At 45.5% G+C, this 58,069-nt stretch overlaps 1 protein-coding gene across 1 annotated transcript; it reads left to right on the top strand.

Moving 5' to 3' along the window:
• Nucleotides 1–22,199: 22,199 nt before the first annotated feature.
• On the top strand, nucleotides 22,200–45,102 carry LOC120375622 (fibroblast growth factor receptor 3-like). The gene is made up of 15 exons (XM_039496366.1): nucleotides 22,200–22,370; nucleotides 27,371–27,494; nucleotides 27,935–28,122; nucleotides 28,723–28,867; nucleotides 30,755–30,760; nucleotides 31,622–31,773; nucleotides 32,751–32,935; nucleotides 33,023–33,144; nucleotides 34,702–34,812; nucleotides 39,553–39,740; nucleotides 41,043–41,165; nucleotides 41,859–41,929; nucleotides 42,631–42,768; nucleotides 44,552–44,657; nucleotides 44,964–45,102. The coding sequence occupies exons 1-15, from the start codon at nucleotides 22,230–22,232 to the stop codon at nucleotides 45,069–45,071; spliced, it is 1,908 nt and encodes a 635-aa protein (XP_039352300.1). The 5' UTR covers nucleotides 22,200–22,229; the 3' UTR covers nucleotides 45,072–45,102.
• Nucleotides 45,103–58,069: the final 12,967 nt, after the last annotated feature.

Below are 58,069 nucleotides of genomic sequence, written 5' to 3'. Positions count from 1 at the left end.
TGTGAGCCGAGGAGCGGCCCGTCCTCTGCAGCCAGGGCAGGGCCGCGCTACCGGCTCCCGCTTAGGAGGGTGGGGGAGTGGCTGCTGACCGCGGGAGAGCACCGCGCACAAGCCGAGGAGGAGCAGCCGGTCCTCTACAGCTGGGGCAGGGCCGCGCTACCGGCTCTGCTTGGGGGAGAGGGATGGCCCCTGACTGTGGAAGAGCGGCGGGACCCAGTAGCACAGCCCTGCCCGGCTGCAGAGGACGGGCCGCTCCTCCTCGGCTTGTTCACGCCAGGGCCGCCAGCGGGAGGCAAGTGGGGCAATTTGCCCTGGGCCCGCAGGGGACCCCATGAGAATGGCAGAGGCTTGCCCCCGCCATTCCCCCGGCGCCTCAGCGCATGCTGAACAGCACTGCAGCTGCGTGGCTCCGGGGGGGAGCTGAGCTCTGCCCCGCTCAGAGCTGCGTGGTAAGGGGGCGGGGCTGCGAGCTCCGGGCCGAGCGGTTCCTCCCCTTACCACACAGTTCTGAGCGGGGAAGAGCTTAGGCCTGCCCGGAGCCATGTGGCTGCAGTGCTGTTCAGGGCGGCTTCTCGACGCCCGCAGTGAGCCGGGGGTAAGTGGCCAGGACCAGGGGGTTGGCTAAGGAGCAGGGGGTCCTGGGGACAGTCAGGGGGCAGAGGTTCTGGGGGGGGGGCGGTCAGGGGACAGGCAAGGGGGGCTTGGATTTGGGGGGTGTCTTGGGGAGGTGGGTGTCAGGGAACAAGGAGCAGGATGGGTCAAGGATTCTAAAAAATCTTATTTAATTTGAAATGTTTAGCAGGGTTTTTATTTGTTTGTTTTTGTTTTTCTGCTTGGTGAAACAAGAACCAAAAAAGCCTCCAAGGTTTTCAATGTGTTGTTACCCCTCTACCCCACTTCCTTTTTCTCCCTCTTTACCTTTTTCTCTCCCCGCCCTGAGAGGGAAAAGGGGGCGAGGAAAAGGAAAGCCCAAGAGAGGAAAAGCTCAATGAAAACCATTTTTAAAAACGTTAATTTAAGTGGAAAACAAAAGTTGAATGAAACAACATTTTTCTGCACATTTTTTCTTAAATGTTGTTTTCATTGAACAAAAAAATCACCCAGCTTTAGTTGTAACCGCACAGGCTTCTGTATGCTCCTTATGCCTTGCCTGAATGGCCACTGGCCTGAGTTCAGTCTCATAGGGGGCACCTGCTAAATATGGCTTCCTTACCTTAACCCTCAGCTTCTCACCCAGCCTCTGTCCCAGTGCCTAGATATCTGGCTGAAACTGTGACTTTTGCTGGATGGCATGAGCACATTCCTCCTTCTGACCTACCAAGTCACTCCTTGGGCAAAGAAGAAAAATAGTGTATTTCTGCTCTTCAGATTAACCACAAGATATTTCTACATTATTTTAGCCAAGTATGTGCTTGGCCTGCCTTCTACGGCTCAGTCATGTGCAGGTAGGTGAAATAGTGGGTGAAAAACTGGTTGGAGGACAGTAATCAAGGAATGGTTATCAATGATACACTTTCAAAGTGGGGAAATGTGTCCAGTGGGTCCCACAGGGGTCCAGCACTAGTCAATATTTTCATAAATCAATTGGATAATGGAGTCGAAAGTTCACTTAGGCAATTTGCAGATGACACTAGGCTGGGAGGGGTTGCAAGCACTTTGGAGGACAGGATTAGAATTTTAAATGCCCTTGATAAATTGGAGGATTGGTCTGAAATCAGCAGATGAAATTCAATAAAAACAAGTGCAAAGTACCACACTTAGGAATGAAAAATCAAATGCATAACTACAAAATAGGGAATAACTAGCTAGGCAATAGTGCCACTGGAAAGGATCTGGGGATTATAGTGAATCACAAAGTGAATGTGTCAATATGATGCAGCTACAAAAGAGACTAATATTGTACTATGACATATGTTGCAACCTTGTGCAGTATCTCTGGGGATACATACCGTATTAAGCTTATGAATGGTTTATGTATCACTGTGGGCCAGGGACTGTATGCAACTTGGGGCAGTGGAGGAGAGTGAGGGGGAATGATACCACAGCTCCTTCAGGAACTAAAAGCAATGGGTGGTGATTTAAGGTGAATCACTCAGGTTGTAAAGACCTCCAGAGAGGTACCATGCCTGGGGACACTTGCATAAACCAGTTCAAACTAGGTTTTCCAGAGACCAACGGACTAAGAAAGGATGTTTGGCATAAAAAGTCTGCATCTAAACTGACTCAGGGCCTTCTTTTGATTCAGCAGGCAGACAAGTCCTTCTGACCAAAGACGAAACCCTTCCAGAAGGACTGGAAGAACTTTGGCTTACTAGGCCCCCCGTCAGATTGAGCAGTGACATCTGATAAGCTTTTAGAGTGTGTCATAAACATACAGGTAAGCGTTAATTCCTCTTTTGCCTGTAAAGGGTTAAGAAGATCACATAACCTAGCTGACACCTGACCAACAGGACCAATAAGGAGACAAGATACTTTCAAATCTGGGAGGGAGGAAAATCTTTGTCTGTTGTGTGTGCTTTCGCCATAGAAGATCAAGGAGGCAAGCCATATCATAGAGTCATAGACTTTAAAATCAGAAGGGACCATTATGATCATCTAGTCTGACCTCCTGCACAATGCAGACCACAGAATCTCACCCACCCACTCCTGTAACAAAACTCTAACCTATGTCTGAGTTATTGAAGTCCTCAAATTGTGATTTGACCTCAAGCTGCAGAGAATCCTCCAGCAAGTGACCCGTGCCCCATGCTGCAGAGGAAGGCGAAAAACCTCCAGGGCCTCTGCCAATCTGTCCTCGAGGAAAATTCCTTCCCGACCCCAAATATGGCGATCAGCTAAACCCTGAGCATGTGGGCAAGACTCACCAGCCAGCACCCAGGAAAGAATTCTCTGTAGTAACTCAGATCCCATCCCATCTAACATCCCATCCCAGACCACTAGGCATACTTACCTGCAGATAATCAAAGATCAGTTGCCAAATTAATTGCCAAAATTAGGCTACCCCATCATACTATCCCCTCCATAAACTTATCAAGCTTAGTCTTAAAGCCAGATATGTCTTTTGCCTCGACTACTCCCCTTGGAAGGCTGTTCCAGAATTTCACTCCTCTAATGGTTAGAAACCTTCATCTAATTTCAAGTCTAACTCCATTAAAATTAAAAAGTTTTGGATTTTTTTAAGCAGATTTTTTTATTGTTTCTTTAAACAATCAAACACAGCAAGCAGCAAATATTTGGCCACACCCTTCTGAAACCCCAAATCACGTTCAGGTTTTGGCAGACTTATTTGAGCTTTTTCAGTTACAAAAACCACAACAAATTTTGAAAGAAAGCAGACGTTGTCTGTGATTTTTTTCTGCATTTTTAAAACCTCTAGTTTTCGATCCAAAAAAAGATTTGACGGAAAATATTTGTCCAACCCCTTTAATGAGCTTTAGTACCTTTTAGCACTAGCTGATGCTGAGAACCAGTGATACCTTGTAAAGGTGACTTGAAAAGAAATGTTCTCAAAACTGGGTTTGTGCTGAGATGCAGAAGGTTTTTAAATGTTTATTTTTCCCAGGACTACTGGGGAGGGGGGAAGTGGGGCAATTTCCCCCGGGCCCCACAGGGGCCCCCACGAGAATACAGTATTCTATAGTATTGCAACTTTTTTTTATGGAAGGGGCCCCCATAATTGCTTTGCCCCAGGCCCCCTGAATCCTCTGGGCAGCCCTGGTTCGCGCTGCTGCAAGCTGAGGAGCAGCTTATCCTCTGCAGCTGGACAGGGCCACGCTACCGGCTCCGCCTTGGGGTGGTGGCTGCTGACCGCGGAAGAGCGGTAGCGCGGCCCTTCCCCGGCTGCAGAGAATGGGCCGCTCCTCCTCGGCTTGTCCCCACAGCTCTCCCGCAGGCAGCGGCCACCCCCCAGGCGGGAGCCAGTAGCGCGTCCCTGCTTCGGCTGCAGAGGACGGGGGGACATGACACCCGGGCGGGCCGCACCTCCTTGGCTTGTCCCCGCCTCCTCCTCCTCCTCCTCCTCCTCCCCTTTGCACCGCCTCCTGCCAGGGGAGAGGAGAGGGGAGCAGAGCAGCAGCCCGGGCTGAGCCCAGCTCATGCCAGGGCCAAGGCAAAGACCAAGGATGAGCGGGGCTGGGATCCAGCAGCAGCCCCAACCCCTGGCCCTGGGAGTGGTGGTGACTGGAGCTGAATCCGCCTCAGGCCAGATCCGCAGCAAGGTAAGAGTTGGACCAGGCGGGAGGGTTTTGTTAAAATTACACTAGTAGGAAATGGTTTTGTTTCACTAATTACAAATTCTCTGTTTTCATTTTTTTTTAAATTTAAACAGTCAAAACAAAACTTCAAAGTGCAAAAGCAAAAAAAATGGAGGGGGGCAGCCAAAATTTTCTTTGCTTGGGGCAGCAAAAAACCTAGAGCTGGCCGTGGCTGGGAGAGCTCTTCCCAGCGCTCTGCTGCGACTACACAAGCCATGTTAAAGCGCTGCCAGTGTAGACTAGCCCGAGGTTCTTTCTACTTATGGTATATTCTCTCTATTTCAGTGAGATGTTCATTCCCTTCATGAATCTGTTGTAAACATACGAATGGCCATACTGAGTCAGACCACTGGTCCACCTAGCCCAGAATCTTGTCTTCCGACAATGGCTGGTGCCAGATGCTTCAGGGGGAATGAATGATACAGGACAATTTATTGAGTGATCCATCCATCCCGTTGTCCAGTCCCAGCTTCTCGCAGTCAAAGTTTAGGGACCCCTACAGCATGGGGTTGCGTCCCTGACCGTCTTGGCTAATAGCCATTAATGAACTTTTTTGAACCCACTTATACATTGGGCCTTCTTAACATCCTCTGGCACCAAGTTCCACAGGTTGAGCGTGCATTGGGTGAAGAAGTACATCCTTGTGTTTGTTTTAAACCTTCTGCCTACTAATTTTATTGGGTGATCCAGAGTTTTATGTTATTATTTACGCCTTCACATACTTCCTTATTGATTTTCTCCACACCATTCATGATTTCATAATTCTCTGTCATATTCCCTTGAGGTCATTTGAGCAGGGGGTTGGACTAGATAACCTCCTGTGGTCCCTTCCAACCCTGATATTCTGTGATTCTATGATTCATCCCTTTTCTAAGATGAACAGTCTCAGTTTATTTAATCTCTCCTCATATGCAAGCTGGTTTATACCCCCTAATCGTTTTGCCCTCTCCACATTTATTTTAATTCTAATATATCTTTTTTGAGAGGGGACAACCAGACCTGCATGCAGTATTCAAGGTGTGGGCTTACCATGGATTTATCTAGAGGCATTATGATATTTAGTGCCTGATTATTTACCCCTTTCCTGATGGTTCCTAACACACTGTTTGTTTGTTTTTTGACTGCTGCTGCACATTGAGTGGCTATTTTCGGAGAACTATCTGTAATGGCTCCAAGATCTTTCTTGAGTGATAACAACTAATTTAGACTCCATTTTGTATGTATGGCTGGAATTACTTTTCCCAGTGTGCATTACTTTGCACTTACCAACATTACATTTATCACAAGCTACATATGAGTCAATAGTGTAACACTGTGGCAAAAAAAGAGCAAACATTCTGGGCTGTATTAGCCAGGACTGTTGTAAGCAAGACACGAGAAGTAATTCTTCTGCTCTGTTTCGCGCTGATTAGCCTCAGCTGGAGTATTGTGTCCAGTTCTGGGGGCCACGTTTCAGAAAAGATGTAGACAAATTGGAGAAAGGCCAGAGAAGAGCCGCAAAAATGATTTAAAGTCTAAAAAACATGACCCATGAGGGAAGATTGAAAAACATGGGTTTGTTTAATCTGGAGAAGACTGAGAAGGGGACATAACAATTTTCAAGTACATAAAAAGTCGTTACAAGAAGGAGGGAGGAAAATTATTCTCCTAACCTCTGAGAATAGAACAAGAAGCAATGGGCTTAAATTGCAGCAAAGGAGGTTTAGGTTGGACATTAGGAAAATCTTCCTGTCAGGGTGGTTAAGCACTGGAATAAATTGCCTAGGGAGGTTGTGCAATCTCCATTATTGGGGATTTTTAAGAGCAGGTTGGACAAACACCTGTCAGGGATGGTCTAGATAATACTTAGTCCTGCCTTGAGTGCAGGGGACTGGACTAGATGACCTTTCCAGTCCTACGATTCTATGATTGGATTTAATCAGCCATTTTGTTGCCCAGTCACTGAGTTTTGTGAGATCCATTTGTAACTCTTCAGTCAGCTTTGGACTTAACAATCTTGAGTATTTTTATATTGTCTACAAACTTTGCCACTCGCTGTTTACCCCATTCTCTAGATCATTTATGAATATGTTGAACAGCACTGGTCCCAGTACAGATCCTTGAGGGACCACACTATTAGCCTTTTTCCATTTTGAAAACTGGCCACTTATTTCTACCCTTTGTTTACTGTATTTTAATACTGATCTAGAAGAGGACCTTCCCTCTTATCCCAGGACTGCTTAGTTTGCTTAAGAACCTTTTGGTGAGAGACCTTGTTAAAGACCTTCCGAAAGTCCAGGTATATCTACTGGATCACCCTTGTCCGCATATTTGTTGACACCTTAAAATAATTTTACTAGATTGGATTCTACATTATTTCCCTTTACAAAAGCCATTGACTATTCCTCAACATATCGTGTTCCTATATAGCAGGGGTAGTCAATAGGCGGACCACGGGCCAAATCCAGACTGCCAGATGCTTTTAAATGGACCCCAAATTCTTATTTACTCGTAATTATTGTTACTGCACTGTATTTTATTATTTTCTCTGGAGTCTGGACTTTGCCTACATCATGACCAAGATATTTGGACCTTGATAAAAAATAATTGACTACCCTTGAGCTATAGTAAAGAATACAATTGTCAGACACACAGTTTCAGCCAGTTTGCCTGATTGTGATGTTAGACTTAGCAGCCTGTAATTTCCAGCATTGCCTTGAGGCCTTTTTTTTTTAAATCGGTATTATGTTAGCTACTTGCCAGACATCTAGTGCAGAGGCTAATTTAAACAAGAGGTTATCTACCACAGTTGTTACCCTGCAGTTTTGTGTTTGAATTCCTTTAGAACTCTTGGGTGAATACCAGTCTAGTCCTGGTGACTTACTACGCTTAAATTTATCAGTTTGTTCCAAAACCACCTTTACTGACACCTCAATCTGGTTCCTCAGATTTGTTACCTACAAAGAATGGCTGATGTATGGGAATCTCCCCCGTATCCTCTGCAGGGAAGACTGATGCAGTGGCCTTGTTTTCACTGAGTGCTCCTTTAGCACCTCGATCTCTAGTGCCCCACTGATTCTTTGGCAGACTTCCTGCTTCTGATGTGCTTTAAAAAATTGCTGTTAGTTTTTGTGTTTTACTAGTTGCTCTTCAAATTCTTTTTTGGACTCTCTATACTCTGACACTTGATTTGATGGAGTTTGTTCCTCTCTATTGTATATCCATCTGTTGCATTTCAGTGATATGTTTGTATTACTGGGCTGAGCCAGTAATTAGGTTGCCTAACACTTTCCATATAAAAAATTATTGTGGTCCTTTGTTTTTAGAAGCTCTAGCTGCTTCATGGGTTGCATGAAACCTTTGAAATACGGCAGAAGGAAAGTCTTTGGGCTGAAGAGCTGCCCGGTTTGTCCCATAACATTCAGTTCAGGTTTTGCTGAGAGATGCATTTTTGAAAAAAGCCTTTTCCCTTCTCTCACCTGTTCTTTACTTATTTCAGCCTTGAGACAAAATCTTTCTGAATAAGAACAAGTTAGGACCAGGTTCATGCTGCTGCTGAACCAGCAACAGCAGCATTGCACTCTACATAGAGAATGCTTAAGAACTGTTAGAGCTGCTGTTGCTCAAGATGTGGGGAGAGAGAGATGGGCTTATGCCCAAACCCTGCAAATAGTTCTAATGAGCCAGCTGATTCACTTTGAGGGCACCATGTGGGGTAGGAGCTGCCACACCACCTGGTGGTTCAAGAGAGATAGGCTGGGTCCCCCCCTTGGGATAACAGCCTTCTACTTACCAGGTAAGGTAGTAAGTCTTGTAGTTCAAAGGGGAGCAGTCTGAAAGTTCAGGGTTCACACCCAAGTGATGATGTATGATTTGGGCGAGGGAGGATTGTTATACTTGCGTGTAATAGGATTTGTTTATCTTTTTTCTTAAAAAGAAAAACCTAGGAAATTACCTAAGCATGTAAACAAATCTTATTTAGGTTGCAAAGACTGTCATTGCCTGTGCAACCTTACTTTACCCTCCATGTGCATATGTATTTTGCAACACAGTCTTAAATTATGTGATGACACACAGATTTTCACAGGACCCCTGTTTCATTTGATGTGAATGGTAAATGCATTGGGTGAGTGACAAAATTATGGTTGCACGGGGAACAAAAAATCTGCCATATCCTAACTTTGAGGTGCTTGACTTTTCAATGTAAATAACATAATTTTTGTGGGTGTAATACTCAAGTAATCTATGGTGCTTTGGACTCTTTGGGAAGGACATGCACTATAAAAATGAAATATGTTATTTGCTTTTTTTTTTCTTTCAGTTTAAACCGAAGCCACTATTCTTGAAGTTGTTAAAATTTGCTGGTGCCCCAAAAGACACTTTAACAGAAGGAGGTAAATTATCAGAATTTCTCATTTGGAATGATTGAAAGCAATAAATATAAGTTTCACTCTTGCAAGTTTATCCTACTTATTAGTTACCCCATAATGAAAGAAAAATAATGTGGTGTACTGGATAGGGCATCGGTGCGGAAGCTGGGAGGTGGTTCTGTTCCTGGCTCTGTCACAGTCATGCTCTGTGACCTCGATCAAGTTACTTAACGTCCATACCACCATTTCTCTGTCTGTAAAATGGAGTACCGTATATAGCTTTGAGAACTACAAATGAAAACTGCTATGTAAAATAGTATTTATTTATAATGCTGTTAATATTAATATGGAGTTGCAGGGGATGATTGAAAGGAGAATAGACTTTTTAGGGGGGTTGAAATAGGTTGTTTTATATTGGTTTTATACTTTAAAGTTCTAAATATATGTAATATACCAAACTTGACTTGCATTGTAGGTAATATTCTATCTTGGCCAATATATTATGTCTAAACAATTATATGATGAAAAACAGCAGTATATTGTCCACTGTGCAGATGATCTTCTTGGAGATCTATTTGGGGAACCAAGCTTTTCGGTAAAAGAACCCAGGTAACATTTCATATTTTTTGTGCGAGAGATCCATATGAAGCGTATGTAACACACTGAACATATGTTTTGGTTTGCAATTTGTTGCATATTTTATTTGATGAAGTCTTGATAGATGGAGTGGGGGAGTGGGGGCCTCTCAAGCCCACCACGGGGAGCAAGGGCCGGGGCACTAGAGGGGGGCAAGGGCTGTGATGGGGGGAGGTGGGGTTGGAGAGATGTCAGGGGTGAAGCTGGGACTCAGGGAGGGAATGGGGCAAGCTGCAGGAGAAAGTGCAGAGAGGGGATGTCACGGGGCGGGAGCTGGGGGCTGGGAAGCTGCAGGGGAGGGGACACAGCCGAGGGGAAGTACTGGGGAGACCGCAGGGAGGGCTGCTCAAGAGCCAGTAGGCATGGGGGGGGATGTCACGGGGCGGGAGCTGGGGGGCTGGGAAGCTGCAGGGGAGGGGACACAGCCGAGGGGAGGTACTGGGGAGACCGCAGGGGGGGTGCTCAAGAGGCAGTAGGCATGGGGGGGAGGCACTGGCGGGAGCTCGTACTGGGGTTGGGGTGTCAGGCCGTCGCGGTTCTCCTAGTGAATGGCACCAGGCTGCAGGGAACCCCACGGCCGGCAGCCCCCCTGCCTCCCAGCCTGGATTCCCAGCATGTAGCCGGCAGGGGGGGGATGTGACTGCCTCGGGGGCATTCACCCCACTCCCATCCCCGCTGGTGGGGAGTGGGAGGGGCCTGGGGCCCCGCAGCAGAGAGCCCATTCGGGGAGGCTCCCCCAGGGAAGCCTGGAAATCAGGGTCCCCGTCCCCAGGAAGGATGGACTGAGGCTGGTGCGAGGGGCCCCCTACAGACCCACGGCCAGCGGCTCCGCGGCCCCAGGCCTCCGGGGCACAACGTGGTTCTAAGGGAGGCGGGGGGGGGGGGTAAAGGGAGCCGCCCCCTAGACAAGCTGGGGGGCTGGGAGGGGGTGACAGCAGGAGCACCTGGCCCTCAAGGCTGGGACTCGCCAGCTCATCACAGCAGTGGCTGCGCAAAGTGCCACCGGATCCGGTGTGGCTGTCCCCCCACCCCCGCTGCATCCTGGGAGGGGTCTGGTCCCTGCTTCACCCGGGGGGTGGGGGGCTGGACACTGCAGGCAGCCCCCACCCTCGCACTCAAACCCGGGGGGTGGGGGGGGATTTTTCTTGTTCTCCGATTGGTCAGGGCTCATCTTCCTATTGGCTGTGTCGGGAGGGGCGGAGCTTCCCGGGGGGCGTCACGTGGCCCCCAGCCAACAGCGTGGCGCCTTTTGAGCTGCACGTGGCGCGGCCCGGAGCACGAGCGGGTAAAGGCGGCGGGGGGGCCCCGAGCTCCCCAAATCTCCCCAAGCCCCCTCCCCCAATACCTCCCACCCTCCGTGCCCCCTCCCCACATGCCTCCCGCCCTGCGACCACCGCCCCCAAACACCCCGCGCGCTCCACCACATACCCCTGCTCCCCCTCGTCTACCCCCCCACAAATACTTCCCACCCCTCGTCTACCCCTGTCCCCAAATACCCCCAGCCCCAATGCCTCCCACCCCCTTGTACACCCGTGCCCAAATACCTTCCACCACCTCTTCTGTCCTCACCCCAAATACTTCCCACCCCTTCTACTCCTGCCCCAAATACCCCCCTCTTCTACCCCCACCCCCAATACCTCCTACTCCCCACATCTAGTCCCCATCCCCAAATACCTCCCATCCTCCCCCTTCTTCTACCCCCTGCCCCAAATACCTCCCAGACCAGAACATAATATGGAAAAAAGCAGGATTTTGTACTTAAAAAAAACCCACCACAACAAAAAAAGTCCAGGCATTCACAGTGCAAAGTCAATGGGGATCACCACCAATTAACTTTTAAAATGTACTCTGTAGCCTTGCCTATTTTTTTCACAAAAGAGAAGCAGGACAGAATTTCACTGAATTGAGCCCTTGCAGACTGAATTGCATTTGAATACCTCTTCACATTGCATATTTAAACCACCCTCTTGGCTTGTGTTGGTTTTTTGCTTTGTTTTGTTTTTTATTTAATAGAATCATGTTTTACTTTTAATTGTGTTAGCAGATAAAATGAAATACACAAATCAGTGTGTAAGTTTAGGGTTATAAAGAATTATGGAATGTTTGTATAAACTGCAGTTTTAACATTGTGGTTATAATATTTTATTTTCTGTGTTTAAATACATTTTCTTCATATTGTTTTTGCTATATATTATTAAATTACAAAACCCCTCTGTGTTAAAAGAACATTCATGTTATGGAGTCAAATACTTAGAAGTTAGCAAATGCCAGAATTTTAAGCTTGCCCAAGCATCAAATAAAAACATTTCAGCTCCCTTTACTTCCCAGTACATGAGAAACTAATATTGTCCCAGGGACAGGGGCGGCTCTACAAATTTGGCCGCCCCAAGCAATCATGCCCGGGAGGCACCCCCGAGCCGCGGGAGCAGCGGACCTGCCGCGGGCATGACTGCGGAGGGTCCGCTGGTCGTGCGGCTCAGCTGGACCTCCCGCAGCTGCGGACGGTTCGCTGGTCCGGCGTCTCCGGTTGAGCTGCCGCAGTCATGCCTGCGGGAGGTCCAGCCGAGCCGCGGGACCAGCGAACCAGCGAACCGTCCGCAGTCATTCCTGCGGCAGGTCCGGTCGTCCCGGGGCTCCGGTGGACCTCCCGCAGGCATGACTGCGGCCGGTCCACCGGCCCAGCCTGCCGCCCCCCTGGGAAAGGGCCGCCCCAGGCGGGCGCTTGCCCCGCTGGGCTCTAGTGCCGCCCCTGCCCAGGGATAAAACAAAATACTACAGAATTAAAAAAAAGCCCTGAACCTATAGATTGTGGCAAATTTCTTTGGACCTGAGTCCTTGGTACATATATCGTACGTGCAGTTTTTTTTCCATTAGGCCTGCTTTCCATCCACAAACTCTACCACTGAAGCTGATGGGTTTTGCAGGCATTCAGCGCCTTTGAACATCAGGTCACTTTTTGTAAGTACTGAGTATCTGTGAGTCTCACTGACCTCAAAGGGGTTTGTGGGTGAAAATCAGACCATTGTTGTTTACATGCCTAAATGTGGTGTGAAGTGCCTGACTTTTAGGCAAACAGGTTAAATATATACAGATATGTTGGCCTGGATGACTACAACATTAGAGAAGGGAGCTCGGACATAAATCCTGTCCACTGCAGAGATTCTATGGAAAGTTTCCCAAGGGAGTTTTCATCCTTCAGATAATCTTAGTGTAAAATTGCTTGACTTCATGAACAAGGTATTGCAATTGATCCATCACGCAAAGGAAAGTAGTACCTTAGAGGCCTTTCTGAACTTGCAGCAAAGAATCCTGTGGCACCTTATAAACTAACAGATGTTTTGCAGCATGAGCTTTCGTGGGTGAATACCCACTTCTTCGGATGCAAGAAGTGGGTATTCACCCACGAAAGCTCATGCTGCAAAACGTCTGTTAGTCTATAAGGTGCCACAGAATTCTTTGCTGCTTCTACAGAACCAGACAAACACGGCTACCCCTCTGATACTTTCTGAACTTGTTATAGCTGTTTCAGTTTCACTACATGGTCAGTGGATATCTGGTCTCTGAAGCAAAGCTGTCGTTATGTTCAGTACAGTGCCTGTGCTTTTAAGTAAATCAAAGGCCTTCATGGAGGTTTCTCATTGATATTACAAGAAATGATGAGAGAAATCATGCTCTTCTTGGCTGACATTGACATGTCAGGGTGTGTACATTAATTAGGGGTTTGTGGTTATATAAAAATGGAGCTAAGATAATCAAAGGAAATAATTCTTTTAACTATAATTAATGATCAAATGAATTAATTCAAATAGTTTTGAGAATAAGCCAATGTATTACATTTGAAAGGCACATTATACAATTGACTACACCACTGAAGCTGCTAAAAGTTTTATTGTGCTAAAAATACAGTGAGATTTGATATTAAATTAGAAATGTGACCAAACACTGCTTGTGAGGTGCCAAGTAAACTGTTGGTGCTATCTGAATAATAATTAGGGCTCCGTGTCTGTCACAGAGGTTGCAGAAGTCACAGATTCCGTGACTTTCCACGACCTCCATTACTTCTGCAGGGGCCAGTGTGGCTGATCCCATGGCTGCCAAGACAGCCACACGGGCCGCTGCTGGAGTGGCCCTGGGGACAGCCAAATCCTGGGACTTCTCACCTCACAAGAGAGCAGGATTTAGCTGTGACCCTTTTTTCCTGTGCATGACCAGGATCCATTCCTCAGCTGGACTGCAGCATTTGGCCCTCAGTTGTACACTCGTGGATAGTGGCTCTGGGACCAAATGCATCTCTGGTGTAATTCCACTGCAGTCGGTGAAGTTACACTAGATTAAATTGATCCATGAAGCCTAATTTTTACCTCAGAAGCATCAGTTCAATGCTGTCTCAAGTCAGTGGGGGTTATTTATGGATTTCTAAGGATATGGTAAAAAAAATGGTGTCACTGAGAGATGCAAATAACGGCTGTGAAACATATAAATCCCTGGAATGCATTTTGGTTATAGAGGGTAGGAAAGAAGGTCCTCTCTCCCCACACCTCCCATCCGCACATACAGACACTGTTGCTTAAGTGTAGAGTCCACAGCTGAGCATTTGCAATATAAAACAGAGAGACTATCACTGGTATTCCTAGAAACCTGATGAGTCACACAGGTACACCAGGAACTATTCTGTAGTGTACATCTAGCTCCCTTTAACCTTTGTAGTGAGTATCTGATTATGTAAATGGTGTTGACCCATACGTGGGGTTGTGAAGGAGTTTCCCCCCTGGTTAGATTGGCAGACCCCCTTGGAGCTTTTCACCTCCCTCTGCAGCATGGGGCATGGGTCCCTTGCTGGTTTGAACTAGTAAATGGTAGTTCTTCTTCGGGTACTTGTTCATGTCCATCGCCCATTGTATGTGTGCTCTCCACATGCACCGGTGCGGGACGTTTTTCCACTAGCAGAATCCATAGGGGAGCTGCTCCGGCCCCCTCTGGAGTAGCGCCCGCATGGCACGGTATAGGGAGTGCTGCCGGCTCCCCCCACCCTCAGTTCCTCCTTGCAGCCAGTGGCAGTGCATGGGATGTTTGCTGCTCTTACTAGTCTTGCTTAGGCTTTGTTCATATGAACTAGAGTTCTTGTAAAGGAGTGTTTTATAAGGACAAAGTCCAGCTGCGGCCCCACCCAGCCTTCCTACCAAAGATGGTGTCTTCCTTCCACATGAGCCAGGACGTATTCCTGCCTGTGCTCTGTCCCAGGCCACACAAGACTGGACGTCCAGGGGGGCTTGGCTTGGCAGAGCTGTATTACAGTCTGTGTATCTGTGCACTCCTACCCGCCTCCACAGGAACTGCTGGGTCACCTAATGTGGAATGGACATGAGCAAGCACTGGAAGAAGAAAAGACGGTTACCTGTTCCGTAACTGGTGTTCTTGGAGATGTGTTGCTCATATCCATTCCACGACCCACCCTCCTTCCCCTCTGTCAGCGTTTCCGTCAAGAAGGAACTGAGGGTGGGGGCAGCTTCCAAGTTTACACAAATCCCTGTGTGGGCAGTCAGTCCATGCTCCTGTCTCAGGGATCCACTCCAGCTTGGGATCCTTGCTGCCCTGCTGCTGTCCTCCCCATGAGATGATCAACTGAGGTCTGTGTGGTGACAGAACTGGTTTGTAACAGGCTTGTCTTTCACATTCTCCTCTCAGGCTTGCTGGCAGACTTGTCTGAGGATCTGACAGAGGCGAAGCACAGGGACTACCCAGAAGAACACAGGCAAATCAGAATCACGCCTCTCCTGCAGCAATGGGCTGGCTGGAAGCATCAAACTGGCAGCTTCACATTTCCTTGATAGTGCTACTCTCCATACACATGAAGGGTAAGGAGAAAAAAGTGTTCCATAGAATCATAGAATCATAGAATCTCAGGGTTGGAAGGGACCTCAGGAGGTCATCTAGTCCAACCCCCTGCTCAAAGCAGGACCAAACCCAACTAAATCATCCCAGCCAGGGCTTTGTCAAGCCTGACCTTAAAAACCTCTACGGAAGGAGATTCCGCAATGTAATTCTGACAGGGTGGTGAGCTGAAAGATAAAAGGTAACTGTTCAATTTTATTATGAAAGAAAAAGTTTAGCATGGAGAATCACAGCTTAAGAATCTCCAAACCACAGTGCAGTCTGGGAAAGTACAGCATTTTAGCTGTCAGTATGGCGCTCCTCCTGCCGCGCACCGTGAAGGATCCTCTTGCGCACCCCACTTTGGAGACTACTGTGTTAAACAGTTAAACTTTCTTTGACTCACCTACAATCCTTCAGTATTGGACATATGGTTTGTTTTGGGGGATTTTTTTTGGTGCTTTAGGGAATCTTACACTGGCTCCCTAATAGGACATGATACAGTTAAACCAAATGGCCAGAAGAAACAGCAGTAGTACCTTTGTATAGTCAGTTTGCTCGCAATGATTTAATGTGTGGTATGAAGGTAGTAATCAGTAGGAGAAAATTAACTTCATGAGTCTGCTCTGTGCACTGAGCCCTAATAAAACTTTGGATCCCAACACCTGAACAGCTCAAGGTCCCACCTTCCTATTGACAACTATCTTGGAATATGGTTCTTAACTTAGTGATTCGGACCCATCTCTCTACTAACATAATATTTGTTTGGTTTTAGGTATCTTGGCTGGACCAGTTGTTGATCCACATGTAACAGCAGTTTGGGGGAAGAATGTCACCCTGAAATGCATAATTGAAATAAATGGAACAATAACACAAATCTCATGGGAGAAGATGCATGGTAAAAGTAAACACACCATTGCTGTTCATCAGCCTGAATGTGGGTTTGCTGTTCAAGGAGAATACCAAGGAAGAGTGTCACTTAAAAACTACTCACTTACTGATGCAACTATCACCCTACACAATATAAGCTTCTCTGATTCAGGAGAATATGTATGCAAAGTAGTTACATCCCCACTAGGAAATGCTCAGTCATCAACAACTGTAACTGTATTGGGTATGTTTGCTTTTTAATTTTATATTTGATTATTTTACCTCCCCAAACCTCCACAAAAAGCTAAATAAACGTCATAGGACTTGGCTATATGGAGACATTGTGTGTGGCAAGCTAGGGTCTGCATCTACAGCACAGTATCTTGCCACATAATGATTGGCTGTGTTTACCTTCCTGCTGTGTACTGAAAGTTCAGTAGTGGGGTTTGACAGATGTTTCAAATATTGTTAGTGGGCTCCAGCTTCATAAGGAAGTGATCGAGTTTCTTAATGCTGTGACTTACAGAAGTATACAACTTATTCTTCTGTCTCAAGTTTACTTTAACAATCCTCTTGGCTGACTTAGAAGGCAACACAGAGTAGGTGTTGTAATGCAGTATTAGTTGGTTTGTGAATTTTTTTTTGGTCGAAGTAGCCACATCCACATGAGGACTACAAGTCTTTTGATTCAAATTCTGTCAAATAATCCAAAAGCTGAGAATAGTGTGTGCATTTTTTTTTAAAAGTAGATAATATGGTTGGGCCTTAAGTACAAGAAGGAGAAAATAAACATTGAGTGTTGGAGTTAATATACTGGGCAGTGCTTGCTGAGTGAAGAGATTTTTTGTTGGGTGACAATAGGCTGAGATGAAATTGCTGCTACTTCAAATGTTTGACAAATATGTGCTAAAATAGTGCAGTTAAATAAAAATAAACATTCACATTCTAGTATGTTTAAAATAAATTGCATATGAATGGGAAAAATTTCAAACATTTTTATTTAGAAGCTTTCTTCTCGAATTTTAGAAACAATTCAACTAAAGGCAAAAAAGAACTTATCAAAGCTTGTTCTGAAATTTGGAATAAATAATGTAGCTGTTGATTTAAATGGAAAAATTAATATGTAATTTAAAGGAGCTCTGTTCAGGATGTTTCAGGTGTATTGATCTGATGAGATACTAAATGACTATAGAAAGGCTTTTGATGGTGAAATAAGTAAATTGCTATGTACTGTTTTAAAAAGAAATGTAATGGCTGATTAAAAGATTAGGGAGGGTAGTCATACAAATACAAAGTAATTCATTTTTTCCAAAAAAATGGGTATTTAAGATCATAGAATCATAGAATGTCAGGGTTGGAAGGGACCTCAGGAGGTCATCTAGTCCAATCCCCTGCTCAAAGCAGGATCAACCCCAACTAAATCATCCCAGCCAGGGCTTTGTCAAGCCTGACCTTAAAAACCTCTAAGGAAGGAGATTCCACCACCTCCCTAGGGAACCCATTCCAGTGCTTCACCACTCTCTGAGTGAAAAAGTTTTTCCTAATATCCAACCTAAACCTCCCCCAATGCATAGTCTGTTTCTTTAAAGTATCAGAGGGGTAGCCGTGTTAGTCTGGTTCTGTAGAAGCAGCAAAGAATCCTGTGGTACCTTATAGACTAACAGACGTTTTGCAGCATGAGCTTTCGTGGGTGAATACCCACTTCTTGGGTATTCACCCACGAAAGCGCATGCTGCAAGTGGGTATTCACCCACGAAAGCTCATGCTGCAAAACGTCTGTTAGTCTATAAGGTGCCACAGGATTCTTTGCTGTTTCTTTAAAGATATCATTCATACTATTTCCACTCAAGAAGGTGTTGTTTTAATTGATTACAACATAGACATACAGCATTATTATTGTTATTCAGAATGTATATGGGGAACTGTGCGGCCTGGTGGATAGGACACAGTCATGCCTCAGGAGACCTGAGCTCTTGTCCTATCTGTGCTGTGGACTCACTTGGTGACATTGGACAAGGGACAGAACATCTTTCTGCCTCAGTTTCCCTTTCTGTAAAACAGGACTGCATTACCTTTATGAAATGTGCTAAGGAGGCATCTTACCTCATTCAAAAGTGAAGGTGATAGCCTGTAGCATTGGAAATAAGAATTCCCCTAGTTTGGTACCTAGCCACCATAATGATGTGTGCTCTAGAAGTTCATAAATGATGGTAAGGCAGATATTTATTCAGGGCTGGCTCCAGCTTTTTTGCCACCCCAAGTGGCGAAGCGGGGGAAAAAAAACAAAAAAAGATAAAGCCACAATCGGTGGCACTTCAGCAGCAGCTCTACCGCTCCATTTAGTTCTTCGGCAGCAATTTGGTGGTGGGTCCTTCGCTCCTAGAGGGACTGAGGGACCCGCCGCCGAATTGCCGCCGAAGACCCGGACGTGCCGCTCCTTTCCATTGGCCGCCCCAAGCACCTGCTTCCTGCGCTGCTGCCTAGAGCTGGCCCTGTATTTATTATAAGGTCTTTATATTTATGCTAAAATACCAGGGTGGTGATGACCTTCTAAAAATCTAGATAGATTTGACCTATCGCTTCAGCTTCTTAAACTATAGTATTAAACCTGTCCTTGTATTTAAATTCAGGCAAACTCATTCTACCTGTGTTTTATTTCAGTGTAGTTATACTGGTTTTACACCAATGGAGAATCTGAGCCTCTATTCTTTTTAGCCAGTTTAATCCTTTTTCTTTACTAGCTAGCTTGGTGAGGGAAGGAGCAGCCATAGGCAAGGTTCATTGATGCCCTAAGCAAGAACAACCCATTTGATCTGCACCCTCTGATACTCATGGTGAAATCAGCCCCAAGTCTGAGCCTCACATTGTTTTCCTTTTCTAATGGGCTCTTTCAACTCTCATGCTTGCTGTTATGAGTGTAATACCTTTAATCTGGATCATTACATGCTTCAGAGGCATTAGTGTTGTGTTCTATTATGCACTTGCTATTTGTGCAAGGCAGATTGCCTGTGTGTGTGTATGTATGTCTAGTATTTGAACGCCAGATCAGCTGTGTACCTTGGCAGAAATTCAACATGACTGGAACACTTCTCCTACCCACAGCATTAGATCTCTAGGACTCTGTAAAACAGGTCTGCCAATGTAATACATTTGTGCCAGAGTGTCTTGCAAGAGGTGAACAGTAATTGGGAGTTATGGTGCCAGCTGAGCCATCAGCAGCAGTTAGTGGTTTTCTGATACCTGCTCGTTAAGGGCCTGCTCCTACAAAGTGACCACCAGAGGCTGCTCTTGGCACCAGCAAAGCAAGCAGATGCGTGGGGTGGCCCATTTGCAGGGGCAGCAGGGATCCAACATGGGAGCTGAGAATGAACAGGGGGCCCTGGGAGCTGTAGTTCCTTCGTTAGCTCCCTACCTATAGAGCCAGCCCTGGAGCAGGGAAAGAACTACATTTCCCAGCATTCCCTTGGCTGCTATCAACAGGAACGGGAGGGGGGAGTGAGGTACTGAGACCTCAAGCTGCAGCTTGGTGTGAATGGAGAGCTACACTGGGAAGGGCAGGGAGACCCCGCCCCCATCCACTCCCTCTCAATTTCCACCTCCTGACTGCCTCCCCCCGAAACCCCAAACCATCCAACCCCCCTGCTCTTTGTCCCCTGATCATCCCCCCTGGACCTCTGCCCCTGACTGCCCCCTGGGCCCTCTATCTAAGCCCCCCTGCTCCTTGTCCCCTGATCACCCCCCGCAACCCTGCCCCTGACTGCCCCCTGGGACCCCATCCTCTATCTAAGCCCCCCTGCTCCTTGTCCCCTGATCATCCCCCCCGGACCCCTGCCCCTAAATGCCCCCCGGGACCCCACCCCTATCTAAGCCCCTCTGCTCCTTGTCCCCTGATCACCCCCTCTTGGGACCCCTGCCCCTAGCCGCCCCTGGGACCCCATCCCCTTGGACCCCACCCCTATCTAAGCCTCCCTTCTCCTTTTCCCTGACTGCCCCCTCCTGAGACTCCCACCCACCCTAACTGCCCCTAGGACTCCACCCCTACCTGTCCCCTGACTGCCCTGGCCCCCATCCACACCCCTGCCCCTAACAGACCCCGGGACTCCCACACCTATCCCACCGCTGCCTGTCCCCTGACTGTTCTCCCCCAACCCCGGACCCATCTAACCCCCTTCCCCTGACTGTCCCCCGAACCTCCGCCCCATTCAGCGCCCCGCTCCCTGTCCCCTGACTGCCCCGACCCTCTCCACTCTCCCACCCCTGACAGCCCCAGAATCCCTGACCCATCCAACTCCCCCGATCCCTGTCCCTTGACTGCCCTGACCCCTCTCCACACTCCCACCCCAACAGCCCCCAAACCCACCTAACCCCCACTCCCTGTCCCTTGACTGCATCAACCCCGCTCCACACCCCTGCCACCTGACAGGCCCCCAGAACCCCTGACCCATCCAACCCCCCAGCTACCTGTCCCTTGACTGCCCCCCGGGACCCCCTACCCCTTCTCCAACCCCTCAGTCCCCTTACTGTGCCGCTCAGACCAGTGTGTCTGGCTCTGTGCGGAGCCCGACACTCTGCCGCAGACACGCTGCTGCACTCCCCCATGGAGCGCACAGCCCCGCCCTCCCCAGAGCGCTGCTGGCGTGGCGTGCTGAGGTTTCAGGAGAGCGGGGAGCAGAGGAGGGGCACTGGATACTGCAGACCCCAATGCGAGTGGCTCAATCCGGCCGAGCCACCATGTCAGCCGTGCTGCGCTCTGCACTGGGAGGAAAATCCCGGACCTTTTGAGAGTTTCATCGCTATTTGAAACCCCCAAAGCCAGACATGTCCATGAAAATACGGACGTATGATAACCCTAGTCGTATGCTCAAGGATTAGACTTTGACCCGGATATCCCCTTCAGAAGACATCACCAGACTGGATTAGGGATACTGGTGTGATCTTGCCTTGCAGCCCCCAAAGAAGGAATTGAGGGGACTAAATGGACAGTGCCCCTCTCTATCTGAAGCCTGGTATGTGGATCCCACTAGAATTTAAAATGAAAAGTAAGGGACGGGAGGCTCTGGACCTGGGCAGCTTTAGCTACAGTACCAAGCACTTAGGAGGATTTCCACTTCTGAGCCATGGAAGCAGAAATTGACTTTTCCTTTCCAGATTTAGCTAATATTCAGAAAGGGAATCTAGCACCTGCCTTCCACAAAATTCAGGAGTGCTCAAGCTCAATTTGGGCAGCTGTTACTTCATTTCTCCCAAATCAAATATACTGATCCACTGTAACTTGCTGTAGAAAAAGTAGGATAAAATTGAGCAAGAAATGCTTCCCAGTGGTTATTAGGACTGGAATTGCTATTTTCAACAGCCATTGACTTTAGTTTTATTTGTTTAAAAGGAAGACAGTGATGTTGCATTGGCAAATTCCCCATAGAAACAAAGAGTGGAACAAAAGAATAATAAAAGCACCTCAGCTTTTCCTCATTTATGTAGGACAGTCTTATAATATGGATCCAGATATCCTCTAGTCACACAAGATGAAAATTCTTCCACTTGACTGCAGTTCTGTAACTATATGGGAACCAGTCCTGTCTGTGTTCTGTGCACATCCAAAATTCCTGCTGAATGACCCGCCCTGGGAGCGAGTTACCACTGACCCAGGGCTAGTGCAGAAGGAGGGTGGAGGTGTGGGGGGGGGAGCCCAGGGCTGGGACGGCAGGAGGTGCAGGTGGAGGGGGGGAGAGCCCAGGGCTGGGGCAGCACGGGGGTGCGGTGGGGAGCCAAGGGCTGGGGTGGGGGACAGCCAAGTTTTTTTTGCTTGGGGCGGCAAAAAACTTAGAGCCGGCCCTGGTGACCAGCAGCTCCTGACAAACACTCAGCACCTTTAATGCCTTGAAGCCAGTGGAAGTAAAGCAAGTAATCAGCACTACTCAGGATTTGGCCCTGACTTGAGAAACTCCTGATTTAACTCAATTTATCGTTCTTTGCTGGTTTATATATAGCTATTTGTTTAAAATGTGGTTTATAGTAAACTGCTTCATCTCTTAGCACCGGGTGTCACAAAACACGGGCTGTGTGGTGTTACAAAAGGACACATTTTTCTTAAAAAGAAAAACCACATGTGTTTTGCCACATGTATGTATAGCTTCTATTCTGGGTCTTAGAAAGCAGCTGCTCTACCCCATGTTATGCTCTGCAGAAATAAGCCCATTTGTTTTGTGTCTTTCACTTCTCAGGTGCTCCTTATTGGACCCATTTAGAAAGGATGAAGAAGAAGCTGCTAGCTGTGCCGGCAGCAAGTACTGTTCGCTTCCGTTGCCCTGCAGCAGGCAACCCCACCCCATCCATATACTGGCTGAAAAATGGCAAAGTATTCAAGGGAGAACATCGAATTGGGGGCATCAAAGTAAGGCATTGTGGGTCTAATCTTGCCTATGCTGTGTTCATTCATCTCTGGATCTATTATTGATGGCTCGATCGGAGCCAGTGTTCACTGAGCCATCCTGATAGGGGCAAGCAAGCATGAGATCCTTGGCTTTACATAGTAAATATTTCCATGACCATTAGGGCTTGTGACATTTTTCTGCTCAAGATGTTTTTTCTATGATATGTACAAATTGCATTTCCCTTAGTACTGCCCATAATCCTGGCAACTTTATCATAAGCGAGAGAGAAGGATATCATTGTATATCATCATAAACCACAGTGACTGTGCCAGAATGGGGGTATTTTTGATAACCATACTAATTGTTCAAATAACTGTTAAAATTAGCTGCTGCCCGTTCTGGTGGAATGCCAACTCTGAGCATTTGCTCATGTTGCTAGTCTTTTTTAAAAGTAACCTTAAAAGAAAAAGATCAGGTGTATTGCTTCTGCTCGCTGCAATAACTAGATGCAACAAGGTACAAAGAGACAGGTTTTTATCCAAGTTACAAAAATGTAAACCCAGAGTGATACCACTGAAATCAGGGAAGTGACTCCTGACTTACACCCATGTAACAGAGATCAGCATCTGATCTAAGCTCTTAAACAGACCTCTCTCTGTTATCATTCAGACATGTAACACGAGCCTGGCAGAAATACTGAGACTCGGTTCAGGAACATTCTTGTGGTGAAATGCTGGAAGCCCCTTTGCCCTGGGTAATACCAAAGAGGGACAGGTTGGCAGCGTGATTTTGATGTCTACAAACAGAGCCCACAGACACCAAAAACCAGTAAATGAATGCCTAACCAGGCGACTTATCTGACCACAATTTCTGTGCCACCTTTAATTGTACATCAAAATAAGGCAGTAACTTAGCAGGAAAATCAGTTGCTCTTGATTTTTTTCCCTTCTTGTACTATGCAGATGCCTTCCTGTTGACCATTTTGGGGAGCAGAATAGTTGGTGGGATGGTTATAAACACAGCAGAGTCACAAGGAAGAAAAATCTCTCTCTTTCCAGACTGTTTCCTCCTCCTTCACTCAGGCTCCTCCTGGAAGAATTGAATATGTTTGTTTCACTGAAACCTTTGAAGCTTCCTAATCAGCACATTGTGGTTTGTTGACAAGGTTGAGGGCACACAGGCAGTTCTAGATCTTTGGAGAAGTTAAGGCGAGAGGAGAATCAGGGAGGTAACTCCTCTCTGCAACTGACCTGATAATAGATAACATTTCCAAGTCACCCAGTGCAGCACAAACATTTTGTACTAATTACATGCTGTGCGGATTATCATAAACTGCTTTCAGGCTTGCATGTGCATTTATACAAAAATGTGTGATGACAGCTGCGCTAAATTATGCTTGCAGAATTAAACCTAAGGTAAAAGTAATTCCACTTCCCACTTCCCTGTGGTGTGAATCTACCCTTGAGTTCAGATAGAAAAGATTCATCCTCTGCATCACAGTCACATCTCTTGCACCATAGCACTTTATTTTCTCTAGAGGCACCTTCCAGTAATAAGTAAATGTTTAAAAAGCTATCGGAGGCAGTGTGGGGCCTGTTAAACCAATAGGAGTGTAATTCCTCTGTCTGTCTAGAAAAAGATCTCTCTCTCTCTCTCTCTCTAGATACAGAAACATCGCTTTGTTTCTCTCTTGCTTGCCCCCCTAACCCCGTAGAGCTTAGATAGATAGATATGCCAATTTATATCAGGTGAGGGTCTGCGCCAGAAAGAAAGTAAAAAATAAATCAGTTCAGTGTATCATTTACTGAAGATTAAACTCTTCAGGTACGATTGAGTTTCTATCCCAGGATTTAGGCTCGGTAAAAGTGAATGGCCAGATCAACAGCTGGTGGAGCTTGGACAGTTTACACCAGCTGAGGATCAAGCCCAGTGGATTAACCTGCAAAGTCCAGAATCACAAATTAACATTTCCTCTTTCTCTTTTTCTCCAGAGTTCAGAATAGTTTAGACTTTGCTCTTTGGAAATCTGTGGCCAGCAGAAGAAAGCTGGAACTTGCAACATGCAAGTTTGCTTGTTTTTTTTTTAATATCCCATCCTAACCTTTAATTTTTACCTCTGGTAAATGGCATTTAGATACCATCAAAACTCAAAACGGGGGAAGAGAAGACTTCCAAACATGGATGAAATAAATTATATACAGTTCATTCTTAAATGGCAGAGGAGTGAAATTCATATGACTTATCACATGAAATTTCCCAAAGAGAATTAATATTATAGAATCCTTGCTGGAATCTATAATATTGTAAGCCTGTGTGTGTTAAATGACCCTAGAAGGGAATGGGGGGCTGGAAGGGGGAGATTGAGGATTATCCCTTCCCCAGACCATTGCACCGGCTTGCGTACCAGTCTAGCAAACATGGTCTTAGTTTCTAAGTGTGTCTGCAAATGTTTGTCTCTCAAGGAGCCAAGAGTGACAACCAGGGCGACCGAGAGCGGGTTTGGGCCCCAGTGAAAAAAATTTTTCAGGCCCCCCAGCAAGTGTGGACTGGCTAAACAGAGCCGATGAAGCTGGGGAAACCAGGGTCCCATTCTAGACTGCCGGCTAGAATTTGTAATTTGTACTGGCTTCCCCACTGCCTCTCATCAGCCCTGGTGACAACACCAAATAAACCAGAGGGATTTCCAGTATCTCACTGATTTGATTAAAGTCTGCAATGAGTTACTTCATGTTTCTAATGGTTTATCAAGTACACTGACTGCCCAAAATTGGGAAACATCCTTCTTGTGATCCCCTTGGTCTGGACTCAGCTTTCGACTAAAACTTTTCCTTAGTTGTTTTTAAAAAACCTTTCCAGACACCTTCTGTGTCACAGGAACAGAGCTCTGACCCACAGTTTGAATCTGTATTCAGATCCCACTTCCCCAGAGCTCAAGTCCCATACAATGAGGTGATGGACACTTTATATCTAGAATAGGCAAGACACGTGGTTGGATGTTTGGAGTGTTTGGATCTAGGTTTATGACACCGCTTTGCCACATGCTTCGTATCTGGAGCCAAGCTTTACCAGAGTTCAGATCCTAGATACTACCATGATGGGTACTTTACAAATGCCTAGGAGAGAAGGATAAAGAGGGGTGTGAAGATGCAAGGCTATGATATAAGCCACTATAGAGACAGATCAGTAACAGGATTAGATCGAGACACCCCTCTCCCCACCCCAAGTTCTGGCATCAAATCTGGTCCAGTTTCACCTGTAAATTACATGACAGAATGCCCAGTGAAATCTCCAGAAAGAGCATCAGAATTGAACCCATAATCGTCAGCAGCCAAAACCTTTCTTCAGTCAAAACCTTTCTGTCTTTCTATTACGTATACATTTAAATGCAGTGACATGCTTTGTTGTCAACACTTAGAAACAAGGTTAGGAATGCAGGCCAGTCAACACTGTTACTTGAGCAGATGCCGAGATACAAAAGGTGGGGGGAAAGTATAGTTTTATGGCAAGAGCGTGACACCCTCCATTAAAACCAAGCCATATTTGCTTCATAGCCCTTATACCCAATGTCCAGTGCAGTAACGCTGCCTTTGACAGGTTAATTGTGCTCTGATCCCTTTAAAACAAGGCATGGGGATCCAGATAACCACTAGTGAAAGATGGTTACAGTGGCTCCGTTTGAATTCACCTGCTGTAGCTAAAAGTGCTAACAATTGATTAACCACTCATTTTCTGCATCAGCCCTTGGTTTTCTGTAGTGTGCAGAACTGGCATCACTGATGCCAGTTGATTCTGTGTACCAAGAATCCTCTCCAAAACACGTTGTTAAAATACTGTTGACAGCTGTTTGGGGGCAGTTGGCTTCTAACTGATGTCCAGAGGCTTGTGAAGGTTAACTAACTCTGCTCACGGGGATTATGCATACCGAGCTCACGTGTGTGTGTGTGTGTGTGCGCCCACGCACACGCGCGCATGAATCACTTTGAAGCAAGGACGCCAACATTCATTTTCAGCCCTGCAACTGATGGGCCCCTGTAACCTTGGCCAAGTCACTTAAAGTGGACACCATTGGTCTGAAATCCAATCAGTTAAAGAAAAGACAGGGTGTTCATGTACTATACTCGAGCCAGTGTCAGACACCCTGACAGTTCTGTGCTTTACACTCATGGTTTTCCTATGGTTTGTAATGTTTGTCTCTCACATGTTACCCACTGGAAGACATACCCATTGAGAAAGGGAAACAGATAACTATATAAAGGAAATAGTGAGGCTGACTGTACATAAAGTGCTGCCTAATACCCAGAGTAAACAAACTGTAAAAAATAGAATTTTTTTTTCTCACTGATCTCTTTCAGTTCTAGTGATCGGCAGATAGGTGTTACTGGTAACACAAGTAGGTTAAAGATTTGCCAAAAAAAAGCCCCAAAGGTGTGGTTCTTTAAGCTGATGGAGTCCATTTAACTTCTCTGGCCTTCAGTTGACTGGAGTATGTGATGCTATCTTATTTAATGTCTTTGAAGCACTTTGAGTTCCTCACATGAAAGGCACAAGATAGAAGTGCAGCTAGCAATTATTTGTTTTACCTTAGCTCCTGTGAGCTCTAGCTGTAGACACTGCCCTCATTGTGCTAGGTGCTGTACAAATGTAGAACAAAAAGATGGTCCATGTCCCAATGGGCTTACAGCCCATTATTTATATTATGGGAGCGTCTACAGCCCTCGGCAGGATCAGAGCCTGTTATACAGCCCACTGTACAGTTGATTCATTGGGCTTGATTCTCACATAAAGACCACTTTACACCAGGCAGGCAGCATAAATTGTCCTTAAAGTGCTCATAACTTACATTTACAGACGTGCTGCAGCCCCAGCATGCTGGCAGAGTGGGGAGGGGGGGAAAAGGCCTGGGAATAAACAAGAATGAGGCCCATTGTGTTTTGCCATTTGTTCATTGATTATAATGGTCCAATGAAATATTAGCTGGTGATGTCTTATGGTTGGCTGATCTGTTTTTTCCTCCCTCTAGTTACGGCATCAGCAGTGGAGCCTAGTGATGGAGAGTGTGGTTCCGTCAGACCGAGGGAACTACACGTGCATTGTAGAGAACAAATATGGCAGCATTAGGCACACTTACCAGCTAGATGTAGTAGGTAAGATTTCTCTACTTCCTCTTCACTTCTGATACACAGTCGTCATCAAGATGGCTTATGTGCAGTGATGATTTTGGGCTTAACCATATAGTCCGTCCCCTGAAGTGAATGATGCGGGTCCATAACCACAAACCCAGCTGGCCCTCCTTCTCAGCAAGGGTTCAAGGAGTGAATGCACTATCCTGGACATAATGCTTCCTGTTCAGGACTGAGGCATGTTGATTGGGACAGTGTCTGGGAAGCCTATGCCGCAGCTGCCCAGGCGGACCCTTTCTGTGGGTAAGCAAAGAGCTGTGTTCTCAGGGGTTGCTCATCCAGCGCTTTTCATGAGCCCTAGTCCAAGCTCCTGTGCAGACATTGGTAGTGGCGCTGAAAGCCACAGACAGGCATGTTCAGTGGGGAGAGGTGTTAAAAAAACGGGTTCCCCATTTTCACTTCAGAAAGGTCCCGCCACCGGCCTATTCTCCAGGCTGGACTGCCTGCCAACCAGACTGTGGTGGTAGGGAGTGATGTCGAATTCCACTGCAAGGTGTACAGTGATGCCCAGCCTCACATCCAGTGGCTGAAACACGTGGAAGTCAACGGCAGTAAATATGGATCCAACGGGACGTCTGTCACGGTGCTAAAGGTTGGTAGACTAATTATAAAGTGAGAGGCAAGTCAGCCAGTCTAGCTCCCTGATAATGTAGGAATGTTCCCTAAAGGACGCTTTCCAATGGTGATCCAGAATTACATTATAGCATCAAGAGCTGTATTTATAGATATGCTTTTGGTGTTGAAATTGACATTAAAAACGATGTGTCCCTCCGTAAATATTTCTCTGTATGAAGTCACCATTTATCTGGTCAGCACTTTACTCTTTTCTCTCTACATCGCTTCTTTCTCTTTTTCTTACAAGCTCTGTTTTTTCCCCCACACTCACCATACTAACCAACAGTCAGTCCTGTTGTGGGGGCAATTTTTCCTTTTGATGCTGTTGCTTGCATGCTTCATCAGTGGGACAGAGTGAGAGCCTGTCGATGGGAACCTTTTGCTTTTACTACAGGTTGCAAATGGGAATGAATAAATAAATGTGGAAGATGGGCCACTGAGAACAAAGAAACAAAAAAATCTTCATCTGCTTTTGAAATTTGCCTGTAAATCTGTGTGGTGTCCTCAAACATGCTGGGAATGTGGCTTATCCTCTGTTTTTCCTCTTTCTATATATGTGTATTTTTCCCCCTTGTAGACGTCAGGTGTTAACACAGCGGCTGAGGAGCTAGAAATTCTGTACTTGCGAAATGTTACTTTTGAGGATGCAGGGGAATATATTTGCCTCGCTGGGAATTCTATGGGGTTTTCACATCATTCTGCTTGGCTGACGGTTCTACCAGGTATTTCCTTCTGTGCTGTGCCCTTTCTTTCCTCTTGATGATGCTTCAGTGTTCGAATTTAGAAATGCCACAGTTCTGCAACCTCTACATTACATGGAGCAGTGAGTTTTGATCTTTAGTCGACTTCTCTGCAGAAAGAACTCTCCTTTTCAGTTTGCCGTGTAGATTTCTAATCGAAACTGCAGTTGCATGTTAAATATGGACATGCTTCATGTGTCATCTGAGGGTCACAAAGCACTTTAGAGATAATAATGAATTGAACAGCTCTAGATCTCTTTGATTTAGACATGTAGTATTATTTCTGCTTTAAAATAATTTCTCAGCCTGCTCATCTCTAAATGGAAGGTCACAGTGAGAGTCCCTTGTAGAGATGGAGGTACAGAACCCAGGAGTCCTGGCACCCAGGCACTGCTGGATTTTCAGAAGTACTAATACTCTGAGCACCAACTGAAGGCAATGGGAGCTGTGTAGGCTCTGAAAATGGAGGCTGAGATGACCCCATCTTCTACTCATTTCATGTGCAAGAGTTACACTGACATAGAACAAGTTCAGAACATGCAATGGAGAGATCTGCACTGCTGCTAAGAGAGAGAGACTGCACTGTCCCACACCCTGGAAGCTGGCCTTGTGTTAAAATGGATGAACTCGTGTGTGGGGAAAGTTCAAGCAGCATTCCCCCTGAAGCTGATGGGGGTTCTGCCCAAGAACAATTGCAGAAGCAGACCCAAATTCAACCTTTTCTTTTTATGTAATACTCATTGAATGGGCAGCAGATACATTATATTCTCTTAAATTCCCTGGGTATAAAACACATGTTGATCCTCCCTACCACCACCACTGGTAGCCCTTGCAAACAGAGGTGCCCCAGAACATTTTTCTGAACCAGAAACTTTGGCATTTCTAAACCCTGACATTAACTGAATAGGTGATTTTTTTCATATAAATTGCCTTTGTTAGGGGTCAGAGTGTCTCCTCAAAGACGTGCCTTGAGGCAAGTGGGATCTGCCAGTTCTTCTCTCTAAAATGGCTGGTGTCTGATTTTGTTTCTGCTTCTGCCATCCCCTTGATTAAAAAAACATTTCCGTTGGTTTAAGTTCGGAGGTTTACGTTATTATAAGAATCTGCCCAGATCATATCCTCAAATTGTTGCATTGGTTTTAAAATGTATGAACTCACAACATATTTAAAAAAAAAAAGCCCAGCTAAAGTGGAACTTGATAGTGAACTCAGATGCAAGGAAGCTCCAGGTATAGCAAACTGGAACGTGGGGTCCAGAATGCACCAACCATTAGGGAACTGCAAATTGTAGTCATCTGCGGTGACCCTTCCACTTTCAGCAAAGGGAGAAAGGGCCTTGATCAGAGACTTCGGAGCTGTGAACCTTGGTGCTGTGATCAAACGCAGCAGTACCATCCCAACGGTATTTCATGGCATCTATACTCCCGGCCCTTTGTGAGGTCCCTCAACTGCTTCTGACTTCACTGGGGGTTAGCAGAGCTCTGCACCTGCCAGGGTTGGGCCCTGTGCAAAGGTTCTCTGCTCATCTGGTAAGCTGGCTCACAGCCATGTAGCTTGCTGCACAGTCTGTACGTGTATATATAGACAATAGCCATGCCCTGAGTATGGGTGGAACCCCCGATTTTCACATTGCTATGTTCCTTCATGGACAAAGTCACTGAGAGCCTGATCCAAAGTCTAATAAAGTCAGTGGAAAGACTCTCATTGAAATCAATAGGCTTTGGGGTGGAGCTTGAGTGGTTCCATATCCCCTTTGCCCACGAAGGATTAGTGTTCCCCCGTGAGTTTTCTTCATTACTGTGCCCACGAGTGCAGCTGTATAACTGCTTTCAAGTCACGTGCACCCAGCTTACCCAGCTCAGCATTTAGCCCAGAGTGAAGTGACTGTGTGAAAGGAAGCAGAGTAATTTCACTATAAGGAGTTCCACTGCTGATTAAAGAATCATGGGACATCCTCTTTCTGTTAGTATGTTTTTGGTTTTGCCTTGATCCCTTGTAAATTCAGAAGTGCCTGGACTGAAGGGAGCAGGTGGGGAATCATTCTTGATTTGCACTTTGCTTGAGGGGGGGTTGCAGGATTGAGCTCTGAGTGCATAATGCTAATTATGTTATAGCCATCAAAATGATTGTGCTCATGCTTGTTCAAGGGGCCTACGGGAAGTTCTGACTTTCTGGAATCCTGGGGTGGGATTTTCGCTCAAATTATTGGGATCATCTGTCCTTCCTTTACTTGTCCAAACAAAATATTTACATTATGAATTATAATATAATTAAGCCAAGTTTCCCATTTATCCTCACCCAAGTATCATGTTTTTAACCTCACCATACTTTGGAGACAGGCATGATTCAGGTGGGATAAACTGAAATCTTAGCTTGAGTTGCCATGTTAATCCCTTGTCTGGGGCACATCTGTTGCCAGCATTGGAGTCAAAACTGATGAGTGAAATAGAAGAAGGGCCCGATCCTGCATTGTTTGCAAAAGCAAAACACCTGTTGTAGGCATTCAGAGTTGTGGATTTGGGAGGGCTCCTGGGTCAAGTCCAACGGGGTTACGCATAGACAAAGATGTGTCCAACCTAGGCCTGATCCAATTCCCACTGAAGTCAAAGGGAAGATTCCCATTGGTGACAGTGAGCTTTTGCTCAGGCCCTACCTGAATTTCTTGCACTACATGTGTACATATTGGCTGCTGTCACCTGTCCTCACTCCTCACTTCCGTCTCTTGTTACTCTACAGAGCTAGTGGAGGCAGATGATTCTGGCTCCATTTTTGCTGTCATCCTCCGCTATGGGGTTGGCTTCGTTTTCTTCTTCTTGGTGGTTGTCATCGTGATTGTCTGTAGGGTGAAAATGACCAACAAAAAAGCCATGAACACCCCCACTGTACAGGTAACAGAAAGTAGATACAAGATTCCTATTCCCCCTATAGCCCCAACCTACCTTTACATTTCCTTTCTAGGTTAGGAACGTGACCCTATGTTTTTACTCAGGCAACAATCCCATTAACATCAGCGGGCCCTTTGCCTGAATGAGGGTCAGGCCCCGTGTCTCAGTTTCTTTCACTTATTCATTTATTTTTTTCAGTGAAAACGTAGTGAGTGGCAGTTAACTCTCTTTTTAGTTTGCAATTATTGTTTGTCAGAAGCCAGCAATTCCACAGAGCCCTGGGCTTACCTAGGACTAGTAAAACAGACCCTTAAACCAGCCCTGCTGGCCACACGTAACAACACCCCAGGGAAAATGGACCTTCCAGAGAATAGCCTACAGTCCTGTGCCCGTAGCCAGCATGAAGGGGAGGAGTGGGAAAAGAAGTGTATTCCTGATCCTGTTCCCACTGAAGTCACTCGCAAAACTTCCACTGATTTCTGTGGGTCCAGGATTGGGCCTTCTTTCCACAAGGGACAATGATGGCACTCTGTACAATAAAAATCCCATCCAGTCGTGCATCAGGGACTGGCACTGCAGAGCAGTAAGCGTAGGAATTAAAAAGGACTGCAAACTCTGCTGGTTCAGCCTCTCTGGCTGTAAACCACCTATTGGCTTTTACAAGACTAGGAATGGAAAGCTGGGACTGACTCCATGGACACAAACACACTCCATGCATATAGGCCAGAACTTTAGCTGCTCTAAAGTGATGTTGCTGGTGTAAATCAATAGAGTACTGTCTTCAGTGAGGCTGCTCTGGTTTACACTGGCTGAGGATCTGGCTCTGCATGCCTAGATAGATACACTCCCATAATATGAGACTGATATTTTTAATTTCCAGGTTACAATTGATTGTAAGTCTTCAATAATCAAAGATTAGTTCAAAGTGATTTTCTTGGCTGGTTCCTTTTCAAGCACTGCTGCATGTATCTGACACAGAGGCAGTTGGCAATAACATTTTATTTGTTCTATTGAAGCTGGTGTCATTGGAGTCAAACCCTTCCATGAATTCCGGTACCCCTCTGGTCAATCTCACCCACCTCTCATCCAGCGATGGGCTGAAGCTAGCAAATGTCTCAGAGCTCGAGCTGCCTGCTGATCCCAAGTGGGAATTAATGAGATCTCGGTCAGTCAAACGTGTCATTCTTCTGTCTTCATTCCAGTCCTCAGCCCGGTCACACATTAATTCATTTGTTTGTGTCTGTCACTTCAGCCTGACTCTGGGGAAACCTCTGGGTGAAGGTTGTTTTGGTCAAGTGGTGATGGCAGAAGCGATTGGGATCGATAAGGACAAACCAGACAAGGCCATCACTGTAGCTGTCAAGATGTTAAAAGGTACAGAGAACAACCATTCAGAGGTACCATGAAGGAATGGCAGGAGTTGGGGCTGTTAGGCATTTGCCTTTGGCATTTATCTTGGTTTGGGGTTCATTTTTTATTTAAAAAATATGACTACATAAGAAGAGCAAACCTAAGGCCAAATTCTCCCTTTGGCTTCCATAACTGATGCTTGTTTCCACAGATTTCTGTTAGGGTGGGTCACAGGAAGCAGTGAGTGTTATCTTAAGGGTAGCTAAGTGGATACAGCATTGGACTTGGCTACAGGAGACCTGGGTTCGGTTCCTAGCTCAACCACAAATTTCTTCTATGATGTTGGATAAGTCACTTTCTTTACCCTTTGTCTGAGCACCTGGCCTTTAAAATAGGGATAATACTTCCCTATCTCATGGAGGTATTGAGTATAAAATTCATCCAGGATTGTAAAGTGCTTGTCTACTTGGGTGATGAGGGTCATATAAGCACTTAAATAGATCTTCCTATCAAATTGAACCCTGGCCAAGCTCCCTGAGATTACATCTCAACAGTTTAAGAAGAGGCAAAACAATGAGATTGGTTGGGCTCCTCCAGATTCTCCTGTTTTCCCTGCCTAAAGCACTGAAGCTGCAGTGACTTGACTAGCTGTGGAAAACACCTGGAGGGGAGTGGCATGGCTAAGCCAAAGCAAGAAGTGCTGAGGTTCTGCACAGTATTAATACTAACACCACCTGAAACTTTTTTCAAATGAGAAATTTTTCCATGAGAAAGTGGGGTTTGACAAAACCTGATTGGTCAATTTTGATTAAACTTTTTTTGATGGGGAAGATTTCAACATTGCCAAACTGAAACATTTTGTTGTTTTGTGTTTTGGTTTGATTTTGAAAACTAAAAAAAAATGTGTTTTCCAATTTATTCTGGGGGCTTTTACTCCACGATTCCAGACATATTTTACCTGCCCCTGATTCTTTTCCAGTACGAAAAAATGGGAGAAAGTTTGTTTGTATGTATATAAAAAGGTGGGGTAGAGTGGTGGTGAAGCCCCCAAAATCCTAAAACTGAAGTTGACAATCCAATTTCTTTTTCAGTTTCTAAACAGCAAAACAAAACGCACAATGTTTTATTTCCGTGTCAAAATTTTTCAGAACTTTTTGTTTGGCAACAAGTTTTGATGTTTCAAGTTTTCACCCTGATTTGGGACAAAAGCAAATAGAGCGGTTAAGCACTGGAATAAATTGCCTAGGGGGGTGGTGGAATCTCCATCATTGGGGATTTTTAAGAGCAGGTTGGACAAACACCTGTCAGGGATGGTCTAGATAATACTTAGTCCTGCATGAGTGCAGGGAACTGGACTAGAGACCTCTCGAGGTCCCTTCCAGTTCTGTAATTCCTGATTAACATTTCCTGCAGGATGACCAGCTCTCATAAATGCTCAGATGGCCAGCCTCCGTTCACTGAGTGTATAACATACTGTATAGTACTAATGCAATCTAGTTATGCTTTTACTCTCTAGACTCTAAGAAAGGCCTATTCCCTTCCTAACAGTTTCTTTCTCTTTTTCCCCCCCGTCTTCTCCAGATGATGCTACTGACGAGGATCTTTCTGACCTGGTGTCCGAAATGGAAATGTTGAAAATGATTGGGAACCACAAAAATATCATTAACCTCCTAGGTGCCTGCACGCAGGATGGTATGTTTCAGAGAAGGCCATATGCTACCATCGTACTTCATGATTTCAGTGGGAAGCAGTCCCATTCTGCTCTGTGGTGCACACCGTACTAGCTCAGCCTTATGTGCACACAGTTGCTTTTCCATACCTCTACTTCAGGTTTCTGGCCTAGCAAGCAGAGGGGTTTCCCCCTGTAATGTAATATTGTGCTCCTGGAGCCTCTTATTCAGGCTGTGTAGAGGCCAGGAAGATTTCACCCTTTCTTCATGCATCTGAATTGGCCACAAGATTAATTGTGTGCACAGACATAACTAACTGCTTTGCTCAGTGAGAAGTTGGGTGGCTTTTAGATGTTGGAGCAAATATATATATGGCTCTACCTGTTATCGATACTGGTTTTCCAAAAGCTTTTCCTTATTGTCCTCCTTTTTTGAGAAAAAAATGGAGCTGGAAGCAGAGAGATTGGTGGTTTGACTGTCATTTATTATTATTTACTCCCTGAATGCCCAAAATATGCTGGTTTTGAGTCCCAACTCTGTGGGTTTAGGCAATTCACATAATACCCTCTATGTCTAAGCCTTCCCAGCCATCAAACAGAAAGGATAATGCTCGCCCACAGGGCAGTGAGGCAGTTGAGTTAATGTTTGTGTGTCGGTTCTGAAGAGAGATGTTTGTTAGTGGCCGCTTGGCTAGGGAACCTGACCTGAGTCCTGTTCCTATCTAACTTTCTTAGGTACTTTGGTGGCCCTCAATACTATAGTATCTGAGCACCTCATAGTCTTTAATTCATTTATCCCCAGAACACCCCTGTGTGGTAGGGAAGTTCACAGATGGGGAACTGAGGCACAGGAGACAAAATGACTCACCCAGGGTCACACAGGAACTTTGTGGCAGAGCTGGGGCTTGAATTTGCATTTCCTAAGCTAGTGTTCTAACCATTGGCCCTTCCTCTTCAGTGCTACATTTGCTGCTGACCTGCCTCATAGCCTCTACATCAGACGGGACCATCATGATCATCTAGTCTGACCTCCTGCACAATGCAGGCCACAGAATCTCACCCACCCACTCCTGTAACAAACTCCTAACCTATGTCTGAGTTATTGAAGTCCTCAAATTGTGGTTTGAAGACCTCAAGGTTCAGAGAATCCTCCAGCAAGTGACCTGTGCCCCATGCTGCAGAGGAAGGCAAAAAACCTCCAGGTCCTCTGCCAATCTGCCCTGGAGGAAAATTCGTTCCCGACCCCAAATATGGCGATCAGCTAAACCCTGAGCAGGTGGGCAAGACTCACCAGCCAGACACCCAGGAAAGAATTCTCTGTAGTAACTCAGATCCCACCCCATCTAACATCCCATCACAGACCATTGGGCATATTTACCTGCTAATAATCAAAGATCAATTAATTGCCAAAATTAGGCTATCCCATCATACCATCCCCTCCATAAACTTATCAAGCTTAGTCTTGAAGCCAGATATGTCTTTTGTCTCCACTACTCCCCTGGGAAGGCTGTTCCAGAACTTCACTCCTCTAATGGTTAGAAACCTTCATCTATTTTCAAGTCTAAACTTCCTAGTGTCCAATTTATTTCCATTTGTTCTTGTGTCCACACTGGTACTAAGCTTAAATAATTCCTCTCCCTCCCTGATATTTATCCCTCTGATATATTTATAAAGAGCAATCATATCTCCCCTCAGCCTTCTTTTGGTTAGGCTAAACAAGCCAAGCTCTTTGAGTCTCCTTTCATAAGACAGGTTTTCCATTCCTTGGATCATCCCAGTAGCCCTTCTCTGTACCTGCTCCAGTTTGAATTCATCCTTCTTAAACATGGGAGACCAGATGAGGTCTCACCAGTGCCTTATATAATGGTACTAACACCACCTTATCTTTACTGGAAATACCTCACCTGATGCATCCCAAGACCGCATTAGCGTTTTTAACAGCCATATCACATTGACGGCTCATAGTCATCCTGTGATCAACCAATACTCCGAGGTTCTTCTCCTCCTCTGTTACTTCCAACTGATGTGTCCCCAATTTATAACCAAAATTCTTGCTATTAATCCCTAAATGCATGACCTTGCACTTTTCACTATTACATTTCATCCTATTACTATTACTCCAGTTTACAAGGTCACCCAGATCTTCCTGTATGATATCCCGGTCCTTCTCTGTGTTAGCAATACCTCCCAGCTTCGTGTCATCCACAGACTTTATTAGCACATTCCCACTTTTTGTGCCAAGGTCAGTAATAAAAAGATTAAATAAGATTGGTCCCAAAACCGATCCCTGAGGAACTCCACTAGAAACCTCCCTCCAGCCTGACAGTTCAGTACGACCCGTTATAGTCTCCCCTTTAACCAGTTCCTTATCCACCTTTCAATTTTCATATTGATCCCCATCTTTTCCAATTTAACTAATAACTCCCCATGTGGAACCATATCTGATGCCTTACTGAAATTGAGGTAGATTAGATCCACCGCGTTTCCTTTGTCTAACAAATCTGTTACCTTCTCAAAGAAGGAGATCAGGTTGGTTTGGCACGATCTACCTTTTGTAAAACCATGTTGTGTTTTGTCCCATTTACCATTTACCTCAGTGTCCTTAACTACTTTTTCTTCAATTTTTTTCCCAAGACCTTGCATACTACAGATGTCAAACTAACAGGCCTATAGTTACTCGAATCACTTTTTTTCCCTTTCTTAAAAATAGGAACTATGTTAGCAATTCTCCAATCGTACGGTACAACACCTGAGTTTACTGATTCATTAAAAATTCTTGTTAAGGAGCTTGCAATTTCATGTGCCAGTTCCTTTAACATTCTTGGATAAACATTATCTGGGCCCCCCAATTTCATCCCATTAAGCTGTTCGAGTTTAGCTTCTACCTCGGATTATCCCTAAGCTCCTCATTAGCCTCATTAAAGACTGTGGCAAAGTATTTGCTTAGATATTGGGCCATGCCTAGATTATCTTTAACCTCCACTCCATCCTCAGCCTGCTAAACCCAGGGTTGAGAGTTCAATCCTTGAGGGGGCCACTTAGGGATCTGGGGCAAAAATTGGTCCTGCTAGTGAAGGCAGGGGGCTGGACTCGATGACCTTTCGAGTTCCCTTCCAGTTCTAGGAGATTGGTATATCTCCAATTATTACCTTTATTACCTTTACCTTTCTTATTTAGATGGCTATAGAACCTTTTATTATTGATTTTAATTCCCTTTGCAAGGTCCAACTCTACATGGCTTTTGGCCTTTCTCACTTTATCCCTACATGTTCTGACCTCAATAAGGTAGCTTTCCTTGCTAATCCCACCCATCTTCCATTCCTTGTAGGCTTTCTGATTTTTCTTAATCACCTGTCTGAGATGCTTGCTCATCCAGCTTGGTCTACAACTCCTGCCTATGAATTTTTTCCCCTTTCTTGGGATGCAGGCTTCTGATAGTTTCTGCAACTTTGACTGGAAGTAATTCCAGGCCTCCTCTGCCTTTAGATCCACAAGTTCTTCAGTCCAGTCCACTTCCCTAACTAATTTCCTTAATTCTTTAAAGTTAGCCCTTTTGAAATCAAAAACCCTAGTCCCAGATCTATTTTTGTTTATCCTTCCATCTAGTTTGAACTGAATTAGCTCATGATCATGTGAACCAAGGTTGTCCCCTGCAACCATTTCTTTTATGAGGTACTCACTACTCACCAAAACCAAATCTAAAATAGCATCCCTCTTGTTGGTTCTTCAACTATTTGGTGAAGGAATCCATCAGCTATTGCATCCAGAAAAATCTGAGCCCTATTATGATTACTAGCACTCGTCCTCCAGTCCATATCTGGGAAGTAAAAGTCTCCCATGATCACACAATTCCCATTAGTGTTTAGTTCATTAAAAACATTAAAGAGGTCTCTATCCATCTCCCAATCAGATCCTGGCAGTCTGTAGCACACCCCAAGCACTATCTCAGGGGAGGCTCTAGTAGCTTTCTTCCCCAATGTTATTTTTACCCAGACAGACTCTATCTTATCCTTTCCATCACTCCTTATTTTTTTACAGTCTGCCTCATCATTGATATACAGTGCTACTCCACCACTTTTTCCTTTATTTCTGTCTTTCCTAAACAGCACATACCCTTCAATACCTGTACTCCAGTCATGACTACTATTCCACCATGTTTCTGTTATCCCTATAATATCCAGTTTCACTTTCTGCACCAGTAGCTCTAGTTCCTTCATTTTTTTTACCTAGGCTCCTCGCATTAATGTACAAACATCTTATTTTTTGCCGTTTGGCTTCACTGACATTCTTTACCCGATTAGGCACAGACATTCTACCACCAGTATCACCTATTAGACTGGTATCTACACTACCCTTCCTTATGTCCATTCTCCTACCCACAGCTGTATCCATTCTTGCTTTGTTTTCTTCCCTCTCAATGTTAAATTCCGGCATGGAGATTACCTGGACATCTCCCCCAGATTCCTAGTTTAAAGCTCTCTTAATCAGTTGTGCACCAGCCTCCATCCTAGAAATCTGTTTCCCTCCCTACTTAGGTGAAGTCCAGCCCAAGAGAACAGTCTTCCGCCCATGAATGCTTCCCAGTGGCCATACATCCCAAAGCCCTCCTTATAGCACCACTGCCTGAGCCATCTGTTGATCGCCATAATGTCACCTCACCACCTCTTTCCCTTTCAGTAAAATGAGGCTAGTGACTCTCTGCTTTGCAAGGCACTTTGTAATTATGATGTAACAGCCAGATTGTGACTGGTTTTTGTTGGCAGGCCCACTTTACATTCTGGTAGAATATGCGTCAAAAGGGAACTTGCAGGAATATCTCCGGGATCATCGGCCGCCCGACATTTTTTCACTCGACACCTGCAAGCTGCCAGAAGAGCAGTTAACGTTTAAAGATTTAGTCTCGTGCGCCTACCAGGTGTCCCATGGCATGGAGTATTTGGCGTCTCAGAAAGTGAGTTGAGTGACTTGGAGTCTGTTGTTATTTATCACGTACATAAACAAACGTGTCATGTGATAGGTGTGCACAGTGCATTGTGGGCAAATATATGACTGGGTTCTGCCCTTAAGAGCCTACAAGTACAGGAATTATTTTTTTCAGTAAGAAATGCGTTGCTGCTTGCAAAGAAGCATTGTTAAGAGACCTAGAAGTCCATTTGTGTATGATCACATCCATTTCTGAGCGATTTAGCTGGGTGCCCCTTTGCTGTAATCAACAATCCAACAGTAAGTGTGTGAACAGTTTGGCAATACATGGACACTGCAGAGTCCGTATGAAAGGCAGACCTCAGTTGCATGTTTTCAGTGAGCAAATACAAATGTCACACAACAAGAAACATCTAAATGCAGAAGTAATTGACTTTCAGATGTCCGACCCTCAGTCAATCGCAGCCACTAGCCAAAGGTGGCCACGGTCAGATTTAGAGCCATGCTGCGCTGTACGCTGCATCTTGGTGGTGTCAGCATGACAGCAAAATTGAAAGTCACTTTGAGAGAGAATCTCATCTCAGACAATAGAATCAGGAGCCTCTGTGACCCCTTTTCAGTAATGCTGAAAGTGCAGAGCATCAAGGCTGAGGCAGAGACACAGCCTGTGACAAACATTCGTTTGTTAGAAGAGCAGTATCTCTGCTAAGTTACCAGGTGAATGTAGACTCCCTTGGAGTTAGCCCAGCGAAGGATTTGACCCATTCATAACAAGACCTGACACTTACATAGAGCCATCCGTGGGCTCCGAAAGCGCTTTGCAAACATTGGACCTGACACTAGTCTCACATTTGCTTCACTGGAGTTGCTCCTGATTTATACTGACGTAAGCAATTGACAATCAGGCCCATCTTACAGATGGGGAAACTGGGACGTTAGTTTATACACAGTGAGTCAGTCGTAGAGCAGGGAATCAAATCCTAGTGTCTTGATTCCCATTGCTCTCCTGTAAGTAAGCCATTAGCCCAGACTCTCCTCCCTGGTGGTGGCAGCTTGATCTAGCCGATCTCCAGTCCAAGTGTCCCATCCTGAGAGAGCAGATGAAGAAGCACTGCTGTCTTGCCTCTGGAGGCGAGTGTGTGTGTGTGTTTGGTAGGTGTTGCTAAGAAGCAGTTTGTCTGAGACTGCATGTGGCAGCGATGATCTAAAGGGCCAAGAATTAAATGGTGCAGCTTTCTTGGCTTTCAGGTAAATGAATCGGCACTTCATAAACCACGAATCATAAGCAATTTAACGAGCCCATGTTTATCTCCATGCTCACCTTGCACAGTGCATTCACCGAGACTTGGCAGCCAGGAACGTGTTAGTCACTGAAGACAATGTGATGAAAATAGCCGATTTCGGCCTAGCCAGAGATGTTGGCAACATCAGCCGTTACAAGAAAACAACCAGTGTGAGTACACAGCTGCCAAGTGCATGGCAGGTCCCAGTGGTGGAGGAGTCAGCAGCACACGCCCTTGGTCCACACCTTCTTTTTAAACAAATTACTGCATTGAGAAAAACATTGGGCCCTGATCAAGCAATTGGTAGCAGGCAGGCAGGCCCCTGTACCCACAAGGAGCCCTGTTGAGATCATCGATAGTCCTGCTGAAATGACAAAAACACCCCATTTGATTTCAGTGGGATCACAGTGAAGCCATTGGGTGAATTCACTCTGTGGATTTCCCCCTACAGTTCAGACTAAGCAGCATTTTTGCACAGAGTTAAATGATCTCTTCAAGCCAGCGAGGCCTGTGTGTGTTGGTCCCACTCTATTTTGAAATGGTCCAGCCCCACAGCTGCGTTCGTACACGATGGATGCTGTTTTTCATGCAGAGATTTAAATGTCTTGATTCATTAAACCTGTCTTGGCAGTGAAATGCAGCATGCAAGAGCGGGAGGGTGTTTATAACGCAGATAGTGAAGACCGGGGTCAAATGTTATATTCTGTTTACATGTGGCCACTACTGCCTGCACAGTGATCAGGGAAGCAGATGTGGTTGCTAATGAAAATGTTTCAAACTGGATTAGAATAGAAGATTCAGATAGTGCCCTTGTGGCTGAGTGAAGATGCTGATGGAACATTCCATTGTCTTTCTAATTACAGGGTCGGCTGCCTGTGAAATGGATGGCTCTAGAAGCATTGTTTGATGGGGTCTACACTCACCAGAGCGATGTGTAAGCATTATTTGTATTCTCTCTTTTGTAAATTTCACATGCTGTAGCTTCAGTGATCCAAAATCATAGTTTCAGCACATAGGTAATGCAGCAATGGACACGTCAGTTTACCTAAATTAGAGAGATAGAAAGAGACACACAATCTCTATTTTAAAAAAGAAAATGAAGGAGGCAAAATATATTTTGAAAAAGTGGACTTTTAAATGTAGCACAGCAGCAGTGCCAAGGAATTTAACATTAGATGTGCCAAGGAATTTAACATTAGACGTGTGCTGATTTTTGTAGGGGGTGTTTCTTCCAGTCCGGCCAGTGAAATAAGGGTTGTAACAAGCAAGCTTTGATATCAGCTTGCACAGTGGCCTGTGGTTCCTAGCCTGTGATTCAGTGAAGCTGGACATGAATCATTGGTTTTGTTCCATTCAGTGGAGCTGGTGGAAGACCTAACGAAGAGCCAGGGGTAATAAATGGGCTGTCACCTATCTGATTAAATGCTCATTTCAGTTTCCGACGTGGTGCCTGGGAGTTCTTTGCTATTGACTTGGATCAGCAGAGATCTCCAAGTAACTAGTGAAAATGGCCTAGGCAATTAGTCATGCTATTGACGACTGTGTTAGCTGTGCATGGCTGCATTGAAATAAAGCAAAAAAACAAACAAAATAAAAAACCTCATTGAATTTTAAACATCTTTCTTTGGTTCCCAGCTGGTCTTTTGGAGTGCTGCTATGGGAGATCTTTACTTTGGGGGGGTCTCCATATCCGGGAATTCCAAGCAAGGAACTCTTCAAATTCTTAAAAGAAGGCAATCGGCTGGACAAGCCAGCAAACTGCACTCATGACCTGTAAGTGAGGGAGGGAGTAGCTTTATGGCTTCATTTCTAGAAACCTTGGCTGACACGAGTTTATTTTCCTTCTTAATTCAGTTTCTCCAGGGTGTGTGTGTATAAATATTGCTGCCCATTCCTTTGTCTGACCCCCACTTACTACTGTTTAGCTGGTCCTGCTGTGCGATTGTCTGGCTGGCTCCAGATAGACTTACCGAGCCTGATTCATTTAGACTGATTATGTCACTGACAGTCAAAATATGCAGCTACGCTTGCTATGCTTGGTCGATTCATGTCAACCCATGCCCAGCTCAGGTCTGTGGATTTGCCTAGTGTGCAATTGCTTAGGTCCCCAAGTAGTATTTGTTGGGGTGGAGCAGGGGAAGAGGATAGTCCTTCTTTGAGCCCCCAATGGGCTCTGGTGACTTACCCTTAGAATGCAGCATTTCCTGCCTGATGTATTTGTCTGATTGCAGCAGTACTCCGTTCCCGGCACGTTGGTCACTGTGCAGACAAGAAACACTTTCTCTGGCCCTGAGACCATTGCTAGGAGGCTGGTTCTGAGCCTCTGAAAATGGCATCATTATGTTTAGTTTCCTTCCTTGTTGTTTCAACTTCAGTAACGCCCTAAACAAATGTGAATTAAGTAACATTTAATTGCCTGTGTCTAACTCCAGTCAGTACGCTGGGACTAAGGCAGGACAAATCACTATTCAGTGAGTGTCGTGCTAGCAGTACTCCATTTTAAGCCTGTTGTCTCGCCGTTCCCGGCTGTTGTCTTTAACTCTTCCCTGGTCCAGTTGGCTTTGCCTACTCCACATTGTGGACAAACCTGCTGTAGGCAAAGCTTTCCCTGCTGTATGTTGGATTTCAAAGCAGACCAATCTGTATGAAATTGGGATTTGCTCTTGTCTCTGTGGGAGGACGCCCTCTCCTGTAAACATCATTGGTTCCTGCTTAAGGGAGAGGGCACTCAAGACCAATAGGGCCTGATGAGTGTCCTCTTGCTCCTAGCAAAGTGACAGGGCGAGAGCCAGGCCTTAGCATTGTTTACCATACAAACCAGATTTCTGACTAGGACATTAGGGGCTTCTGTTTGGATAATCCAATGGCTTCCTACTCAAATGTGACAGTTTATGGCTAGCTTTGTGATTTGCAGGTCACCCATGTTATTGTAAAGGGGTGTGCGTGCCTGTCAAAGAAGTCAAAGTGTGAATTTCCTCCTCCTTGATTTCCCTTTGGGGCCTCTGGTCCTGCTGCCAAGACCATGAATGCTGGGGCTACATAGAGCACCAAGCCATTGGCAACCTTAGGCCTATGCTCCCAATGCCATTGCCAAGGGCTGTGTGATAGACAGCTACAGTAATAAAACTCCTGATAGACCCAGCTGCCTTTCTCAGTACTCTGTAGCCTGGGCTTTCCCTCACTCTTCACACCCGGTTTCCATACCTGCCCCTCTTGGGCTCCGGCACTGTGGGTTCCTAAGGCCCCGTGCTGGAGAGGTTTACCTAGGGGATCCCCTTTCTTTACTTCTGCCGCAGGCATACCAGCTGGGTTGTGTTACGCCCTGTAGCAATGCACAGACTGGTGGCTGTATCTGGGCTGGGCAGTGGGTTCAGGCACAGAAGGAGCTGCATGTCTCACTTTGTTTAGAGCAATGCAAAGGAGTGGGGGCTGGTTCTGCCCCAGCAGGTGCATGGGCCAAAGCCTGGCTGTGTTGGGACATGTAGATCTGCACACATGCTCTTCTCTCTCCCCCACCCCATCACAGGGAAGGCCTCTTGCTCTTTGTTCTCCTCAGGTACATGATCATGAAGGAGTGCTGGCATGTAGTCCCATCGGAACGGCCAACCTTTAAGCAGCTAGTGGAAGACCTGGATAGGGTCCTTACTGTAACACCAACTGAGGTAAGTGTTTCTCTCTGGCTAAAGATCAGTCCTGAGCAGAGATGGGCCTGAACCAGAACCCTGCAGTTGATCTCTCTTGAGCTCTGGAGGTGGCTTGGAATTCAGACCTGGCCCCTATCTTTATAATTGGCTAAGCCAAAATCCCAGATCCCCAAACCCTCATGCTTTGGGGGTGTTCAAAACCCAGCTCTGGCATTCCCAGATCTAACCATAATGCTTGTGGTAACTGAAAAGTGTTGCAGCATCATTAGCTATCTCTTCTCCCTCACCCCCAACCATGTAACCATGCGATTTTTCTCCTTGCAGGAGTACCTTGACCTCTCCGTGCCATTTGAGCAGTATTCCCCCGCCCGCCAGGACACACACAGCACCCACTCTTCAGGAGACTATTGCGCAATGAAGGCTCTTCCGTGAAACTGCTTGGTAATTCAAGAAGCTTTTTGTTGTTTAGCCGTAGAAGGGTTGTAGGGGTTTGAGGTTATTTTTTTCCCCATTTTGCTGTATAAGAAGTCTAAAAGCACTGTTTCGCCTGAAGAAACTAATCTCTAGCCACGATGATTTGATATATATATATTTAAAAAAAAAACCCTGTTAAATGTAGGGGTGCTGACCTCTGGACCTCCGGTAATGTATTATCGAGTGCCAGAGTTGCCATTCTGTGCGTGCAATATAAAGAAGAGGGAAAAAAACCTTTCTTTTTCTGGGGAGGAGAAGTGTAAAGAATGTAGAAATTCTTTGCTTATGCAATCTGTTCATGAACCTTTTGCTGAAAAGACACATTGCCTGCAGGGATTAGTATATTTATATAAATAGCTGTATTTTTGTTGGCTGTTTTTTTTAATAGTCGCTTGATCATTACCCAGCTACTTAGGAAAAAAAATCCCCCTCCACACACAAAAAAAATCCCTTTTTTTGACATAGTCACAATCTCAAAGGTGTTAATGGTTTGGTGGCAAACAGCGGTTTGACTGTAATAGATCATAACCCTCTCTTGCACTTGGGCTGTGGGTGACTGGTGTATACAGAAGAGTCAGAACATTCCAAACGGAAGGGCAAATGCATGAAAGTCATTGTAATGTGTTCATTTGGGGGTTCATAGAGAGGAAAGCATGAAAGTGGTGGGTATAAAGGTACCACATGTCTCCAGGGAATTGCTAAATAATTAAATCAGAAGCAGAATTAGGGTATGTCTATACTACCCACCGGATCGGCGGGCAGTGATTGATCCAGCGGGGGTCGATTTATCATGTCTAGTCTAGATGTGATAAATCAACCCCCAAGCACTCTCCCATTGACTCCTGTACTCCAACACCATGAGAGGCTCAGGCAGAGTCAACAGGGGAGCGGCAGCAGTCGACTCACTGCAGTGAAGTGAAGACACTGCGGTGAGTAGATCTAAGTACGTCGACTTCAGTACATTATTCATGTAGCTGAAGTTGCGTAACTTAGATCAATCCCCTCTCCTGGTGTAGACCAGGCCTTAGTCTCTGATCTTGCAACTTCTTACACATGAGCAAACTGTCCATCCAGAGCCCTATTGTCTTCAGGGGGGCTTCATGTGAATGCAGTATTTTGCGAGTGTGCTGGATGCTGCAGGACCAGGCTCTAAGAATGTAAAAGTCACGCTCTTGAGATGGAGATTTGAGTTTTTGGTTTTTGCTTTAAAGCCCAAGAGAAGCAGCTGTTTCAGTACTTCTCCCCTTTAAAGCTAGCAAGTTATCTCCATCCATCCGCAGTGACTTGGAGAGAAAAATTACGGGTACCTGTAGGCAAGAGCCTTTAACTTATATCAAAAAGGTTTATTCCAGAGAATTGTGTACATATCTATCTATCTATCTATCTATCTATCTATCTATCTATCTATCTATCTAAAAAAAGAATGTATAATATTAATGCAATGTAAAGCAGTACTGAGAGGGAAATCTCTCAAAATAAGAGCATTGCAATCTAGGATATACTGATCTGGGCAAAAGATTTTTTTTTAATATCTTCACAGTTTTGTTTTAACAATTGTATCTTAACATGTATATTTGTAAATGTATTTATAGACATTAGCATATCTGTTCATTGGTTGAAATAGCATAGCATTACTGTAAACTTTAAAATTTACTGCATTTAAGTTCTTTAACTTATTAAATATGGAGAAAAATATATTAATCAAGTCTTTCTTTTGTGTTTACAGGAAATACTGAGAGACTGTATAGATGTACATTCCTTTAACAAATTACATTTAATGTTATAAATATATATATTTATTTTTTTAAAAATTAGTTTATCCTGGATTGCAGTGAGCAAAGGTAAGTTTATTTTGCAATACATCATCAGTGGTTAAATCCAAACAAATAACAGAGGGACGATTTTTACATATTTGAAAATCTAAGGCCAAGAATTCTTCCATCAGTTTAACCACTGGGCATTAAGGGGGTGTGGGTGTTTATTTTTCTATTTTTGAATGAAGGTATCTTCGTGGTTGATCTTAAAAACAAGTATGCAGCAAAGCTAAATGTTGACTTTGAATGATGCACATTATTTATTTATTTTTCTCCTTGCCGGTATCATTGCATTGTTGGATTTCAGAAATAACACACTGGCAAAATAGCAAGAAGAGCCACATTCCTTATTGGGGAAGTACAATGATTGTATATCACTTTTAAGTCTAACGCATGCTAAAAATGCCAATAATGCCTAATTTGCTGGACTTACCTTTGTATGCTATTTATGTGCATCTGTAACAAATCACTGTTTAAAAGCACACTAAATAAAGAGGGGGACTTTAGTATGGACCAAGAAGGCATGGGGAGGTATTTTTATGAGAAGATTTTAACACTTTTACTAACACAAAGAGGCAAATATCATAATAACATGGTGGTTTGGTTTATTTTTCCCCTGTGCATACAACATATCAGTGATTCAAAATAACAGGCTGACAGCATCTCACATTAGTATTATTTTTTAGCACCACAAGGCTCTTCTCATAAAAGTAATAATTTATAGTTTGAGGTTATGTCAGTGGAAGTTCTTGAGAAAGTAGATTTCTATAGATTTGTGTGTGTGTGGGGGGGGGGGGGGTTAATTAAAAGAAATTTTGGTATTTTCTTACAAATGTCTGCTAATTGTACATTCCAAGTACCTAAAGCATTAGGCTTCCCATTAAAAGTGTACAAATTTGTGCATGATTTCAAATGTTATTAGATATTCTAAATATATAATGTAGTGAGGTTTTTACAAGATGTATCTGTAGACTTGTTGACTTTAACATTTCTTATACAATGCTTATATAGTTTTATAGCCTGGACTGTTATCTTTTAAAGCTTTTTTTTTTAAAAAAAAATTAAAATTCCGATTTTGTTACGTTTTATACTGTTGATGTTACAATCCACAGATTTGCATAATGTAAATTTTTTTTGTTGGTGAGTAACTTTATTCAGTTTATTTTAATACTGTATTTCCTTTCCTGACAGCTGCAACTGTCAAAGGTGTGAAATGAACACTAAATAAACTTATTCTGCTTTTGTTAACATGAAAAAAACGTTTTTACCCAAAAATACAAATAAATGCGTTGCTGAATTTGTTTTTCCAGTTTTAATGGGCCTGTTCAACAATAAATCCTCTGTTTTCGAGCGTGTCTTTAGTGATTGTCATGGTAAAGAGACATTGTATGGTGCAGCATTGTGATATTTATTTTATAGGCCTAGTCACCACCCAGATTTTGTGCAGCTATAACTGTTGTGGTTAGGGGAGCAATTTTTACCAATATCAGTTTTTCCACTACAAGCCCTAGTCTACATGTAGCTGTAATGGCATATAGGTGCCATATACTACTAAGAAGTTTATTCCTCTTCTTGTACTGGTACCTTTACAGCAATGTAACTTCATCCACAATGCGGCAGGGCGTGTGTGAAGGCAGATCATCTTTTCGGTGGAGATAAAGCCTTACTCAGTAGGGCCAGGATTTCCCCTAGATAAGTAATATTTACTCCACTGGGTCAGTGATGCTATAGTGGTGTAAGATACACTTCACTGTGCGTACAAATAGCAGTCTGGTCAGTGGAGTCATTGTTGTCATGGATCCAATCCTGTTTTCCTTACCCAGGCAAAAATTGCATTGATTGTAATGGCAGTGGGCTTTAAGGGTTGGTGCATTTAGTGTTAAGTTTCATGAAAAAACTCAAGTATTCATGGAAGGTCCCGAGTGGCCTCAGCTCCCATTGAGTGAGAGGTGAGGGAAATCAGACCTAGGTCTTCAAAGGTATTAGATGCCTAATTGCCACTGATTTCAGTGGGAGTTAGGATGCCTTTAAAGATCAAGGCCTCAGTACCATGCAGGATCGGGCCCTGCTTCAGCCAGTCCTGCTGCCAGTGAAGGGCTGAGAGCCAGAGCGGGCCCAATGTTTTGCTTTGTGTTGAGGTGTGGGTTAGGTTTTTGCATTAAGTTGCCCCTGGTGAGATTTAAAGCAGCCGGCCTATGTATGAGCAGCATGGGCTGGACTTTAACTGTAATATCAGAGCTCTAGAAGACCTAGGTTTCAGCTGCACAACTAGCCAGACCTACTGGGCTACAGTCCATATTTAACTTCATTTACAGGCTATGTCTACACTAGGGAACAGATGTATTTTAACATATGTTACATTCCTTGTGGAGACAAGGCAGCTGTAGTTTTAGCACTTTTGCCGGTCAATGGAAATGCTGTGGGGAGCGGGGGCAGCCAGTGAATACAAGGTGACACTTTTCAGAGTAGCAGCTGTGTTAGTCTGTAGCTGCAAACAGAACAGGAGTACTTGTGGCACCTTAGAGACTAACAAATTTATTGTAGCATAAGCTTTTGTGGGCTACAGCTCACTTCATCAGACGCATGTAGTGGAAAATACAGAAGGAAGATATATATATACACAGAGAACATGAAACAATGGGTGTTACCATACACACTATAAGGAGAGCGATCAGTCAAGGTGAGCTGTTGTCAGCAAGAGAGAAAAAGAACTGTTTGTAGTGGTAATGAAGATGGCCCATTTCCAGCACTTGACAAGGAGATATAAGGAACTGGGGCGGGGGGGGGGGGAGGGATAAGCATGGGGAAATAGTTTTACTTTGTGTAATGCCCCATCCACTCCCAGTCATTATTCAAACCTAATTTAATGATGTCCAATTTGCAAATTAATTCCAATTCAGCAGTCTCTCGTTGGAGTCTGTTTTTGAAGTTTTGTTGTTGTAATATTGTGACTTTTAGGTCTGTAATGGAGCGACCAGGGAAATTGAAGTGTTCTGCAACTGGTTTTTGAATGTTATAATTCTTGACGTCTGATTTGTGTCCATTTATTTTTTTACGTAGAGATTGTCCAGTTTAGCCAATGTACATGGCAGAGGGGCATTGCTGGCACATGATGGCATATATCACATTGGTAGATGTGCAGGTGAACGAGCCTCTGATAGTGTGGCTGATGTGATTAGCTCCTATGATAGTATCTCCTGAATAGATATGTGGACAGACAGGGGCGGCTCTAGGCACCAGCGGGCCAAGCACCCGCTTGGGGCGGCGTCCTGGGGAGGGCGTCATTTGGCTCGGTGGAGCTCCGCCGGCATGCCTGCGGCAGGTCCACCGGAGCCCGGACGAGCGGACCTGCCGCAGTCATGCCTGCGGCGGGTCCCGTCTTCCCGCTGCTCGGTTGAGCTCCCGCGAGATGACTGCGGCAGGTCCGCTGGTCCCGGGCTCCGGTGGACCTGCCGCAGGCATGCCGGCAGGAGCTCAACCGGAGCCGCGGGAAGAGGGGACCCGCCGCGGGACCGGGGAAGGGCGGCGCAGCGCTCCGCGCTGCTTGGGGCAGCGTGATTTGTAGAGCCGCCCCTGTGGACAGAGTTGGCAACGGGCTTTGTTGCAGGGATTGGTTCCTGGGTTAGTGTTTTTGTTGTGTGGTGTGTGGTTGCTGGTGAGTATTTCCTTCAGGTTAGGGGGCTGTCTGCAAGTAAGGACTGGCCTGTCTCCCAAGATCTGTGAGAGTGATGGATCATCCTTCAGGATAGGTTGTAGATCCTTGATGATGTGCTGGAGAGGTTTTAGTTGGGGGCTGAAGGTGACGGCTAGTGACACTCTGGTACTTTCTTTGTTGGGCCTGTCCTGTAGTAGGTGACTTCTGGGTACTCTTCTGGTGTCAAGTTCATCCCATCTGTAAGTCTCTGCAGAAGTGGTGATGAACGTTACAGACATTAGCTGCAAATACAAGGGGGTAAAAGGAAATGTGCTTTTGGGGGTTTTAGATTTTCCTTTGCATTTTAGGGAACACACACTTTTGGCATTCTGTGACATGTATTGAAAGCAAACTGGAAAGCAAAGTAGCTTATTTTTCATGCTTTGGGGGCAGATTTTGATTACAGGGAGTAGTGCCTTCGCAGTGGCGTAGTCAGGTTCTAACATCAGGTGGAGCAAACACATAAAAAAAGGCGACACCTGATATCAAATTACTAATTACATACTTTTAAATTTGTTATACATATTTATTTTGTACTTAAAATAAAAACACAAGAATGATATTGCTTTACAAGTACATGAGCCCACTTGACAAGTTTTATTGTCCGTGGGTCTGGCTTCCATCCCCTCTCCAACTGTTGCAGCTGTCTGTAGGTGCTTGCCTTTCACACCTTCCTCACTCACACCTCATTCATTCATCACGGCAATTGATTAAGGGGTGTAGTGAAATCTTAGTCTATTCTTAGCAGAGACATTTTTCTTCTATCTTATTCTATCCTTAGGGGCTATAACATTATACCAAGGGCAATGCAAAGTTTCTACATGAGGCTTTGATACAAAGCTTTCATAGAATATCAGGGTTGGAAGGGACCTCAGGAGGTATCTAGTTCAACCACCTGCTCAAAGCAGGACCAATTCCCAACTAAATCATCCCAGCAAGGGCTTTGTCAAGCCAGCCTTAAAACCCTCTAAGGAAGGAGATTCCACCACCTCCCTAGGTAACCCATTCCAGTCATTCACCACCCTCCTAGTGAAAAAGTTTTTCCTAATATCCAACCTAAACCTCCTCTACTGCAACTTGAGACCATTACTCCTTGTTCTATCATCTGGTACCACTTAGAACAATCTAGTTCCATCCTCTTTGGAACCCTCTTTCAGGTAGTTGAAAGTGGCTATCAAATCCCTCCTCATTCTTCTCTTCTGCAGACTAAACAATCCCAGTTCCCTCAGCCTCTTCTCATAAGTCATGTGCTCCAGTCCCCTAATCAATTTTGTTGCCCTCGGCTGGACTCTTTCCAATTTCTCCACATCCTCTTTGTAATATGAGGCCCAAAACTGGACACAGTTCTCCAGATGAGATCTCACCAATGTCGAATAGAGGGGAATAATCACGTCCCTCGATCTGCTGGCAGTGTCACTATTTATACAGCCCAAAATGTCGTTAGCCTTCTTGGCAACAAGGGCACACTGTTGACTCATATCCAGCTTCTCGTCCACTGTAACCCCTAGGTCCTTTTCTGCAGAACTGCTTCCTAGCCATTCAGTCCCTAGTCTGTAGCAGTGCATGGGATTCTTCCATCCTAAGTGCAGGATTCTGCACTTGTCCTTGTTGAACCTCATCAGATTTTTTTTGGCCCAATCCTCTAATTTGTCTAGGTCCCTCTATATCCTATCCCTACCCTCCAACGTATCTCCCACTCCTCCCAGTTTAGCGTCACCTGCAAACTTGCTGAGAGTGCAGTCCATGCCATCCTCCAGATCAGGGGTTCCCAACGCGGTGCCCTTGGGCGCCAGCACCCGCGGGTGCATCTAAATGCGCCTGTGTCCTGGCTGGCGGTCAAGCATCCACCGAAATGCTGCCGAACTTCAGCAGCATTTCGGCGATGACACCTCTGGATGACACCACTTGCTGCTGACAAGCAAGGTAATAATAAGGTAATAATTGGAGATATACCAATCTCCTAGAACTGGAAGGGACCTTGAAAGGTCATCGAGTCCAGCCCCCTTCGGCGGCATTTCGGCGGATGCTCGGCTACCTCCATGGTCCTTCATCTGGCGCCCGCCAGACTAAAAGGTTGGGGACCACTGCTCCAGATCATTAATGAAGATATTGAAGAAAACCGGCCCCAGGACTGACCCTTGGGGCACTCCACTTGATACCGGCTGCCAACTAGACATGGAGCCACTGATCACTACCTGTTGAGCCTGATGATCTAGCCAGCTTTCTATCCACCTTATAGTCCATTCATCCAGCCCATACTATTTTAACTTGCCGGCAAGAATACTGTGGGAGACCTTATCAAATGCTTTGCTAAAGTCAAGGAATAACACATGCACTGCTTTCCCCTCATCCACAGAGCCAGTTATCTCCTCATAGAAGGCAAATAGGTTACTCAGGCATGACTTGCCCTTGGTGAATCCATGCTGACTGTTCCTGATCACTTTCCTCTCCTCTAAGTGCTTCAGAATTGATTCCTTGAGGACCTGTTCCATGATTTTTCCAGGGACTGAGGTGAGGCTGACTGGCCTGTAGTTCCCCAGATCCTCTTCCTTCCCTTTTTAAAAGATGGGCACTACATTAGCCTTTTTCCAGTCATCTGGGACCTCCCCCGATCACCATGAGTTTTCAAAGATAATGGCCAATGACTCTGCAATCACATCGCCAACTCCTTTAGCACCCTCGGTTGCAGCGCATCCGGCCCCATTGACTTGTGCTCGTCCAGTTTTTCTAAATAGTCCTGAACCACTTCTTTCTCCACAGAGGGCCAGTCACCTCCTCCCCATGCTCTGCTGGCTAGTGCAGCAGTCTGGGAGCTGACCTTATTCGTGAAGACAGAGGCAAAAAAAGCATTGAGTACATTAGCTTTTTCCACATCCTCTGTCACTAGGTTCCCTCCCTCATTCAGTAAGGGGCCCACACTTTCCTTGACTTTCTTCTTGTTGCTAACATACCTGAAGAAACCCTTCTTGTTACTCTTAACATCTCTTGCTAGCTGCAACTCCAGTGTGATTTGGCCTTCCTGATTTCACTCCTGCATGCCTGAGCAATATTTTTATACTCCTCCCTGGTCATTTGCCCAGTCTTCCACTTCTTGTAAGCTTCCTTTTTGCATTTAATATCAGCAAGGATTTCACTGTTAAGCCAAGCTGGTCACCTGCCATATTTACTATTCTTTCTACACATCGGGATGTTTTTTTCCTGCAGCCTCAATAAGGATTCTTTAAAATACAGCCAGCTCTCCTGGACTCCTTTCCCCCACATGTTATTCTCCCAGGGGATCCTGCCCATCAGTTCCCTCAGGGAGTCAAATTCTGCTTTTCTGAAGTCCAGGGTCTTTATTCTGCTGCTCGCCTTTCTTCCTTGTGTCAGGATCCTGAACTCGACCATCTCATGGTCACTGCCTCCCAGGTTCCCATCCACTTTTGCTTCCTCTACTAATTCTTCCCTATTTGTGAGCAGCAGGTCAAGAAGAGCTCTGCCCCTAGTTGGTTTCTCTAGCACTTGCACCAGGAAATTGTCCCCTACATTTTCCAAAAACCTCCTGGATTGTCTGTGCACTGCTGTATTGCTCTCCCAGCAGATATCAGGCTGATTAAAGGTCTCCCATGAGAACTAGTAACTTCTGCTAGTTGTCGGAAGGAAGCCTCGTGCACCTCATCCCCCTGGTCTGGTGGTCTATAGCAGACTCCCACCACGACATCACCCTTGTTGCTCACACTTCTAAACTTAATCCAGAGACTCTTAGGTTTTTCTGCAGTTTCATACCGGAGCTCTGAGCAGTCATACTGCTCTCTTACATATAATGCCACTCCCCCACCTTTTCTGCCCTTCCTGTCCTTCCTGAACAGTTTATATCCATCCATCACAGTACTCCAGCCATGTGAGTTATCCCACCAAGTCTCTGTTATTCCAATCACATCATAGTTCCTTGATTGTGCCAGGACTTCCAGTTCTCCCTGCTTGTTTCCCAGGCTTCTTGCATTTGTGTATAGGCACTTAAGATAACTCACTGATTGTCCCGCTTTCTCAGTCTGAGACAGGACTCCTCCTCTCTTGCACACTCCTGCTCGTGCTTCCTCCTGGTGTCCCATTTCCCCAATTACCTCAGGGTTTTGTTCTCCTTCCCCTGGTGAACCTAGTTTAAAGCCCTCCTCACTAGGTTAGCCAGCCTGCTTGCAAAGATGCTCTTCCCTCTCTTCGTTAGGTGGAGCCCGTCTCTGCCTAGCACTCCTCCTTCTTGGAAGACCATCCCATGGTCGAAGAATCCAAAGCTTTCTCTCCAACACCACCTGCGTAGCCATTTGTTGACTTCCACAATTCAACGATCTCTACCCAGGCCTTTTCCTTCCACAGGGAGGATGGACGAGAACACCGCTTGCGCCTCAAACTCCTTTATCCTCCTTCCCAGAGTCACATAGTCTGCAGTGATCCGCTCAAGGTTATTCTTGGCGGTATCATTGGTGCCCATGTGGAGAAGCAGGAAGGGGTAGCAATCCAAGGGCTTGATGAATCTTGGCAGTCTCTCCATCACATTGTGAATCCTAGCTCCTGGCAAGCAGCACACCTCTCGGTTTTCTCAGTCGGGGCAGCAGATAGATGACTCCGTCCCCCTGAGAAAGGAGTCCCCGACCACCACCACCCGCCTCCTTCTCTTGGGAGTGGTGGTCATGGAACCCCCATCCCTAGGACAGTGCATCTCGTGCCTTCCAATCAGTGGAGTCTCCTTCTCCCTTCCCTGAGATATATCATCTAGTCCACTCTCCGCATTAGTACCTGTGGAGAGAACATAAAAACGGTTGCTCACCTGTATCTCCGTTGCTAGTACATGGACTCTCCTCTTTCTTCTTCTGGAGGTCACATGCTGCCAATTTTCTTCACCGTCCCTCTCTCCCCTCTGCGCAGCCTGCTCTGATTCTTCAGAGTGTTGTGCCCATAGAAGCATATCCTGATGTCTGTCCAGGAAATCTTCATTTTCTCTTATGCAACGCGGGGTCGATGCTTGTTTCTCCAGACCTCGAACCTTCTCTTCCAATATGGAGACCAGCTTGCACTTTGTACAGACAAAGTCACTTCTGTCCTGTGGAAGAAAGACAAACATGGCACAACCTGTGCAGGTCACAAAGCTGAACGCTCACCTTCCATAATTTCTTCCTTCTAAGAGCTTCCTCAGCTGTTGCAGCAACTCACCGAAGCCTGCGAGATGAAAGCCTCAGTGGGCTCTCCTCAGGCAAACTCCCTCTGTTAGCCTCTACTGTTCACTGCTCAGCTGGTTCGCTGCTCACTGCCTTTTTATAACACTCAGGCCCTCTCAAGGCCCACCTGGAACAAAGCACTCCTGTCATAGGTCTTCTCCCCCACTTGGAGCTGTTGGGTTCCAAGATGGGGACCTGCATGGACTCCTCTAAACTAAAATCCTAGTTTAGATCTGGTTTTCGCTGCCACCAGTTACGTTTAAAGTGGATAACACACTGCCTGTTCCCCCAAAACTCTCCCTGGGGAACACAGATTCAATCTCCCTGAATCTCAACACAGAGGGAAGCAGCCCACTTCCCCCCTCCCTCTCTCTCCTAGCCTACTCCGGAGAGATACACACCGATTCAACTCCATGAATCAACCCCAGGAGGAACTCACTCTTCCCCCCTCCCCTTCCCCTGAATTTCCACAAGAGAAGGAATTAACCAAGTCCAAAGAAAAGAAAAGAATTTATTAAAAGAACAAAAAGAAAGTACACTATCTCTGTAATACCAGGATGGAACAATACACAGAGTCTAACCTATAAACCTGGAGAGAATTCCCCCTCCCCCTTTCTTTCTCAGTAAAAGCAAAGTAGCAACAACAGAAATAAAGATATTCCTTGAGCAAAACACACAATTGCAAATGTAGAAATAAACTTATAATACTAGTACGCCTTTCTAATACTCATTAGACTGAATAGATGAAAAGTACTGCAGAAACCTGGGAGGACTTGATTAAGATGTCTGGACTCTCTTAGATCCCAAAGAGAACTCAACTCAAAAACAAAGAACGCAGGAAAAAAAACTTCCCTCCACAGAGATTTGAAATTATCTTGTCCCTGATTGGTCCTCTGGTCAGGTGTTCCTCAGGTACTGCTTGTTAACCCTTTACAGGTAAAAGAGACCTTAACCCTTAACCAACTGTTTATGACAACTCCCAATTCACACTTTTCAAACAAACAGTCAAGCACACGGTCAAACTGACAAACTATCCCAGCAGCAGACACTCAGGCCTGGTCTACACTAGATGTCGAATTTAGCAGCATTAATTCGACTTAACCGTGCACCCGTCCACACCAGGAAGCTAATTAGTTCGACCTAGAGGGCTCTTTAGTTCGAATTCTGTACTCCTCCCCGACGAGGGGAGTAGCGCCAAATTCGACATGGCTATGTCGAATTAGGCTAGGTGTGGATGGAAATCGACCTTAGTAGCTCCAGGAGCTATCCCACAGTGCACCACTCTGTTGACGCTCTGGACAGCAGTCCAAGCTTGTATGTTCTGACCAGCCACACAAGAAAAGCCCCAGGAAAATTTGAATTCCTTTTCCTGTCTGGACAGTTTGAATCTCATTTCCTGGTTGGACATCGTGGCAAGCTCAGCAGCACCGGCAACGATGCAGAGCTCTCCAGCAGAGCAGTCCATGCAATCTCTGAATAGAAAGAGGGCCCCAGCATGGACTGACCGGGAAGTCTTGGATCTGATCGGTGTGTGGGGTGAGGAGTCTGTGCTTTCGGAGCTGCGCTCCAAAAAACGGAATGCAAAGACCTACGAGAAGGTCTCCAAAGCCATGAGAGACAGAGGATACAGCCGGGATGCAACACAGTGCCGCGTGAACATCAAGGACCTGAGACAAGGCTACCAGAAGACCAAAGCGGCAAATGGACACTCCGGAGCCCAGCCCCAGACATGCCGCTTCTACGAGGCACTGCATGCCATTCTCGGTGGGTCTGCCACAACTGCCCCACCAGTGACCATGGACTCCGACGATGGGATAGTGTCGACGGCCAGTTCCTCAGCGATGTTCGCAGACGGGGAAGATGAGGAAGGGTTTCTGGAGGACGAGGCAGGCGACAGCGCTTACAACGCTGGTTTCTCCGACAGCCAGGATCTCTTCATCACCCTCACGGAGATCCCCTACCAACCCTCCCCAGCAGTTACCCTGGACCCTGAATCAGGGGAAGGATCAGTCAGTAAGTGCTTTAAACATGTAAACTTTTATTATTAATGTAACAGGAATCTGAACTATGTGAAAAGGAGGTCTATATATATGGGGCTAGAACAGAAATCCTCCTGGGAGATCTCCACGAAGCTCTCCTGGAGGTAATCGAAAAGCCTCCGCAGGAGGTTCCTGGGGAGAGCTGCCTTATTGGGTGCTCCGAGGTAGCACACTTTTCCGCGCCAGGCTTTCATGAGGTATTCTGGGAGCATTGCCT

This window comes from Mauremys reevesii, linkage group 12 (genome assembly GCF_016161935.1).
Source record: "Mauremys reevesii isolate NIE-2019 linkage group 12, ASM1616193v1, whole genome shotgun sequence".
Lineage (NCBI taxonomy): Eukaryota > Metazoa > Chordata > Testudines > Geoemydidae > Mauremys > Mauremys reevesii.
Note: the sequence above shows the minus strand (reverse complement) of the source record. Positions and strands in the feature narration are given on the sequence as shown.

What these genes read in the sequence shown, in the direction of transcription:
- LOC120375622 (XM_039496366.1), top strand. Translation starts at nt 22,230, where the DNA reads ATGAAGAAGAAGCTGCTAGCTGTGCCGGCAGCAAGTACTGTTCGCTTC. An exon ending in GTTACAAGAAAACAACCAGT is followed by an intron (nt 41,166 to 41,858) that starts GTGAGTACACAG and finishes TTCTAATTACAG; the next exon opens with GGTCGGCTGCCTGTGAAATG. An exon ending in GCAAACTGCACTCATGACCT is followed by an intron (nt 42,769 to 44,551) that starts GTAAGTGAGGGA and finishes TGTTCTCCTCAG; the next exon opens with GTACATGATCATGAAGGAGT.